At 42.2% G+C, this 72,089-nt stretch overlaps 3 protein-coding genes across 3 annotated transcripts; 2 read left to right on the forward strand and 1 right to left on the reverse strand.

The window, feature by feature from the left end:
* The first annotated feature begins 9,732 nt into the window (after positions 1-9,732).
* Positions 9,733-11,622, forward strand: LOC109935921 (anoctamin-10-like). The gene has a single exon (XM_048617809.1). The coding sequence runs from the start codon at positions 9,733-9,735 to the stop codon at positions 11,620-11,622; it is 1,890 nt and encodes a 629-aa protein (XP_048473766.1).
* A 12,671-nt stretch (positions 11,623-24,293) lies between these two features.
* Positions 24,294-46,744, forward strand: LOC109913937 (glutaryl-CoA dehydrogenase, mitochondrial). The gene is made up of 11 exons (XM_048617963.1): positions 24,294-24,631; positions 30,253-30,291; positions 30,574-30,717; positions 32,372-32,434; positions 32,650-32,820; positions 32,926-33,055; positions 37,055-37,271; positions 39,176-39,279; positions 41,113-41,238; positions 41,363-41,523; positions 43,839-46,744. Exons 1-11 carry the CDS (start codon positions 24,532-24,534, stop codon positions 43,910-43,912), a joined length of 1,329 nt encoding a protein of 442 aa, XP_048473920.1. The 5' UTR covers positions 24,294-24,531; the 3' UTR covers positions 43,913-46,744.
* A 2,887-nt stretch (positions 46,745-49,631) lies between these two features.
* Positions 49,632-59,697, reverse strand: LOC109913942. Its single transcript, XM_048617811.1, has 5 exons — positions 59,674-59,697; positions 58,618-58,776; positions 57,004-57,119; positions 53,532-53,751; positions 49,632-50,464 (listed from the first exon to the last, which is right to left on the reverse strand). Exons 1-5 carry the CDS (start codon positions 59,695-59,697, stop codon positions 50,270-50,272), a joined length of 714 nt encoding a protein of 237 aa, XP_048473768.1. The 3' UTR covers positions 49,632-50,269.
* Between the last annotated feature and the right edge of the window lie 12,392 nt (positions 59,698-72,089).

A 72,089-nucleotide genomic window follows, 5' to 3' on the forward strand; every position in this document is an offset into this window, starting at 1 on the left:
GATGACACCAAAATTGGTGGTATAGTCGACAGTGAAGAAGGCTATCTAAGATTACAAAGGGTTCTTGATCAATTGGGCCAATGGGCTGAGGAGTGGCAGGTGGAGTTTAGTTTAGATAAATGCAACATATTGCATTTTGGTAAAACAAACAATGACAGGACTTATACAGTTAATTGTAGGCTCCGGGGTAGTATTGTCAAACAGGGAGACCAAGACATTCTGGTACGTACATCTTTAAATGTTGCATCACAGTTAGACAGGATGGTTAAGAAGGCGTATAGCATGCTGGCCTTCATTGCTCAGACCTTTGAGTATAGGAATTGGGAACGTCATAGTGACGTTGTACAGGACATTGGTGAGGCCTCTTCTGGATTACTATGTGCAGTTCTGGTCACCCTGTATAGTAAGGATATTATTAAATTTGAGAGGATTCCAAAAAGAGGGGTGATCTTATAGAAGTTTATAAAATCATGAGGGCACAGAAAAGGTGAATAGCAAAGATCTTTTTCCTTAGGATGGGGAGTTCAAAACTAAGGGGCATATTTTTAAGGTGAGAGGGGTAAGATTTAAAAGTGATGTGAGAAGTGACTTTGACACACATAGGCTGGTTTGTGTGTGGAATGACCTGCCAGAGGAAATGGTAGATGCAGATAAAGTAACAACATTTAAAAGATATTTGGACAGGTTCGTGAACGGAGAGGTTTTGAGGAGTATGGGCCAGATGCAGGCAGATGGGACTAGTTTAGTTTGGGAAACTTGGTCAGCATGGATGAGTTGCACTGAAAGGTCTGTTTCTGTGCTGAATGACTCTATGAATATAATTCTGTATATTTAATTTTAGGCTGGCAAAATTCTTGAAGAAACCCATTTGGATGCCCTGCAGAAATTAAAGCATTAGCATGTTAAAATTAAGGAGGCACATCAGGCATTATAAAGGTTGAGAAAAACAGTAGAATTTACCTTTCTAATTTTAGGTCACAGATGGCATGTGTGGAAAAGAGTCGTGTTTCGGAATAATGTTGCAGTGCCTCAATATTTTTTAAACTGTTACCTTGTGTTGAAATCCAGTCAGGTGTCACCTGTCCCAGCTCTAAGAATCACTGAAAATGTGAATGTCAACCACTTCAATCCAATTCTGAGACTCCCGAGAACAAAGCAGCCCTGAAATCAGATAATTGTGACAATGCAGTAGGAGGCTGTTTGGTTCATTGCGCCTAAACCAGCTCTCTGATCATTTTAACTTAGTGCCAAGCTCCTGCCTTTCTCTATAACCCTGCACATTGATCCCATCTAAATGATCATCTGGTTCCAATTCCAATGCACCAAATCACCTTACACCCATTATATTTCCAGGCAGTCCATTCTGAAACAAAAGCACTTTCTGCATGAAAAACTTTCTCTCACCTCACATTTTCTTCTGTTGCAAAGTACCTTAAAATGATACTGTCTCATTCTCGACCTTTTTGGGAGTGAGAACAATATCACCACATTTACTCTGTCTCAAACTCCCATGATTTTAAAATCTGCAATCAAATCTCCCCTGAGACTTCTCTTCTCCAATAAAATGTTACAACTTCTCCAAACTATCTGCATGACTGAAGCTTCTCATCTCTGGAACCATTCCCATAAATTTCCTCTGGACTCTCTCCAATGCATTCACATTTAAGCAGGAACAGGGGACTGAGTAGGATGATCAGCCATGACCATATTGAGTAGAGGAACAGGCTCAGAGGCCGAATGGCCTATGTCTATTCTGATTTGCTATGTTTCTAAGAGTTATCGACTTGTTCCTAAAGTGTGGTGCCCAGAACTGTACACAATATTCCAGTGGAGGTCTAACTAGCATCCTATATAAGCTCAGTATATACTCTCTCCTCCTGTACCCCTATGCCTTGATTAAAAGGAAAACTCATCACAGTCCCACTCCCTCATTAGAGAGAGATGATTGGTGGTGAGTTTCATATGGGGGTCACCAGACCTGAGGGGAGAGGTGGGTTTGGAAGGCAGGACCTTCATGGGGACCTGAGCTGTTTTTGAACTCATGCTGTCTGCATCAGTCTTCAGTGCAAACCAGCCGTCCAGAGCTTCTGATGAAGAGTCACCAGATGCAAAACATTAAGTCTGCTTTTTCCCCGCTCATGCTGCCAGACCTGCTGAGTTTCACCAGGAATTTCTGTTTATGGCCCAGTAAATTGAGCTGATTGACCCCTATTAAAAGCTATTGTTAGTGACTGCAATTTGCAATCTCACTTCCTTCCCCTCTTGCGCATCTCAACCAGTCCCAATGCTTTAAGTACAGACACTTTATCCAAAACCACCTCCCTAAGCACTTCTAGGACAGAGTTTGTTCCTTTGTTACCACGGTCTTGGCATCATCTGCCTCATTCATTTCACAAGGGCGAGGGAAGCGGAAGAAATAACAGACCTTATATTTATGTAGCACCTTTTCTCAATGTCATAATGTTCCAAATAATTTCACAGCCTGCAATGTGTAGTCACTTTGTAGTATGGTGTTGGTTAAGGAATAAATATTGACTGACACTGATTAGAACTCACTTGCTTTTCTTTGAATAGTGCCACAGGATCTTGATATAGACTTGAGAGAGCAAGACATCTTGGTTTAATGTTTCATTCTGAAGACGATGCAGTGCTCCCTCAGAAACATTACTGACAGCACGGTGGCTCAGTGGTTAGCATTGCTGCCTCACAGCGCCAGGGACCCGGGTTCAATTCCACCCTTGGGTGACTGTATGTGTGGAGTTTGCACATTCTCCTCATGTCTCCGTGGGTTTCCTCCCACAATCCACAGATGTGCAGGCTAGGTGGATTGGCCATGCTAAATTGCCTGTAGTGTTCAGGGATGTGTAGATTAGGTGGGTTAAAGGGGGATGGGTCTGGATGGGATGCTCTGAGGTTTGGTGTGGACTTGTTGGGCCGAAGGGCCTGTTTCCACACCGTAGGGATTCTATGATGATAAAGTTTCTAAATTAATGTTACATTGAAGATATTCCAAGCATAACTCAAGATTTTCCTAGCTTTTTTAAGAGGAGGCAGTTACACAGTGGTAATGTGAGTTATAATCCAGATACCCAGGCTAATGTTCTGGGGGTATGGATTCAAATCTACCGTAGTAGATGGTGAAATATGAACTCAATAAAAATTAGGAATTACAAAGGCTACCTTAATGGTAACTGTGCCAAATGCCACTAAAAGGAACTTCCATCTGGTTTCGTCATGTCCTGTCGAGAAGGGAATTTGTCATCCTTACCTGGTCTGGCCTACATGTGACTCCAGACCAACGTCAATGTGGTTAACTTTCAACTGCCCTCTGAAATGGCCTTGTCAAGTCACTCAATTCCAGGGCTGTTAGGAATCATAGAATCCCTACTGTGTGGAAGCAGGCCATTCAGCCCATCAAGTCCACACTGACCCTCCAAACAGCATCCCAATCAGACCCAACCCCCTAACCTACACAGGTAACCCTGCATTTCCCATGGCTAATCCACGTAGTCTGAACATCCCTGGACACTATGGGTGATTTAGCATGGCCAGTCCACCCTAACCTGCACATTTTTGGACTGTGAGAGGAAACCAGAGCACCAAAGAAACCCACGCAGACCCGGGGAGAATGAACAAACTCCACACAGACAGACCTGAAGGTGGAATCAAACCCAGGTCCCTGTCACTGTCAGGCAGCAGTGCTACCCAGTAAGCCGCTGTGCCACCAAATGATAGATAAATGCTGGGCCAGCCAATGATGCACAGATTCTGTGAATAAAAGAAAAGCCACAGTATTGTTTATTTTTCTAACACATTATCAAATCTTCTCCTGACAGGATGGACCACTGGCAAAAGAGAGATGAGGAAATTATCCATCAGACACTTCAGTTAACATCTAAAACTTATTGATTGTGGAAACTACATCTTTCAGGTTCCAGGTTTAGAAGTGTTTGGATTGAAAAGTGCTCTGTGCTCATTAAATCCAAACACATTTCAGACTGTACTCGGGCTAATTACTTTGATAGGGAACAAGGACATCCCGCATCACTATCAAGGGTTCAAAGTACAAGTTATTCCGACCAGAAGGAGAAACTTCTCCTTATCTCATTTCTAAACAATTGGCTTCTTAACCTGACACTGTCTCCCCATGTTATCAAATTTAAAATTTTGTTTCATATTATTTGTCCTTAACTGAAGTTTCCTTATGTCCGATCTCCTGGGTAACAGCCAGCCTAAGGGTGAACTCATTAGTGACTTGGTTTGGGTCATTAAGTCCATTCCTTGACATATTGGAACTGACTGAATTCTACTACTTGAAAGGTCCTCCAGACTGTGACAGAGAAGCACTTCAGGAGTGTGCTAAACTTGTTAAGGAACTTACACCGACATTTTACGAACTTGATGGCCATCTGATGATTTAGTGGATGAATGGCCCAGTATGCATCAGACCAGGAAGGTTCCAAGTTTATAGACCATCTGTGCTGATTCACCCAGGGCTGTAGCATTGATAACAGTGCCCTTAAGTGTCCCTGGGCAAGGACTGTCTGAGTTTACCGTGAAGGTCCTGCCTTGATCTCAGCCCTCACCTGAGATGTGGTGACCTTCAGGTTAAATAACTACCTGACATCTCTCTCTAATAAGAGAGCAGCCCTATGGTCCCCTGGGACTATAGTGACTTGACTTAAATAATAGGCACCGCATGAAATGGCAGATTAAAACTTGCAGTCCTTTAAGGATTGGATACTGTTATGAGACACACAGTTCAAGAGCTGAGTGGTCTTCCTTATCCATGTAAATGTCATGATGAGGGATAGGTTCACTCAGTTAGCCTAGTTGCCAGTTTGTGATTCAGAGTGATGCCAATAGCGCGGGTTCAAGGTTACCATGAAAGAGTCTCTTTCTCAGCTTCTCCTCTCACCTCAGTCATGGTGATCCTCATGGTAAACCACCACCAATCACCTCTCGCTAATGAGAGAGAAGCCTATGATCTAGTAGGACTATGGTGACCTTACCTATATCCAATGATCCTGAAATAAAGAAAAATGATTATAATTTTTGTAACTAAACCAGGTTTTGAATCAAATTTATCTCAACTATTTTAACGAAGTTAATTCTGAGTAACAGCGGCCCCTTCCTCACTTAAAATAACAGTGAGCAAAATTCTGTAAGTGTGCATCACAATGAGATAATCAACAGCAGATTCAATCCTCTAATCACATTTTTAAAAACTGCATAATAAGGATGCATTTCTCATCAATCACATAATTTCTGCCTATCACATTTCAAGGGATACTCTCACATCTGTGTCTTAGGCTTCTAAAAGAATGAAGAAGTAAATGGAAATCATTAGTCATCCATATACAATACCAGAGCTACATCCTCTGAACTGACCAGTACCCTGGGGTGGTGTGTTCCAATATGCTAAGAGACCAAAAATGTGGCAACATGCACTTTTACCTGCATTTGTAGTCTAGAGCTATGGAGAATTGTGGTAGAAGCTCCAATATCCTTGCCATCTCAAGACTGAGATGAGGATGAATTTCTTCTCTCATAGGGTTGAAAGTCTTTGGAACTCCTTGCCACAGAGAGCTGTGGGGGCAGAGTCTATGTGTATATTAAGGCTGACATAGGTAGATTCTTGATCAGCCGGGGAATCATGGGCTATAGGGAAAGGGCAGGAAAGTGAACATGGGAAATGTCAGATCAGCCATGATGCTATTGAATGCTTGAGGGGCCAAATGGCCTGCTCCGGCTCCTATTTCTTATGGTCTTAAAGCTGACCAAAAATCGCTCCCATTCTCAATATCTGCCGTTGGTATGCTGGGCAAATTTACAAGTTTGGCTGTGTTATGAACACACCTTCCTTGGCCATCAAATTGTGGAGTGGACTTGAACCTGAACATTCCATCCTAGAAACGGGGATACTCATATGACCTCAATAAACAATATTCACTTCAATGCAGTTAAGATTGATGATATTCACCCTCATTTTACTATCTGCCCTAATTATGCAAAACTTTCTCCTTATTAAAAGTTAGTATTTTATGACTTACTTCCAACAACTTCATGGAAAATCAGTTTAGAAATTCTAGACATATGAGACAATGATAATCACTAGCACAGGCATTTCTAAATCCCTCCATGAATTTCAATTATAGAAAGTGTAAATCATATCTGGGTTCCACAACATGTTCATTTTTCAATTTCGTAAAAGTCACACACTAGCAGCAAAGAAAGATTTTCAACCAAGCCTTGATATAAATCTTTAATGGCTTTTATTTCTCGCTGGGACTCCCAGATCTCCCTGCAGCTGTAACCTCTCTTGAATACCTTGTGAACTTCTACTAATCTTCCAACAAAGTTGTGCGGGAGATCTCTCCCCGTTGTGGGAAGTCCAGGATGTGGCTGATCACCATCACTAGTGTTCAGAGATTCTTTGGATTTGGCTTGGCATCATCACCTTGCATTTATTCCTTGTACAGAGTCACCTGAAGGAGTTGCAGCAGCAGTTGAAGGGAGCACTGACATTCACAATGTGGCTTTCAGAGAGACAGAGCTGGAGTCCTGACCTACCCATCAGCATTCATAGAGGCTTTTGCAGAAAGTGCCAGGAATGGGCACCAAATATGCTTGAAGGCAAGCAGGTAAAAACAGACCGAGTAAAAGGTTTCTTCCAGGATATAAGAAGAAGGGCACAAATTGGCTCTCTTTTACAACAGAGACTATATTTCAAATTATACAGTTCTGATTACCTCACTAAAGGAAGAATGTGATTGCACAGAGGAGATTCATCAGGATGTTGTCTGGCTTTGAGCAGTTTAGCAAAGACCAGAGGGTGGATAGGCTCATGTTGTATTCTTTACAGCAGAGAAGGCTGAGAGGGGACCTCAATAAAGTATATGATTCTGAGGAGCATGGACACACGAGATAGAATTCAACAGTCCCCCTTAGACCCAAACAAGGGAACATAATTTTAGGGTGAAAGGCATGAGGTTTTGAGGGGATTTGAGGAAATTTATTTTCATCCAGAGGGCAGTGCACTGTCTTGGAAGGTCTTTACTTGGATGAGCACTTCAAATGGCATAACATTCAAGGCCATAGGCCAAGTGCTAGAAAGTGGGACTAGACTAGATTTAGAGTAGTTTTTGTCAGTGCAGGCTTGATAGGCCAGAGGACCTCATCTATACCATGTGATTCAATGAAATGTATTTAATTGCCAGAAAAATGCTCTGGTGTATCTAAAGTGGTGAATGGTGCTATGGGAATGAAAATTCTTTACTTTCAATTTGAGTGCCTTCTTGTGTCCCTCCTCTTTGGTGCAGGGGTCAGAATGGCCTGCCCATTTCACAGTCTGCTAGTTCTCATGGGGATACGTGGGGATTATTGATTTTCACTCCTGAATTCTTGAGACACATCTCCCCACTGCAGGAAGACCTGTCCTGGGACAGCTCATTGGATCAAAAGGGAAAAGTGAGGTGAGTCTCACTCTGAGTAAGTGAGGCTTGGTAAGTTTGGTTTGTATCTTAATGTCAGCCTGTGCAGTTCCAAATTGACCTTTTTGTTTCCTTTTAAAGGTGCTTCTGTCCACCGCTGGCTTATCGTCTCAATACCTCCCCCATCGTTAAATAGTTTATGCTGTACTATTTTGAGATTCGAGAGGAAAGCTGCAGATCTTTTCGCCAGCACAATCCAGTTGCCGTTTACCAAAACACTTTCCTTTCCAGGGACGCTGCTGCGTTTCACTGTCAGGGAGTCGGTGAGCCACTAGGAAAAGACACTAACCTGTCTCTCAATAAGGCTGAGAAAATTGGAGAATTAAGAAAATGTCGACCGTAGTTTGGCTAATAGCACACATTTTGCCTTGCGTCACGAGGTCCTGGGTTCAAGCCCCATTCCAGAGCTTCATCACAGAATCAAATCTGATAATCCTCAGCAGGACTGATATGCTGCCCTGTTGGAGGTGCTATCCTGGGTTGAAATGTTAAACTGAGGTCTCAGGTGGGAGGTCTTCAAGCACAGGGAATAGCGTTCCTGCCTCAGAGTCTAGAAGGTCTGATTTTGGGTGTTGCTTTTGTTGAACACAGAAGGATATTTATAACATAACCAGATGTACTGATGTCCAACTTGCAAATCCTTCCAACAGTGTCAGGCGGTAAGAGTGAGAGAATCTCATGGTCACCCACTCTTGGTGTGGAGTGGTACCCCTAAAGCTATAGCCTGTAGCTTCAGACAGTGACCTGTTCTCGGAGAAACAAGCCATGGAAACAGATACAAGCATGTGCTTTATTTACCTCAAGTAAGGCATCTCCCTGTTAAAGATCCCAAGTTTCACTTGCGTTCTTTAGGGATGGAAATCTGCCAGCCTTAGCTGGTCTGGCTTACAGGTGACTGCAGAGCCACAGCAATGTAGTTGGCTCTTAACTGCCCCCTGAAATGGCTGAGAAAGCCATTCAGTTCAAGGGCAATTAAGGGCGGGCAACATACGATGGCCTTTCTGGGAACATCCATGTCCCATGAAAATGTAAACACAGGGAAAACATCCACTCCATTCTGTTTGCAGCACTAGACTTCACTTTTCAAACAAATTGAAGGTAAATTTTCCCAAAACTGAAAGATAAACGTAAAGGGGCTTTTTGTGGTACTTCCGGGATCACTGCAATTCCACCCTTTTTTATTTACAACTTTACTCATAGGATTTACATACAGGTGCAGTTATTGTTATATATAGATATAAGTTCTGCATTTTTCAGGCATACCCATGATGTGTGCAGCACAGAAACAGGCTATTTGGCTCAACTGTTCTGTATCTGTGTTCCTGTCCCACACAAGCCTCCTCCCTCCCTTTCCTCACCCTATCTGCAATATAATTTATTATTTTCCCTATATTCTCTCTTCTGTTGTTTTCCCTATTTTCTCCTTACTTGCATCTACGCTGTTCACTTAAACTAGTGCCTGCAGCAGGGAGTTCCACATTCCAACCAGTCCCCAGATAAAGAGCCTTTCTTCTTGACGCCAGGAGGGAGCAGAAAAGATTCACGAGAGTTCTTCAGGGATGGGGACCTTCAGTCAAGAAGACATATTGGAGAAGTTAGGCCTGTTTTCCTGGGAGAGCTGAAGGCTGGGAAGAGTTTTTACAGTGCTATTCAAAAAGGGGTCCATGCAGAGTAGGTAGGAAAATAACTGTTCCCAGGCGCAGGAGGATTGAGAATAAGGTGGCACCAATTTCAGGTCGGTAGCAAAAGAAGCAATGGCGATGCGTGGAAAATTAATTAGTGACCATCTTAGACTGATGGTGACCATTTAAACTGTTTCGTGGAATCTTCTTTTCTGTGTCACTCCATCTGCCCAATCTCTGTCCCATCCCCATTCTGTCACGGATAAAGCAAATAGCTCAGTGAAGAAACAGTGAGAGTTGTAAGGATACTGCTGTATTTACATCAAAGTTGCCTCAGCTGGAAAGCAACTTTTTTGTCACCTCGTGACATAGCTTGCGACATCACAAAGCTATGTTCACACAGTTTGAGTAACTTCAAACTTAAACAAGATGCAATTCAACTGAACTGTAATGTACACTAAAGCTAGGTATAAAAACCTTCCCACTCCACTAAACCTATAGAATAATGTAGCTTGCTTTTCTGCACAGAGGTGATTTTTCATTTTGGGAATAAACAGAGACGTCCAAGTACTTAGTGATAGCAATTGGGTCAGAAACAGTGATAATCGAGTCAATTGATGGAGGATGCTTCAAAGACCAGTGATGCTTTTCCACTGGCCCTGGTTGTTCTGGATCTTGCCCCATGGGTAAAGCAGGAGACTGTACAATGGCTGATGTCTCGCATTGAGGGGCTAAAATCATCAGGTGGGGCAGAGCTGAAGGTCAAGATGGTCGATCAGTCAGATAGCAAAGGCGTGGTCTTGCTGATTGGAGCCACCTTGGATAGGCTGCTGCGTGGAGCGGAGGAGGTAGCGCTGATGAAAGTCTATGGGGACGGGAACTTCAAGCCCTTCAAGTACAGCGACAGGCAGAATTTCCGGGAAGCGGAAGCCCAACTGCTCACTACGGCTGAAATGCTGTACATCCTCAAATTCATCCTGGACAATCTGCGGTCTAAAGATGAAGAGTTCGTACCTGGTCAGCCCAACATCAAACTCCTCCCTGGCAAACCTATTTTCCCGGAGCTGTGGGGTGCCAAACTTCTCACCAAAATGTACCCAATGCACAATCGAGAAGAGCTGGAGAACCTGAAAGAGCAATGGAAGAAACACTCTTACATCATCAGCCAACCCGTTCAAGCTTTGAGAAACTACTTTGGTGAATCAGTTGCCTTGTACTTTGGCTTCCTTGGCTACTTCACATGGGGTCTTGCGTTTCGAACTCTTTTGGAACTCTTCTTCTACGTCACCAACCTGAAAGACTCTGGCGGGTGTGTTATTTGCGCCCTGTACAATATCATTTGGTCTACCGTGTTCCTGGAGGGATGGAAACGTCGCAGCGCAGAGCTGACATTTAAATGGGGGACTCTCCGGCAGATGGAGGGCTTCGAGCAGGTCAGGGCCGGCTTTGAGGAGAAACTAGGCTTGCAACAGGCCACTGTCATAAAGGACACTTCAATACTCAAGCAGCAACGCAACATGAAGATATTGATCAAGTCGATGCCATTCTTAATTGGCTGCTTGACCATCACTTCCTTTCTCATAATGACATACCTAGACATGGACCAAAAGGCTCAAGAACACGACCTGCAGGAGCAAACAGTCCAGAGCCTGCTGTTAACGTACGTCCCTATACTTGTATACAGTGCCATTGTGGAGGCACTAAACAAGGTGTACCTTATTTTAGCCAAAGCCTTGACTGAAAGGGAGAACCATCGCTTAGCTTCCACCCATGAAAGCTATTTGTTGGCCAAGGTCCTTATCTTCTACCTAATCAACAATTTTGCAATTCACTATTACTTTGCCTTCTACCTGAGAGATATGAAACGATTGGCGGACACCCTCTCTGCTCAGCTCCTGGTTCACCAGTTCATGGGGCAGTTTTTCGACACCATCGTCCCCTACTGGTTGACACAGCTCAAGTTAATGAAGCTGGACAAAATACTTTCGCCTGCAGCCAATATTGGGCTCCAGCTGATTGAAAAGGAAGCCAACCTCAGGGATTCATCAGACAGCCTGCTGGAGGAATACCTGGAGCTCTTCATAAAGTTTGGCTACGTGACCCTCTTTTCCAGTGCCTACCCACTCGCTGGCTCCTTCAGCTTCCTGAACAACGTCTTGGGAATCAAGTTGGAAAGCATGAAATTTAGCGAGGTTTTACAGAGGCAATTCCCAGTCCCGTCGGCCAACATAGGAGCCTGGCAGATGGCATTTGAGTATCTCACCACACTGGCGATCATAACCAACTGTGGACTCATTAGCTTGTCACCAGAATTCAGGCAACTATTTTCTGACCTCCCTGATCTTCACTATTTCTTACTGGCGGTGGCAATCGAGCACGGTTTTTTGGGTATGCAGAAGTTTGTTCGCCTGGCCATCCCCGAGGTACCTAGTGATATTGCCATCAAGCTGGACAGAATTGAGCAAGAATGCAGGAGGGCTATCTTCCATGATGAATCCTGTCGATGAGGCTTTGCGAGAAGCAAAAACGGAGGTAGTTCACCAACTCTCATGCAGCCACCTCAAGCCAGATTTCCTGACTAACCCCTTTGACCGATGAGTGACTTTCACAGCTTTAGAATGTACAATTCCTTTACCTGAATGTCCAGCTGCTGTTCAACAGATTACTAAGCAATTCAACTTATCTAGTAAAGTGAGCAAAAAGTGTTGTTTGTCTTTTGTCTATATTTTCTCTCTCCCTCCTGCAAGTGCCAAGTTAACTCTCTCAAAGATTTAGTGGTGCTGGATTTTCCTCCTGTTTTACACTCCAGCTCGGTTGAGGGTTGGTAAGCATGGAACTACTCAGCTCCACCGCCGAGTCTAATCCTGTCACTAGTGCAACTGGTCTTTTCCACCAAGATTTAACCAGTAGCAATCAAGGGAACTCTAATGGAGTTAATCCTTCCCCCTAGGCACCCTGAAATGCTAATCCTGGTTGCAGTTTTTCCATGTTAATAGAGGCCAAGCTGGTCAGTGAGATACAAATCAAGACACAGGCTTTCTGTTTGTGGAGAGCAGTTACTGATTTCCACAGTGCCACACATGCTCAAAGACAATTAACATCAATTGTGTCTCTAAACCGTAGTGACAACACTGTTAAAATTTGTTAATGTGATCAACCAGACGTTAACACTCCACAACTGACATGCAACCCAGACTAACAATCAAACCATGGAGCTTCTAGGATTTTCAATGATGACCCTGCCCCACCCTTTTAAACTTCCAAGTGCATGGATGTCCTGTGAGGAAAGTCTGGAGTTCAAAATGATATGCCAACCCTAACTACCAGGAAAAAAACATGTGACAATGTTGCACAGGTGCAGCATGTATTCCATTCCATAGCAGATTCAAGGGTGATCTGAAGTGTTTCAGAAAATGATGAATGTGAAAAGGAAGAGAGAGAGATTCCCCTTTGATTGGGGAATCCAGAACAACAGGGCATAACTTTAAAATTAGGTCAAGGTTATCCAAGGATGCTATTGGGTAGCCCTTCTCCATGTAAACAGGGCAGCACAGTGGTTAGGACTGCTACCTCATAGCACAAGGATCTCAGGTTCAATTCCACCCTCAGGTGACTGTCTGTGTGGAAGGAGATCACATGCTGATTTCATACTCCATTTACAGTTCTGTTTCTATCATATGTACAGAAGTTAGTAAATATACAGGACCTCACAAACATGGTTTATAATTGAGGATCGGAGTCGTCCTGGTAGGAAGAGTCTAAACCCTGAAGGTTCCAGCTTAAACTGACTCCATTGGGACTGAGTGTAGTTCTGAAGAAACCACAGACATGCACTTTTGGAAGGAATTCAACTGAAGAATAGCCAAAATCAGGACTGCTTGGTCTCACACCCTCCCAGAATCTAAAGGCAACCAAGGTTCCGATGAAGAGTCATCTAGACTTGAAACATTAGTTTGCTCTCCCTCCACAGATGCTGCCTGACCCGTTGGGATCTCCGGCAGTTTTTGTTTTCTGTACAGATTCCAGCAACTGCAGTAATTTGCTCCTATAAGGCTACTTTTAGTTGCCTGGTTGAAACCAATAAAACAACTGTCTACCACCTACTTCAACAACTGTTGAAGCGACAGTCCACTCTTCCAGAAAAGGCACAAGGGAGATGATATGGACCTGTAGGTAATTAGAAAGTCTTCCTTCAAGAAACAGAGGAAGGAGATTGGATTGGCATTTGTCATGTTGTTAACACTGTGTTAGTGCTCCTAAAATAACGCAGTCAAAACAAATATTTACAAATGAGTTGGAAAATTGGATTGGACAATGTATTATCAAAGATGCCAGTCATGTTGAAAGCTAGAAATTTAAACCGTGTTCTTTTAAGACTTGAAGCAAACAAATGGCATTTCTATTTGCTTCGGTCACATGCATACCTGTTGTTATTCAAGTTTAAATCTGCACAAAGTTCTCTATTAACACCTTGTATTTGTCTTGTAAGAATTGAGCAAGAATTTCTGGGCAGCACGGTGGCTCAGTGGCTCAGTGGTTAGCACTGCTGCCTCACAGATCCAGGCACCTGGGTTTGATTCCACCCTCAAGCAACTGCCTGTGTGGAGTTTGCACATTCTCCCTATGTCTGTGTGGGTTTCCTCCCCAAGATGTGCAAGTTATGTGGATTGGCCATGCTAAAGTGCCCATAGTGCCCAGAGATGTTTAGGTTAGGTGGGTTAGACATGGGAAACATAGGGGAATGGGTCTGGGTGGGTTGCTCTTCAGAGGGGAGGTGTGGACTTGTTGGGCCAAATGGCCTGTTTCCACACAGTAGGAGTTGTATTGTTTACAATGGGTAGTAGCCATTCAGCCTGCCATTCCATCACAGCTGGTTAGCTGGTCCATAACCCCTCTTCACTGCAGCTCTGGAATTTACTTTTTCCCCTCAGATGGGAATCCAATTCCCACTTTGAAAGCCACAAATGAATTGCCCCTGCCACAATCTCAGGCAGTACATTCCAGATCCTGGCCACCTGTTGCACAAAACTGTACTTCCTTGTGTCACCTCTACTTCTTATGTCAGTCGTCTTAAATTAATGTCATAGAATCTCTACAGTGCAGGTAGAGGCCATTGGGCACATTAGGTCTGTAATGACCCTCAGAAGAGCATCCCATCCTATCCCCATAATCTCACATTTACCATAGTTAACCCTTGAGCTGCTCCTGATCTGATCACCCAACCTGAGCATAGTGGCCTCACCCCTGATCCAAGTACACAATGGAGCTGTACACTACAGGACAATTTCCCATGGCCACTCCACCTAGCCTGCACATCTTCGGACTGTGGGAGGAAACCGGAGCACCTGGAAGAAACCCACACTGACACAGGGAAATTGTGCAAACTCTACACAGACAGTCATGCAAAGCTGAAAGCGAACCAGGGTCTGTGATGTTATGGGGCAGCAGTGCTAATCACTAAACCATCGTGCTGCCCCCCTGTGTCCTCCAGTTCCCAGCCTTTCTGGCAAAGGGATCAGTTTCTCCTAGCTACTCCAAACAGGAGTCCTGTGGATCAATGCGTAGCGTCCCTGCCTCTGAACCAGAAGCTCTGGGTTTGAGTCCCATTCTAGAACATGATGGCCAAGGAAGGTGCATTTGTGACAGGGTGAAACAGGTTATGTATCAACCTTAAGTCTTTCCAACCCATGCCAATGGGCAGCGGTGAGAGCAGGTGAGATTCCTGGTCAACTGTGTGATGGAAAGAACAGGGCAGTCTCTACCATTGCTGGGGCAGGGACAGAAATCACGGGCCTTTGAGCTACTCCTGATCTCTTCACCCCGCCTGAACATAGTGGCCTCACCCCTGATCCAAGTACTCGATGGGACCCCCGAGAGCATTGGCCCCTGACATACCGCTCCCATTTTGCGACCCTGCCATGACAATCCATAACTACAGCGTGAATTTAAAGTGCAGGTTTGTCTCTGAGTGAACTCTTTCATCACAAACAGTGTCCCTGCTTTTACTTGCAAAGTACACAACTTCATGTATTTCCCACATAATCTGGGTAAACAGCATCGCTAGACATTTTTTAGAATTCATGTTCAGGACTTAGCAATGCCAGCATTTTACACAGTCGTTGAATCTTACAGTTCAGAAGACTATTCAGCCCTCTACAGCTCTGCTAGCTCTTTGGTAGAGCTATCCAATTGGTCCAATTACTCTGCTCTTTCTCCATAGACCTTTTAATGGGGATTTTATCAGCGTCCATTTCAGTCCATAGTAGCCAATGTATTGAAATGGTGGTACTTGATGTTAATGATCAGTCCATTTCGGAAACTGCCAGACACATTTTATAGGATATAATTCTCTATTACTGTACTGTACTTGTACAGATCAATAATAAACCTTTTTCTTTGCTTAGGTTAGCAGTGGTAAAGGGTCTGATTGCTCAGTGCTTGGACACTATCCCAGCATGCTGGCATATGTTACACAGCATAGCAGCTCAATTTCAGCATCTCAACAGACTCAACGAAACCATTCAAGCCAGCCTCGCTCCCCTCCAGAAGCTACCTTCCTTTTTTGTGCAAGGCAGGTCCAAAAGTATTGACTAGTATATAATCTCGGGCACAGTTTTTCTTTGTGTTTGACAAGTGAGTTAATTCCATTCGATTGGTTTGCCCAGTTTGCCTTGTCTCCTGAAGATAACTGTGTTTGTGATACTGGAGCATTCTGTGCCAAAGCCAAGTAGACATTCTACATAGGTGAGTATCAACAAGCTTCCTCCAACAGGGCAGCATCCAGTTCCTGTTAACCAAACCCACCAGATTGAGTCCAAGTCCCTGTCAAAGGTTCCCTGGCAAGTGTGGGATGTGAAAGATGTGCTCTGGATATTTTGCTAACCAGCCTGGTGGTTATTCACACACTTCCAGCAAAATTAACTGGACACTTCCTGCCAATGGGAATCCTGGATCAACCTTTCAACTCCCCAAACCAGAGGCAGAAGGCCAATTGGAGCATTCTGAGATTAGTACATACTGGGTGAGCCAGGACATATCAAGGTTGAATCTCACATCCACAGTGTCTCGGTTTCTTGTTCTTTAGGGCTCAGCAGCACACTAATCAATCAGTGCGAATTGCTACTGGGTAATTAATCTTCAGATTGCAGCCCAATTTTGTGCTTAGTTCCAAAAGATACTCTTCGATATACCAGACTGTGTCCTACTCCTAGAAAGGCAGGATAGGCTGGGACTTATTCTAGAGGAGCGTAGGAGGTTGGGGAGTGACCTTACAGAGGTTTATATAATCTTCACGGTTATAGATAGGGTTAATGGTAGGTATCTTTTCCCTAGGGTGGGGGATTTCAAGACCAGGGGGCACATTCTTAAGGTGAGAGGAGAGAGATTTAAAAAAGACATGAGGCGCAAATGTTTTACACAACGGGTAGTTCGCGTGCGGAATGAACTTTCTAAGTAGTGGATGTGAGCAGAGTTACAACATTTTAAAAACACTTAAATAAGCACATGAATAGGAAAGGTATGGGGAAATATGGGCCAGGAGCTAGCAGATGGGATTAGTTTAGTTTGGGATTGTGTTCAGCATGGACTGGTTGTACCAAAGGATCTGTTTCCGCACTGAGTCACTCTATGACTCTAGAAAGTCTAGACATGATCATTTTAAAGTCTTTGTGGGCATGTGACTATTTGTTCCTTATGTAAAACTGAGTGTCCTCCCACTTAAAAATGGTGACTATAGAAGGTCAGAGGAAAGTTAAGTACCTTCGAATCAAGTTTGCATTGGAACAATAATTTTTTTTTGATAAAGCAAAGTAATAAATTGCAATAAAGTATCCCAAAATAAACTCTGGCTGAAAAGTGATGTTTTGTCAGCAGTAAAGTTTTAGGAGAATTCATCATCAAATAGTTCCTTGGTGTATTTTGCAGGACAAGTGCAAACGTATTAAGTGCCATGGTGAACATTCAGCGTTGCCTCCATCCCTATTTAGAAAGTTAATATCGTGCATTTATGTAAATAAAAATTCCGCATTCAACATCACAGATTTATTCTGCATTGAGAAAGAGAACATTATGATCATGATTGACCATTCACGTTGTCCCAGCAACAATTACTGGATGATTTCACGCGTAATTTACGCAATCGATAATCATTGTGATAGAGTGGGCTGGATTAAATTCTTTGATATAATTTACTGGTTCACAATTTAGGAATAATCATGCAGCTGTATAATTTTTTAAGACCATCGTATAAACAGAAAGAAGAATATCGATGAAATTTTGGAAAGAGACTGCAATGGATATGTACGGAAAACTATATGCATGTCTGTTTATGTGGATGTGGATGTATATCAGTAGATTGCATTTCCCACCTTGCATTTCCCACTGTGAGAAAGCTGTTTGCTCACTTATGTAGCTTCTTCTTTGCAGCCGTGAGTACACTTACAAAAAAACATACCAAAGAAAGGTACGATATCAATGCAAACCTTCCCATTGAAGTCAATGATAAGTAGATGGGTTTGCTCTTGCGCATCTCCTGCTCATCAGGATAGCAGAACTGAGAGAGTGGGTATACGAAGCAGGTCAGCTCGCAGCCGTCCTTGTCGGGGTTACGATTATGAGTTGTTTACTATCACATATATCAAGAAAGGTACAGCGAAAAATGTTCTGTCGCCACAATCTGGCACTATTTTGAGTTACAAAAAGAAATTACATGAGGAGAGTTCACCTTCCATACGAGGAGCCTTCAGACACAGTTAGTTCATCCAGTGCTTTGTCACCCCGCTCTCTCCCAACCCCATCATGACGCTGTAGACATCTATCTAGATTTCCTAGTAACTGTCCCAGTCCTTGTCTTCTCTGTTCCTCTAAGAAGACAGACAAAGCCTTGGTGAACCATCAGACCCAAGAAGATGGCACCTCCTGACAGTGTGGTGCTACAGTGGAGTGTTCGCCAGGATCATGTGTTCAGAATAGGGCACGACCCGCAGCCTGCTGATTCAATGCAGAGTTTTACCACTCAGGCACATCTGACTCTGGGACAGCTGGAGTGTAGTCAGACATGGGGTGTATGTCAACCTGTCACATTTACTCTTTTAAAATTTATTTGCATTACTCACGGTACAAATTTATTCACAAATTTTGAAGCAAACATTTGATGGCGATGGAAATGCCAATAATCAGTATGAGTCTGTCTTGTGAATTTAGTTTTAAAGTTCCACTGAGAGATGAATTGTCTGATTAACAGGATTTTTACATCACATTCGGGAACTCCTTTCAATTGAAGCAAGGAATGGCGTTAAACCAACTGGTTCAACAAAGATGTGTGCTGACATGCTCAATTCCTTACAACCCGATCTTTCAGGTAAGTATGAGACAACAAGGTGCAGAGCTGGATGAACACAGCAGGCCAAGCAGCATCAGAGGAGCAGGAAGGCTGATGTTTTGGGCCTGGACCCTTCTTCAGAAAATTTGCTGATGAAGGGTCTAGGCCTGAAACATCAGCCTTACTGCTCCTATGATGCTGCTTGGCCTGCTGTGTTCATCCAGCTCTGCACCTTGTTGTCTCAGATTTTCCAGCATCTGCAAGTTCCTACCATTTTCAGGTAAGTATGTTCCTCATTCTGTTATTGAATGCTCTGCCTTACTTCCAAGATCGCAGCGTCTGCACGGTAGATAGTGTTCAGCCCCGACCCCATCCGCATTCATCTCTTCTTCTTTCTCGTCATTTTCGTTCTCATTTTTGCTTTTCTTCACCTTCTGACATTATGAGGAAGACGGAATAGTGCTTGGTGAGTCGTCAGCTGTGGTGGAGGGGGCGCCCAGAGCTGGGATCCCTGGCTGCAGTGGGCCTGAAGCACAGGGACTGCTCAAGGCCCGTGACACCTCTCACAAGCCCTACAGCTGTGTCTGAAGGCTCCTCGTATGGAAGGTGAACTCTCCTCATGTAATTTCTTTTTGTAACTCAAAATGGTGCCAGATTGTGGCGACAGAACATTTTTCGCTGTACCTTTCTTGATATATGTGATAGTAAACAACTCATAATCGTAACCCCGACAAGGACGGCTGTGAGCTGACCTGCTTCGTATACCCACTCTCTCAGTTCTGCTATCCTGATGAGCAGGAGATGCGCAAGAGCAAACCCATCTACTTATCATTGATTTCAATGGGAAGGTTTGCATTGATATTGTACCTTTCTTTGGTATGTTTCTTTGTAAGTGTACTCACGGCTGCAAAGAAGAAAACACAGCAACCTAGCAGCGCAGAGGAAGGTCCCACAAGCAGGAAATCTACTTAGATAATGATGGTGGTTAAGGGATAAATGTTGAGAGATCCCACCTCTTCATGTAGTTTCATGGGGTCTTTTGTGTTCAGCTGAGAGTGCAGGCCATCTTGGTATACCACCTAATGCAAAAGATGACACCTCTAACAGAGTAGTGCTCAGTCGAGTGTTAGCCAGGATCATGTGCTCCCATACCCAGTGGAGGACTATGAACCCTCAGTCTGCTGATTCAGTAGTGAGCCTTACCACGAAGACACAGCTAACTCTGAGACTGTTTGTGTGTGTGAGATAGTCCCTACAAAGCCTGGGGAAAACCCTAATTAATCTTCTAATGGAGCTTGGTTAAAGACAGAAAAAAACTGTAGATGCTGGAATCCAAGGTAGACACACAGGAGGCTGGAAGAACACAGCAGGCCAGGCAGCATCTGGAGGAAAATAGCAGTCAATATTTTGGGTGTTACCCTTCTTCAGGACAGAATGTGGGGGTAGGGGGAAGCTGCAGATATAAAGTGGGGGAAGGGGTGGAGGCAGAAAGGTGGTGATAGGTGGACACTGGTGGTAGGGACGACCTGGTTCGTCGATGGGAGGGATGGATCCGGTTGGTGGCTGGAACGGAGGGTCAGAAGGTGGATTGGAGGGAGGAAGTGGGGCTAGAAGTGGGGTGGGGTGTGGGTGGGAAGGTTATTTGAAATTGGAGAATCCAATGTTGAGTCTTCCAGGCTGGAGAGTGCCCAGGCGGAAGATAAGGTCTTGTTCTTCAAATCTAAGGTCTTGTTCTGAGTCGCTGTGACACTGTAAGAGGCTGAGGGCAGACATGTCGGAGGGGGAGTTGAAATGGGCGGTGACCGGGAGGCTAGGCTGGGCGTTACAGGCCAGGAGGAGATGCTCGGTGAAACGGTCACCTAGTCTACGTTTGGTCTCACCGATGTAGAGAAGACCACATCGGGAGCACCGGATGCAATAGACTAGGTTGGAGGAGATGCAGGAGAAGCTCTGTCTCACTTGGAAGGGCTGTTTAGGGCCTTGGACGAGGGTGAGGCAGCTGGTGTGTGGGCAGGTGTTGCATCTTTTACAGGTACAGGGGAAGGTACCGGACAGATTGGAATGGTTGGTGGGCCATGTGGTGCGAACTAAGGAGTGGCGAAGGGAATGGGCCTTGGCAGGGAGGGGTGGGGAGTGGAGACAAGACGGGAGAAGGTGTATCCACAGACTCTCATAACTACCTAGACTACACCTCCTCCCACCCTGTATCCTGCAAAAACTCCATCCTGTTTTCCCAATTCCTCCGTCTCCATCACATCTGCTCTGACAAGATGTTCCACTCCCAAGGATCCTGGAGAGCAGATGGGGGCTTTTAAGATTTCTTCTGACAGGTGGCACCTTGGATAGTGCAGCACTCCCTCAGTCCCAAGTGTGGGACCTGAAACTGGAACCTGTGTACTAACTGAACTACAGCTCGCACAGAAACCTATAGTGAGAGGAGTGTTGTACCAGCTAACAATACAATGTAATATTCTAAAGTTTAAAGGGTGCCTTAGGTGTAATTTAAGCTAACCTTTCTTTTGGCCACAGTATCTTACTGTTACAAATAGGCATTTTGGAAGATGATTAAGCTTTAGGACACATTCCTAGGATTAAAGGAGGCTGAGTAGATTGTCTGCCACTGCTGAAAGAGTTTTTCTGAACCTGAAAGAAAATAATCAGCAGAAAATGACTGGCACATTTTGTCTTTTTAAACATTTTGCTTTTGAAGTGTGATGCACATAATTAGATGGTTCTGGAAGGTGCTAACCTGTTCATTAAGGATCAGTTTCTCCTCGGTACTGAACCCAAGTGACATGTAAATGGTTCATATGGATAGAAACACAATATTGTTTATGCAACACACTTACACACACACACACACACAATGTCTATTCCACTGATTGATTGATTTATGGTCACGTGTCCCAAAATACAGTGAAAAGCTTTGTTTATGAGCAGTACAGGCAGACAGAGCAAGCAAAGAATGTACAAATCAAAAAGACTTAGAGGCATATAGGTTACAATGTGGTTACATTATTTGAGGTGAAAGTCCATTCATCAGTCTGATAATGGCTGCAAAGAAGCTGTTCCTGAAGCTGCTGGTGTGTGTGTTCAGGCTTCTGCCTGATGGAAGAGGTTGGAGGAGATCATTACCGGGGTGCGATGGGTCTTTGATGATGTTGGCCGCCTTTCTGCGGCAGTGAGCCATGTAAATAGAGTCCATGGATGGAAGGTTGGCTCCTGTGATGGTCTGGGCTGTGCACACCACCTTCTGTAGTTTCTTACGGTCCTGGGCACAGCAGTTGCCGTACCAGGCCGTTATGCACCTGGACAGTACACTTTCAATGGTACATCTGTAGAAGTTGGTGAGGGACCTAATGGACATGCCGAATTTCCTGAGCTGCCTGAGGAAGAAGAGGCGTTGTTGTGTCTTCTTGACTGTTGCATTTATGTGGGAAGTCCAGGACAGGTTGTAGGTTATTGTGCACGGCAGGGGCCACAGAGGAGTTTACAGCAATTTTCCCTCATCCAATGTCTGAGTTTGGTGCAGGGTTTGTAAAACTGTAAGACATTGTTCCAGTCTGTTACACTCACTTGAGTAATAAAGGCTTTCAAAAGCCCATTGCACACTTGAAAAAAAACACAGGAGGCAGAAAGAGCTGTGAGTTTTTGTCTCTCCTGAGTGCATGGAATTGCAGTACTATTATTATCTAAAATGGTATGAAGAGATGCCTGAGACCCAATGGAACAAATAATGGATATATTAATAAAGGTTAATTTGTATAGAATCACTATAAATATGGGGAGCCAGTAATCAGTGGGGATGATTTTTAAGGATTGTGGAGGACTGCTTATCTTGTAGTGTATACCACTGTCAATCTCTGAACAAGATGAACAAAAAACATCTATAACACTCACAACATATTGGTAGAAACTAAGTCACAGCAAATATCAAATTCCAGACTGTCATTTTCTCAGCTCGGAGATAGGCCCAGATTCATTCTCAGCCAAGCGCAGCAAGAAGCATCCATGAACCAATTTTTAGCATCAAAACTTGATGTGTGAGACTGATGATACACTCACCCTCCACCTTCACCTACAGACCATTGGTCTCAGGGAATATTAAACAGGCTCATAGCCAGCCCCAGTCTCCATCTATAAAACTAAACTGAATTGCTGCAGCATTTCCTGAATATCGCCATCTAACAAATTCATGTAACTGCATTTTTGAAACAAAATTGTGCTTTTGTGCCAATAGAACAGAGAACAGTACAGGCCCTGAATGCTGCCACTTTAAAAAGGTTATTTTATCCTTGGTTTTTTGAAGAGAGGTTGTAAGGGCAGAGGTTTCCAGCCTGAGTCAAAAATTTAAGAGGCCTTTAGGCTTTTTTTAAAAAGGAGTTGTAACAATAGAAGGTGTGTGGCCAGTTCTCCCAGATCAGGTTTTTTAGTTTTTTTTTAAGCTGTAGCAGTCGAAGCTGTTTGGGTTCCAGAAGGATTGGAAGCTTCAGTAAATAATTCCTAACTGTGACGTTCTCAGAGATCTCTCTTCTTGTTGTCCCCTCCTAGACTGGGAAACCACAAGGTAAGAATCTGTGTTTGAATTTACCTTTTTGCCAAGGGGTGTGCTTATGGGATGTTACTATATTGGAACAGTTAATTAGTAATAGGTGCTGTATCCATTATTTGGTTAGGTTTTCCACTAGTAAGTTATTCTAAATTCCTCTTTCTTCTCTTTGTATTTTAACTATAGTGTTTAAATAAATCATGTTTTGCTTAATGTCCAGTAGTTTGATCACTTGCATCACATCTGGAACAAGCATTTCACATCTACCTTCAAAATAAGGGAAAAGTTAGGGTCTAGGCTACCTTCTTAAAATATTGAGGGGGGAATCTAGTCTGATCCATAACACTTTGCAAATTTTTAATGAAACAACTTGTACAATGTTCAGACCCTTGGTAATTCGTCTTCAAATCACTTTGAGCATACAGGCATATGGGCACGGGAATTAGGAGCAGGAGTAGGCCAGTCATCCCCTCATGCCTGCTTGTTGGTCTAGAGGTATAATGCATTTTAATTCACTTTGCAGTGAATTAGTAGGTGAGAGATCATGGGTTCAAATCCGCTGCAAGATCAGGGTTCAAGTCCCTTCTGCTCCAGAGGAGTGCCCTAACACCCCTCAACAGGTTACTGAAAATATCTGTTCTAAACATCTGAAGAGGTGAGTAGTGGCAGCACGTGACTTAAGACCAGATAAACGCAGAAGTAGACAATTCATATGTGAATAAAAGCAAAATGCAGAGGATGCTGGAAATCTGAAACAAACGGAGAATGCTGGAGAAACTCAGCAGATCTAGCAGCATCGATGGAGAGGAGTTAACGTTTCGAGTCCGGCGTTTCAGGACTCTTCCGTGAAAATAAAACAAAGAACCGCGATTGCTGGAGATCTGGAACACACAGGAATAGAAGTTGTTGGCGAAACTCGGCAGGTCTAGCAGCATCTGTGAAGCGAGAAAACAGAGTTAACATTTCGAGTTCAGTGAGACCGTTTTTCAGAGATGCTGCGGGACCTGACGAATTTCTCCAGCAATTTCTGTCTCGTGGCTTGGTGTCAAATTTTGTTTGATAATCCGCCTCCCTGCGAGGAACCTTGGGACTTTCAAACAGCAGAACCACGTCAGAGACAAACATGTCACCTTTCGAAGACCGGCTGCCGTGTCGTAAACGAAAAGGAAAACTCCTAACACGTTACCCACTTCCCAATCAGCAAGCAAATAATTTCTGGGGATTGATCTCACGCCTTTGTATCTGACCCTATCAGACCCTCAGCCTGAGCTCGTCCTCCTTTCTGTCAGGCAGCTGTTTGGAACATTCGCACAGCGATTGGTTACAGGGGTTGCCTGTCAACCTATTGTGACGTCCGCGCTGGTGGAGCGCGGTGTAGCGAGTTTTCTGTCAGTTTCAGATTGTTACACAATTTCCAGGTGATTCTGGTCACGGTTTTAAAAAGTATACTCTTTACAACTGTGTTTTTCCCCCCCAGTAATTTCTCAGGGGGCTGTAGCCTGTAGAGGTGCTATAGGGTGGGGAATAGTCTGGACGACAGCGCTGAGTATGGCCCTGAGGCAAGCAGCTCGGAGCTTCTTGAGAACCGCCAGGCGCACGGCCACCGTCAGCATCTTGAGGACACAGGGGACGGCGAAAGCCTTCAAAGGTAGTCGGGCCTTTACTATCACCCTTTACCTATATATAGTGCTCGTGCTGCCTCGCTAAAGAGGTGAGGTCGGTTATTCTTAGACATTGTCGTGTAACTTTGTGGTTGGGGACGGTGGAAGGTACTAAGACCTCGACGACCGTGGGATCATATTTCTCTGTTTAAATATCCATATCGTTGAGGGTTGGTGGCGTTCGTCATGACTCTAGGAATCCAGAGGCCCGGGCTCAATACACGTCCCCCTTCCCCCCCCCCCCCAAAGAAAAAAGCTGATGGCATTTAACTTTTATATAGTAACTGGAATTTAAAAGCTAAAGGTGACAATGGACTGTCATTTTAAAAAAAAACCCTCATTCACTTAAATCTGCCATCCTTGCTCAGTTTAGTCTGAGTGACTGCATACCCAGAGCTAATGTGGTTGACTCCTAACTGCCTTCCGAAATGGCCGAGCAAGCCAGTCAGTAACAAAGATTTACCTTGCCAGTGACGCCAAGATTAAATAAAACTCTCAGATGTTGCACCATTCAAGTTCTGAGGAAGAGTCACCGGACCCGAAACGTTAACTCTGTTTCCTCCTTCGCAGATGCTGCCAGACCTGCTGAGCTTTTCCAGCAACTTTGTTTTTGTCCCTGATTTACAGCATCCGCAGCTCTTTCAGTTTTTATTTGCACCATTCAAAGTCATGCACATTTCGAGAAGAGGTGTTGGAAGAGAAGAGGGGGGGCTGGTATTTCTGTTCTTACTTGTTCAAACCTTCAATCCCTCTTTTGTATCTTTAGGTAAAAGTTTAAAAAAAAAATGAGGGAGTGAGAGCCATCCATCTGCACTGATTTAAAATCAGACTGTAGATGTTCTTTTCAATCGAGGGTTGCTTTTAAATGGCAAAGTAGCCAGGCTACTGAAAACACTTCGACAGGACAAATGTCCTCCATCCCTGCAATGATAACTCCATGATGTTTAGCTTGAGACTGTAGGAGCCCAAGTGTCCTTCTGGTCTTGGCTGCCTTTGAAAATATTCAATGGCCCCCACCTCCACCACTCTGGGGAAGAGATTCCCATACTCTCCATCCTCTGAGAGAGAAATAAAATTATCTCCATCTCTGCCTTTAAATGGGAGAGCGCTTTTTTATAAACTGTGCCCCCGCATTCTGTTTTCTCTGACAAGAAGAAACCTCCATTGCGGTGACAACGTCAAGTCACTTAATTTGGAATTCAGAAACAAGAAATATACCTTTTAAAATTGTAAATGTGTGTATTGCTTAAAAAAAAATACTTTATCGCAGCTTTTCAACATGCACGAGACCCTTGAGTTTCCTCTGCCAGTCAATAAGATTATGGCTGATTGTTGTCCTCAGTGCCAGATTTCCATCTGATCTCTTCATTCCTTTTAAGTCCAAAAATGTAACAGTCCCAATCCTGAACTTAACAACTGAGATCTGGGTAGAGAATTTCAAAGCTTTTACTTCTGAAGAAAATTCTTAACTTCGTCGTAAATGGTGGATCCCTTTTTCCTGAGACTAAGTCCCCTTGTTCTGGACTCTCCAGAGAGGAATCAGTATCTTAGCTACAATCCTGTCAAGCCCTCTTTCTGTTGTGTCTTACTAAATGTGCACTAGGGGTGGCTCAGTGGTTAGCACTGTTACCTCACAGCGCCAGTGACCCAGGTTCAATTCCACCCTTGGGCAACTATTTGTGTGGAGTTTGCACATTCTCCCCGTGTCTGTGTGGGTTTCCTCCCACAGTCCAAAGATATGCAGGTTAGGTGGATTGGTTGTGCTAAATAACCTATAGTGTCCAGGCATATGCTGGCTAGGTGGGTTAGCCATGGGAAATGCAGGATTACAGGGATAGGGTAGGGGGGGTGGTGGTTCTGGGTGGGATGCTCTTTGAAGGGTCTGTGTGGATTTGATGGACTGAGTGGCTTGGTTCCACACAGTATGGATAGGATTCGATGATTCTAAGTTGATGAATCAAGTTTTAAAAAATGAATCCGAATCTTTTGTGTCGTGTGATGGAGCACAAACTAAAAGAAAGCGGTCACATGGAACCGGTAGCAGGGTCTGCCACCTGAGGACAATTTTGGAAACCCTATTGTTGTTGACATAAAAACAAGAACTACTATGTAGATTATCTCAGATGTGATCAGAGGCGAAGGACCTGAGGTAAGAAGTTAGGCAAAGAAACTAAAATTGTTGGCAAAACTCAACAGCGGTGAGAACACAAAGTTGACATTGAGTCCAGTGACCCTTCAGATGTTAGGACTTTTTAAAAAATATTTAATGAAAATTCAAAACTAACAAAGTAACCTGATAGAGGTCTTCAAGTTTAAAGATGTCGTTAAACTAGAAAGGGTTGAGGCAAGATTTACAAGGATGTTGCCGGGGTTGGAGGGTTTGAGCTCTAGGGAGAAGCTGAATAGTCCCAGCCTATTTTCCCTGGAATGTCAGAAGCTGAGGGGTGACCTTTAGAAATTGATAAAATCATGAGGGTCATGGAGAGGGTGAATGGGCAAGGCCTTTTCCCCAGGGTAGGGGAGTCCATAATGAGAGGGCAGAGGTTTAAGGTGAGAGGGGAAAGATTTGAAAGGGACCTAAGGGGCAACTTTTTCTTGCAGAGGATGGTGTGTGTATGGAATGAGCTGCCAGAGGAAGTGGTGGAGGCTGGTACAATTAAAAGGCATCTGGATAGGTATATGAATAGGAAAGGGTCCGAGGGATATGGGCCACATGCTGGTAAATGGGACTAGATTAATTTCGGATATCTGGTCAGCATGGACGAGTTGGACCAAAGGGTCTGTTTCCATGCTGTACATCTCTGTGACTAAGTCTATTGAAGGGCTACTTTGATTGAATGGCATAGCAGACTAGATGGGCAGAATGGCCTACTTCTGGTCTTGCATCTTGTTGTCTTATGACTCTGTAATTGAAAAGAAATTGTTGTCTCACCTAACAGTGAAAGCAAGTAATAGGAAGAAAGGAAATTAGGAAAGAGGAAGTTGAAAACAGTTTCTTCAAAGTGGTTAAAATGAGGAATTTGCAGCCACAAATCGTTATTGAAACAGCATTCCACATGCTGTTCCAAGGACATTAAGTAGTTAGTAACAGGAGAATATGCAGCTTTTTTTTGAGCAAACGTGATTAGATTAGGTGGTTCACGTGAAAACAGATACAAGCACAAATATGATGGACTGAGTTAGTTATCCCTGCACTGTAACACTCTTGTTCTACAACAGTGATATTTTTCTAAATTTCACATTAGCCTGTGTCGTGGCCACTTTGACTTAGCCAATTTTGTGCCATTATTAGATTAAGGTTGCCCAGACTTATTTTGCATGGGGCTAACAGATCAAAAAGACTTCTATTCCAGTGATCTTGTTTGGGTTTGAATCCAGGCCAACGATGAAAGGCCAATATCTAATCTATGAGCACCAGCCAGTTTTACCGGTAAGGAAGAATTTCTAATTCTCAGACTGTTCTAAGTGCCAATTAAATAGACAATGTGTGTAAATCAGCCAGTTAAAAGTGACTCTGTGCAGGGATACTGCAGTATCATTTCCTGAAATGGAAGTGATACAACAAAAAAAAATCACCAATTCTATTTTGACTTTTTCTTGCTGTTCAGTCACCTGGTCAGTTTACAGTAAATTCCATTTTGTGAATGAGTAATCCAACTGTTTAAAATGTTTATTGAAACTTACTTTGGCCTGTAGATTTGTACTCATAGGGCATGGAGATTTGACAGTTCCACCACCTTGACAGGAATAGCTCAACAGCACAGAAAAAAGCCCTTCGGCCCATCATGTCCACACTGGTCAAAAGCGACCACCTATTCTATTCACATTTTTCAGTGTTTGGTCCATAGAATTGGCATCACGAAAACACATCTAAATGCTTCTTCAATGTTATGAGGGTTTCTGCCTCAACTACCCTGACAGGCAGTGAGTTCAAGATTTCCACCACCCTTTGGGTGAAAAACTGTTTCTTCCTGTCCCTTACCTTAAATCTATGCCCTCTGTTCATTGATCCCTCCATCGTAAGGTGGACAGGCAGAAACTTTTTACCCTATCTATGGCCCTCATAATTTTATACACCTACCAATTGATGTATTATTGTCCCATGTACCGAGATGTAGTGAAAAAGTATTGTTTTGCATGCTATCCAGGCAACTCGTAACTTATAAAAGTACATCAGGGTAATAAAACAGAATGCAGAATATAGTGTTACAGTTGTAGAGAAGGTGCAGAGAAAGATCAACTGTAATATGAGAGGTGATCTTTACTATGTGTGATCTATTTGTGATCTTTACAATCATATTTGATTTGGATATTGCTTATTCACTCAGTGCCATCACCAGTAAACCCCCAGAGCCATAGAAGTTTGCTGCATTCATCAGATTTGATAACTCTTTTGAAATCTCGTAAACTGTTCTTCATGTCTCTGAATGATATGGGGATCAGGTTACCTATACTGCATTATTAATTCAAGTCTTTACTTCCAGCCAGACCCAATGACTCTAATTGTCAGATCAAAGAGAGTCCAATTCATGAGATGCTCACAAAATTCAATTTTATTCACTTTCACTCTCCCCTTCCCAAATTTTCCATGAGAAATGTACTTGGTGGTTTCCTGTGTCCACAGGATTTTACAAACTCCATTGGACATATTAAGGATATTTGGTTTTGAATATTAGATGTTGAGGCTGGTTCTGTTCTGATTTTGAGATTCATCTTTTGGTCTTTAAAACTGCACTAAGTACTCTGCCTCTCAAAAGCTGCAACCATTGACAGTGTAAACCGCAATTTAAGCTGTAGTCACGTAACAAGAAGCACATTGTACTTCTGGTACTGAGGTCTGTGGAATTGTCAGTTGTGAACTGTAACTACTCAGGAAAAGATTGCAATATCTTTTGACTTTTTTGCCTGATGGTTTCAACAGCAGGAGGATTTGAAGTTTTTTCTTCCTTATAAGATTCAGTTCTGTTTTATCCAGTAACTATATTGGGGGAGACCCAATCAATATAAACTGAGCATGATTTCTTTGTCGCAAAGTTGATGGACCTTTTCTCATTGGCTTCCTTAATACTGAAAGATACAATGAGTGAGATTACACCTGAAATTGTATTTAGCTGAGGGAACAGATTGGGATTTTCCATACGTGGAAATGGCATGAGTACCTGCAATTAGATTCTTCTGGATTCTCAGATTTTAGTCGGTGAAAATTCTGAAATTCCCTCCCTGAGAGCACTGTGTCCATCTACACCCAGTGGTTCAAGAAGGCAGCCCACCAACACCTTCTAGAAGGGAGTTAGGGAGAGGTAATAAATGTTGGCCGAGCCGCTGATGCCCACACCCAATGAACAAATAAATGCCATTTCTGGCATACTGCCACATTTAATCTCTGGGTACGTTCTGCAAAATGTTTAACTTCCCAAAGGGAGTCAAAGGATACAGGGTATAGATCGCCCTTCGTTTATACCTCCATTGCTTAAACATGGAGTTTATTTTTACCAGGAAGCTTTGTCAATTATATAGCTGGTACAAAGGTTAAGAACTCGTACCGGTACAGGAACCCACAACTGTTCAGAACTTGTGACTGAAATTACCGTTTTCTCCCACTTTGCAGAGAAAGATGAAAAGCTGGAAGAGCAGAAAATTGCCAAATGTAAGTTGAGATTTGCATTTCATTGCACTGATGTTCCTTTGTGCACTTTACATTTTAATATTTTTTCTGCATTCTATTCACAGGAGTGGTGTGTGCTCCCAATTAACTCTTTGAGCAGTAGCTTAATGGGTTAAGGACAACTGAGAAAACACCGATGATAAAGTTAACCAGGGTTGTAAAAATAGCATTCGGATGAGTAACTAATCCCTGTGTTAATGTCAATCCCAGACACAAGGTTTGTTCGGGCATTTCTTTTTTATAAAATTGTCTTTTTTTTTTCAGTGCCTAAGATCCAGTTTGACTGGCGTGATCCTCTGAATCTGGAAAGTCAGCTGACTGAGGAAGAAATTCTCATTCGAGACACTTTCCGTCAGTATTGCCAATCAAAGCTGATGCCAAGGATTCTTCTGGCAAACCGAAATGAAGGTGTGGAGCTTAACCTGAGGGCACGGATTTATTTGAACTCAATTCTTACTTTGGTGTCATGGGCCCCCAAAGCATTCCCTCTCGTCTGTTCCAGTTGTAGAAGCTTGAAGTTTAACAATCCCACTCCCAGATCCTCAGCAGCTCAGTTCTATCATTCTTCTCTGCTCGAAGACCAGTCCAACCCATAACCTTCACCACAGGCACAGGAAGGCACGTTCATAAAGACAATAGGAGCAGGAGTAGGCCAATTGGCCCTTTGAGCCTGCTCCACCATTCAACATGATTGTGGCTGATCTTCTAACTTGGTAGGCTGTTCCTGCTTTCTCCAACCACCCCCCCCCCCCCCCCCCCCCATACTGTTTGGTCCCTTTAGCCCTAAGAAGTATAGCTATCTCCTTCTTGAAAACACTTAGAGTTTTGGCCTTGAAGGCAGGTACCAAATCCACCTTAGCCAGACCAGTGATTGAACCCTATGCTGTTGGCACCAATCTGTCCAACTGAGTAAATATCTCCCAGCAAGGAGTCTGAGGAATCATGTGGTGCATGTTTTAGCCTGGAGTTATGGATTGTGATGGTAGACGTTCCAATTTCCTTCCACCTCATGACTGACCAGGACTGTCTTCCGCTCTTACTGCCTGCTGATGACATATGTTGGAAGGAATTATGGATTGGTACTCAACCTGTTTGGCAGCGTATGACTGTACCTTCCTTAGCTAACAAGCCCTGGAGTGGGACTCAAGCTCTCAGCTTCTGATTCATACAGGGATGATACACACTGTGACATGAGACCAACGTTGTACAATTCACTATTTGCACTTTAAACAATGCTTTCTTTTTACTGAAGTAAATCATAACCAAAGCTTTCTGCAGGAACTTAATCAGACAAAAATTGCTTAAAGAAGAAGATACCAATGCTATTGCCCAAATTAGAGGTTTGTTTTCAGAAGGATGAGATGGAGAGATGATATTTGAGGGAATTCCAGCGCATAGGGCCCAGTTCAGGCAGATGAAGCGATGGCCTCTGTTGGTGGAGCACAGTAAATTGGGGGTGCATGGCACAGAATTTGGAGGAACTCAGACTCTGTGTTTGTAGGGAGGTTGCAGAGATGGAGTCGTGAGACCATTACTGGATTTAGATGCGAAGGTAGAAACTGCAAAGCCAAAACTTTGATTCCCAATCCAGCAAGCACAAGAGGTGCTGGGTGAAGGGAATTTAACTGGACGGGATATTTAATACTCTGACTTGCTGTGAAGATTTGTAGCTTGAGTTGTGGATGAGGTTGTTGGCTTGCTTGCTGAGCTTTCTGGTTATCGTACGATAACCAACCAGCTCAGTGAGCAAGCCAACAACCTCATTCTGACTTGCTGTTTGAAATTTCTGGGCTTGGAATTTTTGAAAGGTGGGACAATTCCCTTTCAATTACTGAAGCCCATGTTAAGGAAGCTGAGGCTAATTGTAAGACCCACTGAAATCAGCCAACTCAGCACAGACTCGGATTGAATCAGGTAATGTCCTTGCTCATTTAGGTTGAGCACCAGGCTATCGGATGAAAGATACTTTGTCGTTAGTCTCGTGTTGTATTTTAGCTTGTATCCAAATGAGATTGTCTTGTCTTCTGATCTAGTTTTGACACCGTTCTTTCATTCTATCCAGTGTTTCATCGTGAAATCCTATCGGAAATGGGAGAGCTGGGCGTATTGGGATCGACCATTAAAGGTAACGGATCCTTCAGTTCTGAAAATGTAGTTTAAATCATTGTAAAGATTATAGAGCTGTTTATTTCTTTGTTTATTTGAAAGCAGTTTGACCTGCTAGGATTTTAGATCCTTCAGTAAAAGATTAATAATAATAATAATAATAATAATAATAATAATAATAATAAAAAATAATATTGGCGATTCTAAATAATATTGGAGATTCTATGTTTCCAGGTTATGGGTGTGCTGGTACCTCATACGTATCCTATGGACTGATTGCACGGGAAGTGGAGCGGGTGGATAGCAGCTATCGGTCAGTAATGAGTGTCCAGTCCTCGCTGGTAATGCATCCAATCGCAGCCTATGGCACAGAAGCACAGAAGCTAAAATACCTCCCGAAACTAGGTGTGTGACCAAGTCTGTCTCCTCTGTTCAGTAGCTTTGCTGTAACTTGCTGCAAGATGATTGAAGAGCTGTCTTGCGTTTCCCCCACCCCTTGTATTCTTGCAGCCAAAGGAGAATTGTTGGGCTGCTTCGGTCTAACAGAGCCAAACCATGGAAGTGACCCTTCAAGCATGGAGACCAAGGCGAGATACAACAAAAGCAGTGACACTTACACACTAAATGGATCAAAGACCTGGTACGTGCACAAGGGAGACACTTAGGTAAAGTCACCATCGTCGCAGAGGACTATAGGGCTGCTGTCTCATTAGAGAGAGAAATGATGGGTGGTGAGTTTGACCTGAGGGTCACTATATCTCGGGCAAGGTTGACACAACAGGACTTTCAATGGTAACCTCAGTCAGTCACTGGTGCATTTCATTCCAGTTGTCCAGCCGACTGAGCTAGCCGATCCCCAATCCTTAGTGTAACTATTCAGCCAGTATGTTATAGTAAACTTTTAAGACTGCTTAGGCCCCAAGTGCACTACTCCATTCAATTCTAAATGCCATACTTGAGCAAGGATGGCCAGGCCTTGGAGAGGGAGAAAAGAGATTGACCGATTAGAAGAGGACCAGGGATTGCAGGTCAACAGACAGAATGGAGCGACTCTCTGTTTGCTCTCACTGGAGCAGAGAAAGCAGAGATGAAATTTTGACAGGTCTTCAAAACGTGAAGGTGGTCGACAGAATAGATGGGGGTCAGTCAGGGAGGGTTGGTAACACAGACATAACTGGCAAAAATGGCAGAGGTGGCACCAAGCTGTCTTGTGCCCAAGGGAGAATTGGGAGCAAATTCAGGAATAACTTTCTGAAGGGAATTGTACAAATACTTGAAATAGAAAAGGAATTTCAGGGGAATGGGATTATTTGAGAAGATCTACGAAAGAGCTAACATAGGCACAGTGGACTGAATAGCCTTCACCTGTGCTGCATGATTCTGTCATGCATTGGATCGGATAAAGTTTAAACTCTTATTGTGTAATAGATCCAGTCAGGCCAATTTTAACTTTATCCTTCAGCCTAAATGGAACAGTAGATGCTGAAACCAATTTGACCAAAGCTCAAACTTGTAATTTTGAAAGACCAAGTTAGTAGATACATTTCAATTGTGATCTGCTCCTGTACTGTAGCGTACGTGATCCAGTGTGCTCTTGTAGATCAAATCCTTTCTCTGCATGTGATGAAATCGGTGTATTTTCTTCTATACTATGGGTTACAGGAGCAATAGGTTTCCTTTGCGTTCTGACCCATCCTTTGTTATTCACAAACATCTGCTAAATCCCAGGCTTTAACATTGCGTTTATCTGGCCTTGGGTGTTGGCTTTGTTAGAAAATGGAAAGGTAACTAAACTCCAGTAGAAACTGTCTGCAGCACGCACACGTTGGGGCAGTGTCACAAGGATTTAGTAGGCTGATTTAGCAATGTATTTGAACTGCAGGGTGAACCCTCCTTCCATGACCACCATTATAGACAGGTGGTTGAAAAGGCGTTTGGCACATTTGCCTTCATTGCTCAGTCATAGAGCTGTACAGCACGGAAGCAGACCCTTCAGTCCAACTTGTCTATGCTGACCACATCCCTCTAAATCCTTCCTATTCATATACCCATCCAGACAGCTTTTAAATGTTTTAATTATACCAGCCTCCACCAATTCCTCTGGCAGCTCGTTCCATACATGCACCACCCTCTGCGTGAAAACATTGCTCCTTGGGTCCCTTTTTAAATCTTTCCCCTCTCACCTTAAACCTATGCCGTCTAGTTCAGGACTTCCACCCACCCACCTCAGGGAAAAGCCCCTGTCTATTTACCCCATCCATACCCCTCATGATTCTCTTTTGAGTATAGGAGTTGGAAAGTCATATTGAGGCTGTACAGGACAGTGGTGAGGCCTCTTCTGGAACACTGTGTCCAGTTCTGATTGCCCAGTTATAGGAAGGATATTAAGCTGGAGAGGGTTCAGAAGAGATTTACCAGGATATTGCCAGGTATTGAAGGTTTGAGTTAGGCTGGGACTTTTTTTCACTGAAGTGTAGGGGGTTGAGAGGTTCATAAAGTCAAGGAACGTAGATAGAGTTAATGGTGTCTTTTCCCTAGGATGGGGGATTTCAAGATTAACGGGCACATTTTTAAGGTGAGAGGAGAGAGATTTAAGAAAGACTTAAGATTTTTTTACACAGAGGGTGTTTTAATGTGGAATGAACTTTGAGGAAGTGGTAGATGTGGGTACAATTACAACATTTAAAAGACTTTTGGATAAGTACATGAATAGGAAAGGTTTGGAGGGATATGGGCCAGGAGCAGGCAGCTGGGACTAGTTTAGTTTGGGATTATGGTCGGTATGGACTGGTTGAACTGAAGTCTGTTTGCGTGCTTAATGATTTTAAAGTCCTGGAGAGAGACTTGAACCTGGAGTTTGTGGCTCAGAGATGGGGTATATGACCTCCTGAACCACAAGGTGACCTCAATGTTAGGTGATGACACACTATGAAGTGGCTGAGATTCTTTTGATCACAGCAAGTCACAGTTTCAGTTTTCCCAAAGTTCATGATCACTTGGGGCCGATACTGGATGGTGGCACTTTTAAAATCGGTTAGGAAAGGGAAAAAAGGAACTGTCTTTAATTATGGTTGTTCTATATTCCTGTCTGCCCATGTTTAGCCTTGCAAAATTCTACTGAAAATTGGTAACGTGGAAGCAGTGTATAACTGATCTGGCAAACAGTGTAATCCTCCTTTCGTTTCAAGTCTTTTAAAAAATGTTGGGAATACTCAGCAGGTCTGGCAGCCTCTGTGGACAGAGGAACAGAGTTCGCATTTTGAGTGGACTAGGATTTTTTTTTTTGATCTGAAAAGTTCCTATTTCACTCAGTTGAATCTGTTTCTCTCTCCACAGATGCCACCAGATTTGCGTTTCCTAGCAATTTTTAAAAATGATTTCCAGTATTTGTGGTATTTATTTTAATTTAAGATTTTTTTTTTACCAAATTGGAAGCTCTGGGAGGCATGAGATCACTTGTAATTTGGGGATGGCTGTTGCTTTCTTGGTCACTACCTCTGTCAATGGCTCAGTTTGTTGATTGATATGTTCTGTGCAGTATTGAGGGAGTGCAGTGCAGTCAGAGGTGCCACTCTTCCAAATGAACCTTAATTGATGATTTTTTAAAAAAAATTTATTCTTTCAATCATTCACAGGATGTGGGCGGCACTGACTAGGCTACTATTTAATGCCAATCCATAATTGTAGTTAAGAATCAACCACATTGCAGTAGGTCTGGAGTCACATGTAGGCCAGACCAGGTAAGGATGGGAGTTTCCTTCCCTAAAGGGCATTAGTGAACCAGATGGGTTTTTCCTGACAATTGACATCAGCCAATTCTATATTTTTACTGAATTCAAATTCCACCATCTCCCATGGTGGGATTCAAACCCAGGTCTGATGAAGAGTCATCAAGACTCGCAACATTAGCTTGTTCTTTCTCCATGGGTGCTGTCTGACCCGCTGTGAGTTACAGCATTTGTTGTTTTCCCCACAACATTACCTGGGTCTCAGGATTAACAGTCCAGTGATAATACCACTAGCTCATCACCTCCCCAAAGCCATCATCTGCCTTCTTGGCTCATCAATGAAGATTCCACAGCACTGTTTTGGAAACAGCACGTGAATTCTCCTGGCCAATACTTGTCCTCAACCAACATCACTTAAAATACCAATTACCTGGTCGTTTTATTACATTGTTGTTGACGATAGCTTGCTGAGTTCAAGTTGACTGTAGCATTTCCTATGTTGTGATTGTGATTGTTCCTACAGTTGACAAGTACTTAGTTGAAAAGTAAGTGCTTTGGGATGTCCCAAAGTGGTGACAGACACTATACAAGTGAAACTTCTCAATGTATTGCTCATTGAGAGTCTAAGCCATTAAGACATTCATACCCAGCAACACCAATGATTAGGGACCAGAAATGTAGGCTTTTCTGACACTGCGCCTTGCTCTTGATCACTGAGGCAAATTATAGCTCTAAAGTCTGCCCTGGCTGAGATAGTAGTGGCATTGACTGGCAATTGAAGCCTCAGAATTGTGACATGTGACTAATTTGCCCTCTGAGGCATTTGAGGGAGAGGCAGAGAGATCTCATCTTGAAATATTGCTGTATGAATTCCATCTGTTTGAATAATGTGAATCTGGTTTCCCAACTAGGATTACTAACTCGCCAATGGCTGATATCTGTGTGGTCTGGGCCAAGTGTGATGATGGGAAGGTGCGAGGATTTATTCTTGAGAAGGGGATGAGGGGCTTGACAACACCAAAGATTGAAGGGAAGTTCTCACTGCGAGCGTCTTTGACTGGGATGATTCTGATGGAGGATGTGGAGGTGCCAGCGGAAAATCTGCTGCCTGGTGCAGTGGGCCTCTCGGTAAGTTCGTACCATTGGCACAGCCATCTCTTTTTAAGAAAAAACAAAAACTGGGTCCTGTACCTGCATAAACTTCTAGTAGACTTTACAAAGAATTGGTGGGATGGAGCAAAAAGTGGCTTGAGAGAGAGGGGCGTGATCAAATGATGCTGGTATATGTTCTTCTGCTGTTTCCTCTTAAAACTGGGCATATTCATGTACTCAGCATCCTGATTTGATTTGATTTATTGTAGTCACATGTACCTAAGTACAGGGAAAAGCTTTGTTTTGCAACCAGTACAGGCAGATCATAGCAAACAAGGACATACAGATCATAGGATGTTTAGACAGAGCGAGGCATGCAAGGTTACGGCTGCACAGGAGGTGCACAAAAGCAAGGTCAACATTGGAATTGAAATTAGAGATTTCCGTTCACCAGTCTGATAACAGCAGGGAAGAAACTGTTCTTGAACCTGTTGTATGTATGTTCAACCTTCTGTATCTTCTGCCTGACAGAAGAGGTTGGAAGAGAGTGTTTTCTGGGGTGGGAAGGGTTTTTGATGTTGGCAGCCTTTCTGCAGCAATGAAGTGTAAATGGAGTCCATGGATGGAAGGTTGGCTTCTGTGATGGTCTGGGCTGTGCACACCACCTTCTGTAGTTTCTTATGGTCCTTGGCAGAGCAGGTTTTCAGCAGACTTTTCACAGTCTAAGGACGTGGGCTAGGCCGTTTCGGACAGAGGCGAGGAGAAATGTCTTCACCTGGAGGTGAAGCCTGTGAAATTCTCTTCCACAAAAAGTGGCTGTGGCCAAAACACTGAATATTTTCAGGAAGGAGTTAGATGTGGTTCTTAGGGTTAAAGGGATCAAAGGGTATGAGGGGAAAATGCAGGATACTGAGTCTGCTGATCAGCCATGATCTCATTAAATGGTGGTGCAGATTTAAAGGACTGAATGGCCTATTTCTGCTCCTGATTTCTGTTTATTTTTAAAAAAAGGTTTTATTCCTCTCAGAATTAGCAAAACAGTAAAAGGTCATTAGCGGTACATTGTGTCATAATCAGCCAATATTGTAAAGAGCTTCAATTACCTGCATAGTTCCCATACAGCTAAGACCTAACCACTTTCTTGAAAGCTGCCATTGTTGCGTCTCTGACCCATTAAAAGTCAAATTTTTGTTTTTGCTAAAATGGACCCAATTCAAATGGGAATCCCTCATGGGATCTAAAGTCTGGACATTGGCATTAGTCAGTCAGAAAATGCCACTGTTGCTAATATGATGAGTATGGTGCCAGTCTCTCAAAACCTAACAGCAAAAGTCCCTGTAGACACGTAGGAAACGAAACAAGTGGGTTTTTGCTCGTAACTATGGGCTCTGAAATGGGAACAAATTCAAGTCCAACATCAACAAGCCTTCCAGGATCTCACTGGAGGTGCATCCTTTTGAGTAATCCCAGGTCCTTGTATGCTCCCACAAAAAGGATGTTAAAAATAAATACATAGTGCAATTTCAAAAAAATACAGGGAATTTTCCACCCGTGTCCTGACCAATATTTACCCTTATTTGCCACCAAAATAAAATGGTTGATGATCAAATTGCCATGATTAGGAAATGCACGGGCAATTTATATCTTATCAGTGACCATGCTTCAAAAGGTCCTTTGCTCTGAAGCTCTGGGATTTCCTGAGATTGTGCAAGGCTTTACAGGAAAGCACATTCTTTTTATCTTTTCAAGTGTAGGTAAATATCTAGAACATCATCTCAGAATAGGGACGTGAGTTATGGGTCATGTAAGTTCTCCCTGTATTAAATCACTAAAATTTCCAAATGTTGCGTACTCCATTTTTGTTGCATATCCCAAGATATGGTGTGATTGTCAAACGTGATTTGTAGATGCATAATCTTTTGCTCTTTCTGCTAACCCAGGGTCCTTTTGGGTGTTTGAACAATGCTCGGTATGGAATTGCTTGGGGAGCCCTGGGAGCTGCAGAGTTTTGTTTGGAAACAGCCAGGCAGTATGCATTGGACAGGTAATGACAGGAATGTGATGACTACAAAAGGTTGCAGTAGCTTGCTTTAAAGTGGGTTTTATTAAATTGCACCACCCATTTGGTGCAGATGCTTAGGGAGAGGTCACTGGGGGAAGCTCCGAGAAGTTTGTTCAGGGGTGGCTATGCCCAGAGTCTGACAGTCATATGGCAAAGAAACAGACCCTTTGGTCCAACCATTCCATACAGACCATAATCCCAAACTAAACTAGTCCCACCTGCCTGCACTTGGCCCATATCCCACCAAACATTGCTTATTGTACTTCTCTAAATGTCTTTTAAGTGTTGTAACTGTACCTGCATTCACCACTTCCTCTGGAAGTTCATGCCACACACAAACCACTGTGTTTTTTAAAAAACAAAAAAAGCCCCTGATGTCTTTTTAAAATCTTTCTCCTCTCACCCTAAAAATACGTTCCTCTAGTCTTGAAATCCATCCCCCACTGGGAAAAGACACCTGCTATTCACCTTATCTATACCCCTCATGATTTTATAAACCTCTATAAGGTCACCCCTCAACCTCCTATGCTCCAGTGAAAGAAGTCCCAGCCTCTCCTTATAAATCAAACCCTCTATTAATATCCATTGATAGCAGGACAAACCTTTGATTTGGCTTCTCCCCAAATGCATTAGTTTCCACAGGCATCATTAACCAAATGGCAATTATACGTGAGCCTTGATGGAATGGGCTGGTCCCAGTAGCCATCACTGCTTATTTCCAGTTCTGCCCTAAACCAGTATCAATAGCGCAGTAGTGACTGGGAATGCCAATTTTCTCCTAAAGGCATTCTGGGCCCTGTAACCCCTGACCTCTACCACCAGGAAGGACAAAGACAGCAGAAACCACCTGCAAGTTCTCCTCCAAGCCACTCACTACACTGACTTGGAATTATATCGATCGTTCCTTCACTGTCACTGGATCAAAAACCTGGGAGCTCCCTAACAGCACCGTGGGTGTCCCTACACCCAAAGGACTGCTGCAGTTCAAAGATGCAGCTCACCACCACCTTTCCCAGGGCAATAAGGTCTAATGACACCCACATCCCATGAATGAATAATACATTTTTTTTTAAAAAAACTACCTGGTCTAGAATTGCCTAACTGCACAGATCAGCTTGGACTTTTCCTAGTCTAAATGACTCGCCTATTTGCCTTTTTTTTTTAAAAAAAGTAAAACCAAAGGCAGGCACTCATCTGTCTGGTGTCTACTTCCGTGGTTGTGCCAAGATTACGCTGTATAATTAGCCACAGATGGAGCCTGGAATACTTTCTTAAATTAACTGTTTAACTTTCCAGTCGCCACGCTGTACAATGAGTTGATATTCCTTGTTCTTGGAGACCTCTGCCTGTCCTTGCAGACATTGCATATCATACAGCCACCTTGCCAGGGAACAGCAACTGTGCCATCTCCCTACCTCCTTACCTGGATGTGTGTTTTACTTTGGTCAGGTCTGCAGCGAGGGCTTCTGCTTAATAAAGAGCATTTCACTCATCCTGTTTGGGAAACACCACATCTACCCAGGTCCAAAGAAAGTGGGTGCAAAGCCAAAGTTGACCAATCCTGTGGAATACATTCCTAAATCTCAATTGATGCAAGAATTCCAGAGATTAACAGGAAAGTAGAAATGTTTTGAACCTAGAAAGTAATTGGGAAAATAAACCTCTTGAGTGGGAGAAAATATGATTAATCTGCCCAGAGTAGATTATTCTCTCTTCTCTTCTCTTCACCATTCAAGAGAACAGGAAGCTGTGGAGGATTTCCCTCTTCGGTTATTCTCTATCTTCACCAAACTTTGACCTCCAATCTTGTTGCAGGATTCAATTTGGGGTTCCCATCGCTAGAAACCAACTCATCCAGAAGAAAATGGCAGACATGTTGACAGAGATCACACTGGGTCTTCATGCCTGCATCCAACTGGGTCGATTAAAGGAGGAAGACAAGTGCGTATTAATTACAACTCCCTAACTCTGTAACTGAGTTAACCAAGAGCAGAATCTAATCCGCCAAGATGTTGGAGGTGATGTTTATTCATTCTTTCATTTTAAATGTGTATCTTCATTGTAGGGCTGCTCCTGAAATGATCTCCATGTTGAAGCGAAATTCCTGCGGGAAAGCTCTGGATATTGCCAGGCAAGCACGTGACATACTGGGTGGAAATGGGATTTGTGATGAATACCATGTCATTCGCCATGTCATGAATCTGGAATCTGTAAACACTTACGAAGGTAAAGAATCTTATGATCCAGACAAAGTCCTTTTGGGGAACTTACCAAGTTTTCTCCCCCACCACCTCTTTTGGTTCAGATGGTGAAAGGATTTGGTGGGTTTGGACCAAAAGAAACTGATTCCTTTGGCGGGAAACTGATATTAATTTGGAAATATCTGGCAAAGAGAAGTAGGAGAGTCCTCCTGTCTTCCATATCGCCTCGTTCACAATATATCATGCAGCTTAAGTGCTGGCCATTTTTCCCTTTTTGTTAGACTGGTCTCTCCCAAGTAGAAAGTAATTCTTTTTAATCAACCTGTTTGGAGATCATGTAGCACACCTCTGGGCCAGATAAGACTTGAACCCAACCTTTTGGCCCGGAGGTAAGGACAATACTATAATGCCACAAGAACTTCTAAGATTTTTAATCTATGCTCCCTAGTCTTTTTCTGCTTAGTGTCAGGTCCTGTTAATCACAATTGGGGCCTGCACATATTCACACTCAATTAACAGAGTTTGCAGCATTTGCAAACAAAGGGGTCTAGCTTTTTTTAAAAAAAAAAAAAAATTAGACCATTCGGGGGGGGACGTTTCTCAGGAAAAGGGTAATGAAAAGCTCTGCCCAAAATGCTGTGATGCTTGAAGTCATCAGAAAATGTCAAAACTATGATCAATAAATGTTTTAGTTAATTAAGAGTTACAGGACCAACGTAGGGTAAATGGAGTTGGGACACTGGGCAAGATATGACATGAACAGTGGAACAGGCTCAAGGGGCTGAATAGCCTTCTCCTCTTACCTCTTTCTATGCTGTTCCCACCCAGTTTGCTGGAGCTTTCAGGCACAGTGCTGCTCTCCTCATGAAATACTTGACTTGGCATGCTGTGACATCTTGAGGAATTTGTGCATGTGCTATAATTGTCAATAGAAAATCACCAAGGGTAGTGAAAATTTAACACTGAGTGGCAACAATAATTCTTAATCTATTCACTGTTAAATACCTTGGTTGAACTGGAGTAGAATTATTTCTTTTGTCCCTACTCAGCCAACTTGGCTTTTCTTTGAGGTCTCAAGAAAGAGGAAAATGAAGATTCCCTTCTGTAGCACAAGAGTTTTTATTCTGTTCCTGCCTCATTGCAGTGCATGGGCCTGAGCAATCTTGAGACAGATCTATCCATTTAGCCTTGCTAAGTGGGTGAATTTTCTAGCACAATGAGCTCAATTTAGTAAATGATCCAATGCAGTGTAGCATACAGGCTCACAGAAATGATGGACTACAATGTTGTCAGAACTTACAATATCTGGATCAGACACCAACACTTTTCAACTCCATTTTTGCCCTTAATAAGTGGATATCTTGTGGTGCTGTCTGGACACAGGGTGAATTTGTGCTGGTGACCTCGGTCATGTTGTCTGTATGGAATGCCTTTCATGTATCTGATGCTATAAGTCTGCAGATGCACATGTGACTGCATGCCGTGTGTGTCGTGTTACAGATATTTGTCATGTTTTTGTTTCTAATAGCAAATTGCTGTGCAGCTCCACAGCCTCACTCAGCTCCTATATTCACCATAATGGTTTAAGACTTCCTGATGTCATATGAGCATTACAAAGGAAGAAAGCCATTCAGCCACTCAATCCATTTAGAAATGTTTCTGTAAAGGGCAACTCTTTATTAACACTTCTAAATTTATACTTGAACCTGCATCTCCTACTTTCTCCATTGAAGCTAATAGTTCTGGATTCACCATTTCCTGATTCTGGGCTGTCTTATTCCTCTTGGGCCCTTCTACCAGAAAAGAAGCTCCTAAAAAAAGTGAAAAAGAAACGGACAAGCCTTTCATGACCACCGGAAATCCCGGAGTATTTTACAGTGAATGAGGTTTTGTCTGCACTGTAGCCATTTCTGTAAAGTTGGGGAAACGGCGCTCTTGCCTTTACTTCGGATCGCCGACGATAGGGATTAATTTTGTGGCTTTGTTCTGTCTATGACATTACCAAGACTCCCTTAACAACCACAATAGAAGTAATTTTGGAATTAGTGACTGTGAATGGTGAAAAAAATTATGATCAGTGAAGTTTGTATGGGAGTGGTGCCCCAGGGTAATGTTATACACATTACTGGCCACATGTGTCACACATCCACTTACTTCTGTGAACTCTCTAGCACTGCTCACTCCAGCAGACTCTGATTTAATATGCCTGCTGATGGTAAGTTCAATGGTCATTGAGGACAATATCTTTATAATAAAGGCAGGGAGTGGTTGTGAATATTTCTGATAGGTCTGCACTTTCATTAAGCCTAATATTTGCTGCTTTATTATTTTTTCCCTCAGGTACTCACGATATCCATGCCCTAATCCTTGGCAAAGCCATCACAGGTCTGCAATCTTTCACCGTACAGAAATAGTCTGTTATTTGGCTACATGATTTCGGTTACTCTGTTTTCAACCAAATTCTACATCAGCCCATGGTATGTCTGCTGTTTTGAATAACTTGGCCTCTTCAAGTACAGAGGTAGCTCAGCTTTCAAAAATCCTTCTTATCCTAATTGTAGAATCCTACCACAGAAGGTAAACATTTGGCTGCCTGATTTTCGATAGAGCTATTTGATTAATCCTGCACTGTGCTCTTTCCCCAAAACTCTAATTTTCTCCCTTTTGAGTGTTGTCCAAGTACCTTTTGGACATTATTACGGATTTTGTTTTCACCACCATTGAGTGCATTCCAGATCATAACATTGAAGAAGAAAAATAACCTCTGATTTCCCCAGTTCTTTTCCCAATTAGTTTACATTTTTAAAAAATGTATTTTGTAAAATCTAACGGGAGCACAAATATGAGGATTTGGGATCAAGGAATAACATTCAAAAGGTAACTATTAAGTTCATAGTTTGTATTTGTTCTTTGCTACAGCAATTCATAACTAATTTCACTACCCATTCTCTCCCTATAACTTTATATCCTCCCCATTTAACTTTAAGCACTTGGAGCAAGAGAGGATATAATTTGAAACAATTTTGTTCTTTAGTTCTGCTTTCGAATTGATAATTCAGCACTTTAGGGTTGCCTGAAAAAAAAATGTAAATGGACAATCTTCAATGAATCTTATATTTTCTATTGGAGTTTTTTAAAAGGTTTTTTTCTTTTTGTCTTATTCTTTACTTCAGTATGGAGTTAGACCTCTTTATTGAAACCATTCACATGTTTTAAGTTCACTTGTGCAGAAAATCCAATGCCTCTATCTGAATTTGAGTGATCTGAGAAAGGATTAACACTACGTTACACAAGCGCTGAAACATTAATTCATTCATCTGTGCCTTGGATTTTTTTTTAAAAAACAGCTACATGAACAGTATGCCCTCAACCACACACTTTAAATTATGTTGACAATTTGCTGCTTACCCTGGCCTAACGCCCTCTAACAATGCACATATTTATAAGATGACAGGGTAAGTTTTTTTTAATGCTTTTATTATTTGTAATGATGTTACTTTCCAAGTAGAATTGGGAAGACAAGGACTCCCACCCTTTCCCTCTGCATTTTGTCCCCATCTAATGAACCTAGATTGCCATTAGTTACTATTCCTTGTATATGGAGTCCATCATCTTATTCATCGCTAATGGTCTTGGAGTGTGTGGGGAAGAAAGAAAATCACAAACCCAAAAATTGTGAAACCCAGTTTAAAAATTACAAAATTCTCTCCTATAAATTAGGAGCACTTCCTATAAAAGATATAGTCTGGTCTTCAGGGCTCAAAGACAGGTATTTTGAACTAGACTGGCTCAAAATACAAGAGTAGGTATGTGACTAGAAGTTCTCTAACGTTGGGTTGAATTGGTTAAATTCCACAGAGCCTCCGGAGAGTTATTTGAATCTTAACTCTGTGGCTTTGAGTGGAGTGTGTCTCTACTGTCTCTCTCACTCTTGCAGAACACATTTCAAGCAGGAACTGTGAGGATTTCAGTGGCTTCCCTTGGAGACTCTCAAACATAATGTGTTTTGGGTTGTGGCAGTCTCTTGGTTGATCAAAAGGAAGGAAAGTATTTTTCTGACATGTGAAACACTTTTTTTTCCAAAAAAGACTGCCTGAATTATTGCTAGCTGACAAGATCTGTACCTTTTTGAGGATTGACACTTTGAGATCAGTGTACAAAACCAAATAATCCCTTCTCAGTGTGACACTCTGACCAACTTGTGCAAAGTTTCCTCTACATTCAACTGCCAGATACGGTGGAAACCTGAAATTCTCAGGTGTATAGAAGCTCGAAGGTTTTTTTTTGGTTCCTTTTTATGGAACTGAGATGCTTCTCCTTTTTGGCAATTCCTATCCCATCTCCCGCTAAGAACGAAAGTTGACTGTGTTGATGTTCAGCCTTACCCCACATGTATGACATGCGAATGGTAAATGGTGCTGTATCACCATCTCCTTTTGAGAACTTGTCAATGTTGGCACTTCAAAAAAAATGCTTGTAAAGTTAGTGTTACGTTTATAAGCAGTAAAATAAGAACCTAATAAATATGCAGTTTGCAGGTGTTTCTAAAGCAAATGTCCCTTCTGTAAACCTTGTAATGCATGAACAGTTCAGAATGTATTCAATAAGCCATTGTCTACTGCTGAGACCTGGGTTACTTCAATTGGAGTTCAGTTTTTTTTTGTTTCTCCCCGCTCCAATTCTTAATTTGTGAGATCTGCAGAAGTGAAAAGTCATGGTTCTCTTTGTAGACATGGTTGTGTTCACTTTGTTGTTAGGACTCGAACATAATTCTTTCATCCCTAATGTCCCAGTCATTTTTGCTCCTAAAATAACCAACTTCAGTACTTTTCCTTGAGTTCACAAGCAATGGGTGTAATTTGAAGTTGGGTATCTTGCCCGTGAATAAGCAGCAGAGATCGGACATTCACGCGGACATGTGGCTAGGGATGGTGCTGTTCCTATTGGTCAGGGGAATGGGAGGATGAGTGAGTGAAAGGTCCCAAGAGTACAAACCTGGAGATTCTTTTCTGATTCTGACTGCTGATGTGTGAACTCCATGAAGATCAGCCTCCCATCTACAACAACATGGACACTGTACAGTGCCACAAAAGACCACTATTCAAACGTCCTGCTGAATATTAAGCAGTATGTGAAGGAAGATATTCTAATCACTGCAGGTTAATTGTGTTTATTTTCTAAATACTACACACTATCGCCTTGTATCTCACTGCTACTGCAAATAAATGGATTTGTTTTAGCCAGTACATCTCGGTCTGAGTGTGTGATGCTTTTCCCCCCTTAGAGACAAATGTACTGGGCATGCAGTAAGTTCTCCACAACTCACAGGCACCAGTTTAGCGTAACGGCACAGTTTTCACTCCGATTCTGTCTGATGTGAGAAAAACCTGAACTGCAACGGCCTCTTTTATCATTCTATTTTGTAAAACCAATAAAAAACACGATCACTTTGTTCACTGAAAGACCCACAGTGATGAAGCTTCTGATTTAAATAACAAATCTGACTATTTTGCAGGGGGAGAAAAGGGAAAATATTTACCAGCAATAAAAGCATGCACCTCATAAAGAGGATGGTCATTTATCTGATAAGGTCATTTGCAGCCTTGTTATTTTCAGTGTATGATTTCAGTAACATACACCCACAAGCTCCTTGGATTACTCATGTGCTTGTAGATTTGTTTTGTATTTGCTAAATTGGTTAGGTTAATTTGTACTGGGATTATTTGTTTAGTGATGAACTTGTCTCTAGGAATAATAATATCAAAATTCTGATTATAGAAGATAGGAAGCAAATCACTCATGACTCAAATGTCTTCATACGCTTGTTTTTTTTTAAAAAACGTAGCACTGGTGTTCCTTGGCTTTAGGACATCCCAAAGTGTTTTACAACTCATGAAGTAATATAGAAAATAGGAACAGGAGTAGGCCATTTGGCCCTTCAAGTCTGCTCTGCCATTCAATATATTTGTGGCTGATCATCCTACTTTGCTCCTGGTTTTGTCCCTACCTTTTGATGCCTTTAGCCTAAGAACTATATCTAACTCCTTGAAAACATCTAATGTTTTGGCTTCAACTGCTTTCTGTGGCAGAGAATTCCACTCTAGAGTACAGACAATTTCTCCTCCTCCTCCGTTCTAAATGACCCACCCCATATCTTTAGGCCGTGACCCCCGGTTCAGGACTGTCCAGTCAATGGTAATATCCTATGTTTATCCTCTTTAGTCTGGTCAGAGTTTTATAGGTTTCTGAGATATCTTTCCCCTTCATTCTTCGAAAATCCAGTGAACGGATCCAGTCTTCTCTTTCTATTTGAAACAGAGACTGAATGCTGTAACTAATGAGGAAATTTTGACTTAACACAGATTCCACCCTTACTATGCTCTTCTGCTTTACTGCAGGTAGCTTGATGAGAATGAAATAGGTTGGGGGATTGGTTTGTCCACTTTTGGGGTATTGCGTGCAATTCTGGTCTCACAGAAGGATGCTGTGAAACAAGAAAGAGTTCAGAAAAGATTTAGGAGGAAGGTGCCAGGATTGGAGGGTTTGAGCTATTGGGAGAGGCTGAATAGGCTGAGGCTATTTTCCCTGGAGCAACAGATGCTGAGAGGTGACTTTATAGAAGTTTTATAAAATCATGAGGGCGATGGATAGGGTAAACAGGCAAAGTCTTTTCCCTAGGGTGCGGGAGTCCAAAACTTAGAAGGCATAGGTTTAAGGTGAAAGGGGAAACATAAAAGGGACTAAGGGGCAACTTTTCATGCAGAGGGTGGTGCGCGTATGGGATGAGCTGCCAGAGGAAGGGTTTAGAGGGATATGGGCCAAATGGGACTAGATTTATACAGGATATCTGGTCAGCATAGATGAGTTGGATTGAAGAGTCTATTTCTGTGCTGCATATCTCTATTAGGATTGCAGAGAGCAGGGCAGCACGGTGGCTTAGTGGTTAGCACTGCTGCCTCATAGCACCAGGGACCCGGGTTCGATTCCACCCTTGGGTGACTGTCTGTGTGGAGTTTGCACGTCCTCCCATTGTCTGCATGGGTTTCCTCCGGGTGCTCCAGTTTCCTCCCACAATCCAAAGATGTGCAGGCTAGGTGGACTAGCCATACTTAAAGTGCCCACAGTGTGTAGATTAGGTTGGTTATAGGGTATGGGTTTGGGTGGGATGCTGTGAGGGTTGGATAGACTTGTTGGGCTGGAGGGCCTGTTTCCACACTGTAGGGATTCTGTGAAAAGAGCATAGATACTGACAGACTAACTGTGTTGGTGCAAGTAAATTCTGTGTAACATTCTGTCCAATATCAGTTTGCCTCTGTAGTACCCAAACATGCCACTGGATGACATTAGGAGATTTAAAGACTGCACACTCATCATAGCAATGCAACAGTAAATCTGTACCCAGTTAGAAACTGTTTCTCTCTGAGAGCATAACAATACTAAATGGCAATTAAAGAGGAAAGGCCAATAGAAAGAAAAGTCTGCCGGGATTACTTTTTGTTAATGTTTTCCTATTTCTTTTTAGACATCTCCAAGATGTCTTGCATTTTTTTTTACATGGAGGTCCACCCACCAAAGTGAGGACTAACCATTATAATAAAATGAAGAATTGCAGATGCTGGAAATCTGAAACACGCAAAAACAAAAATTACTGGAGAAACTCAGCAGGTTGGCCAGCATCTCGATGAGAAAGCAGAGTTAACGTTTCAAGTCCTGTGATGATTCTTCAAAGCACTTCTGAAGATGGGTTGCTTGGCTCAAAATGTTAACTCCGGCAGCATCTGTGGAGTGAAAACAGACTTGCTGAGTTTCTCCCGTAATTTCTGTTTTTGAGTTTGAGGGGGTCACCATTTCTGAATAACTCTGGTAATGTTACAAATAGCAGCTGTTCCCCTGGGAAATAGCTGATCGAGAGCTACTGGCTGAGCATTCATTAACATCAGGAATGTTTTTTTTGTGATCCAAATTACATTAATCATTACAACACTGATTTCTCAGCAATAAAAGGTTCGTAGCAGGACCACTTGGGCATGTGAATGTCCATGAACCAGTCCTTTGCAATAGTTTTGAACAATATAATATTGTAAAACACAGATGTTTATTTCTAATACAACCACCTTTAATTTAAACCAAGCTACACACCAGAATTTACAATTATTAGCATATGTTTTAAAATGAGTAACCTCCCTTATAAATTCCAAGTTACCACAGTGCCTGCAGCCTGAGGTGAGTGTGGCCGTATGTGTGTTTGGGGTAGCTGTCACCCATTTATGTCCAACCCGTTGACAACATGGTCAAGATTGCAACCAAGCTGTGTGAGAATCGTGGCTTTGAATGCATGTCAATATACCACTGCACACAGTGTTACATCAACAGTGCAACCACTTCCATTTTTTTTAAATGTAACAATCTGTAAAGTAGTTTTCAAACAACTTATTTTACAATTGTTAAGGTAAGAAAATCTGCCAAGCAGAAACTACAGTACAATTTCACAGATTCAGGCAATGGGAGACCTGAGTTTAACTCAAGCAAGTGGATGAGTTTTGAATGGGTTAAAAATTGGGTGGGCCCTGGAATTTTGCAGAGGTTGTGTTCTAAAGCATAACTTTACTGGATTGTAAAAAAAACCCATTACTTAATAGAAAGCCAACTGGCCACCAAGAAATCTATAGGTAATTGCATTTTCTACCTACGACACTGAACTCTTTAAAGAGAAGGGAAAGAAAAGATATGAATAGTTATTCTGCAGAGCCCATTATGTAGTAAGATAACACTTATACTTCTGGTTGAGTACACATGTCCTTGTAGACTGTTGCCATGGCAGTGCAGGTCTGTTTAAGTTCAGACTCTAAACATCTGACCCTATCGAGGATGTTCAACAGCTCCTGCAGCGTGTCCTCAATCAATTTGTTCTCACTACTGTAGATTTCAAACAATCCTTCTTCTATCTTCTTCGAGAATTCTGAAACCTTAAGAAATTACAAGGCGTTATATCCTTTCCCTGATTTTCTCCCAGTCAACCCTTAAAGTCAAAGCTTTGGTTTTGCTGCAGCCCACGTGTACCCCTAACTCATGTAGAAACATAGAAAATAGGTGCAGAAGTAGGCCATTCAATACGATCATCGCTGATCATGCATCCCATTCCCACCCTCTCTCCATATCCCTTGATCCCTTTAGCTGCAAGGGTCACATCCAGCTCCATCTTGAATATATCTAATGAATTGGCCCTGACAGCTTCCTGTGGGAGATAATTCCACAGTTTCACGACTCTCTGAGTGAAGAAATTCTTCCTCATCTCAGTCCTGAATGGCCTACCCCTTATTCTTAGACTGTGACCCCTAGTTCTGGACTTCCCCAACATGGGAACATTCTTCCCGTATCTAGCCTGTCCAGTCCCATCAGGATTTTAGATGTTTCTATGAGATCCCCCCCATCATTCTTCTAAATTCCAGCAAATACAAGCCCAGTTGATCCAGTCATTCCTCATGTGTCAGTCCTGCCATCCCAGGAATTAGTCTGGCAAACCTTCGCTGAACTCCCTCAATAGCAAGAATGTCCTTCCTCACACTTGGAGACCAAAACCACACACAATACTCAAGGTGTGGTCTCACCAATGCCCTGTATAACTACAGCAAGGCATCTTTACTCTGATACTCAAATTCTCTGGGTATGAAGGTCAGCATGCCATTAGCTTTCCTCACTGCCTGCTGCACCTGCGTGCCAACCTTCAGCGATTGTTCCACCATAACACCTAGGTCTCGTTGCACCTCACTTTTTTGTGGCTAAAGTGGATAACCTCACATTTATCCACATTATGTTGCATTTGCCTATTATTTGCCCACTCAGCCAGTCTGTCCAAGTCACCCTGCAACCTCTTAGCATCCTTCCCAAAGCACATACTGCCACCCAGCTTAGTGACATCTGCACTTTTGGAGATATTCCATTCGCTTCCTTCGTCCAAATCGTTAATGTATATTGTTAACAGCTGAGGTCCCAGCACTGCAACCTGTGGTACCCCACTTATCACTGCCTGCCATTTATTGCAGCTCTCTGCTTCCTATCTGCCAACCAGTTCTCTATCCATGTCAATACATTACCTCCGATACCACGGGCTTTAATTTTCCTTCCTAATCTCTTAAGTGGAACCTTGTCAAGAACCTTTTGAAAGTCCAGATAAACAACACCTACTGATTCACTCTTGTCCATTCTACTGGTCACATCCTAAAAAAATTCCAGAAGATTTGTCAAGCATGATTTCCCTTAAGTGAACCCACACTGACTAGGACCAATTCTGTCATCGTTTTCCAAATGCTCAGTTATTACATCCTTAATGATTGACTCCAGCATTTTCCTCACCACCGATGTCAGGCTAACCAGCCCATAGTTCTCCATTTTCTCTGTCCTACCTTGTTTAAAGCGTGGGGTTACATTAGCTATCCTCCATTCCACTGGAACTCTTCCTGAGTCTACAGAATGCTGGAAAATGATCACCAATGCATCCACTATTTCTAGGACCAATTCCTTCAGCAAGCTGGGATGCAAAGCATCAGGCCCTGGAGACTTATCGAGTTTTAATCAATTTCCCCAATACAATTTCCTGACTAATAAGGATTTCCTTCAGTTCCTCATTCATGCTTAACCCTCTGTCCCCTAGCATTTTCTGAAGGTTATTTGTGTCCTCCATAGTAAAGACAGATCCAAAATATTTGTTCAACTGGTCTGTCATCTCTTTGTTGTCCATTATGAATTCACTTATTCTAACTGCAAGGGACCTAAATTTGTCTTCACCAGTCCTTTTCTCTTCACATGTCTATAGAAGCTTTTGCAGTCAGTTTTTATGCTTCTGCAAGCTTACTTTCATATTCTATTTTTCCTTTCCAAATTAAACCCTTTGTCCTCCCCTGTTGAATTTTAAATTTCTCCCCGTCCTTGGGTTTGCTGATTTTTCGGGCCAATTTATATGCCTCCTCCTTGGCTTTAACACTATTCTTGATTTCCCTTGTTAGCCATGGGTGAGCCACCTTCCCTGTTTTACTCTTACGCCAAACAGGGATGCACAATTGTTGAAGTTCATCCATGTGTTCTTTAAATATCTGCCATTGCCTATCCACCGTCAACCCCTCAAGTATCCATGGCCAGCTTATCCTAGCCAATTCATGCCAATGTGGCAACCTCCACGTGCAAGTCTGGACAGTGAGTGAGTGGATGTCATTAAAGCTAATGCCAGTCCAGTTTTCAGCAACAACTGCTTGTGAGCCCTCCAGAAGGGAAACATGAGATAGTGAGTGGAGACCTGATAGAGGTCTACAAAATTAGGAGAGGCATAGATAGGGTGGATAGTCAGAGGTTTTTTTTCCCAGGGCTGAAGTTTCAACTACAATGGAGCACAGGTTCAAGGGGAGAGGGCAATAGTTTAAGGGAGACGTGCGAGGAAAGTTTATTACACAGTGTGTGGTAGCAGCCTGGAATGCACTGCCAGAGGAGGTGTGGAAGCAGGCACATTGGCAATATTTAAGAAGCATCTGGATGGTTACATGAATAGGGAGGGAATAGAGGGATACGGACCAAATAAGGGCAGAAGGTTTGTTTTTAAGTTTAGTCAGAGCACGATGATCAGCACAAGCTTGCAGGGCCGAAGGGCCTGTTCCTGTGCCGTACTTCTCTTTTGTTCTTTTGATCTGGAGACAGATTTGGTTGATTGTTCCCCTGCCTCAGCTAGGGAAACCGAGGCCAACTGCAGCAACTAAAATTAGCAAACTCAGCACTGGCCTGGTATTCAACATCTCCTAACCACAGTCCTGTATCTAGGTAAATGATCACGCATGGGATTCCCTTCATTCACACTACAACCTTTGCTGCACATGATACACACAAGTAACAGCTGATGAGTCATCCAGGCTGTTCTTCACAGGAACTACAGAATTTCATGAAGAGCAAAGGGCTGTGAAATTGCCTCATTTCAAACATATAGCACTCTTCACATAAAACGATGCCTTGCATAAATTACAGCTTTTGGCTTCAGAAAAGTATAAATACCTTCAAAATAAGAGTGTCTTTAAAGCTGCTCATCAACTTGTGGTCCTTTATCCTACTTTTGTTTATTTCATTAACCAGCTGTTTTGTTCGCTCACACAGTGCGTCGATGCTGGAATCTGATGTCACAAAACAGTTTGGGGGCTTATTACTGAAATCAATCGTAGAGTCCTCAAAATCTGAGTTTGCTGTTACTTCATCAACTAAACTACAGGATTCTGCTCTGTTACAGGAGAAAAAGGTACAATAATAATAAAATCATAGGCTGGTGAGTATGACACCTATAGATAAAGTGTTATTAAAATAAACATAGGTACAGCCTTGCTACATTATGGCTACACCATCTATACTATTTAGAGAAAGGACAATGAGCTGTCAGAATTGTATAAGGGTACATCTGACCAGTCATTTTTAGATCTTCTTCTCCAAGGGTGCAATTACAAGATGTTTTCAATTAAACCTACAAGCTCTCCATAACAATCAGAGAGAACAGTTTAGAAATTACAAAGGTAGTACACTAAACTGTATGTACCAAATAAAGAAGAACTTGCTTCGGACTTCAAGGGACTGAATCAATACTGCATTCAGTTCTGGTCTCCCTCCTACTGAAAAGATGTGAAACTTGAAAGAGTTCAGAAAAGATTTACAAGGACGTTGCCGGGGTTGGAGGGCCTCAGCTGTTGGGAGAGGCTGAATAGGCTGGGGCTATTTTTCCTGGTGCATTGGAGGCTGGGGGTTGACATTATAGAAGGTTATAAAATCATGACGGACATGGGTACGGTGAATAGTCAACATCTTTTCCCCAGGGTAAGGGAGTCCAAAGCTAGAGGGCATAGGTTTAAGATGAGAGGGGAAAGATTTAAAAGGGACCTAAGAAGTAGCTTTTTCATGCAGGGGGTACTGCGTGCATGGAATGAGCTGCCAGAGGAAGTGGTGGAGGCGGTTACAATTACAACATTTAAAAGACATCTGGATGGGGATATGAATAGGAATGGTTTAGAAGGATATGGGCCAAATGCTAGCAAATAGAACTAGATTAATTTAGGATATCTGCTCCGCATGGACAAGTTGGACCTAAGGGTCTATTTCCATGCTGTACACTTCTATGATTCTATTAGGAAAACTTAAAGTCCAACCTGTTTATCTGTCTTGATATGGTAACCAAGAATATTCAGTCAATGTGTTGCTGCAAGAGAACCCAAACATCAGTGGTTAAGAACCATGGATAGAGAGAAAGGTTATGGGAGCTCAACCCAATGCGACTGTTCCATTAATGAGCATCTTCCATTCATGTCAATTCTCCTAGTAAATCTAGTGTAAGACAGAGTGCTTCATAAATTATTGTGTTGCCAAGCTCAAGCAAATACACTGCATGCACAATCTGGTATGTGGAACTGCAAAACATCATCATTGCTAACAATCTGAAGTAGACTCTCAGAGTCATTTTGTTTCCCAAGCTAGGATGTGTTTCCTGCTAAGTGGACCTTTCTTAGATGATTGAAATTTGATTGTTCCCAGCTAAATGCAAGTCTAAATCACACATGGCATCAAGATTGCAGGTTATTACAATGTGTGATTTAGCACAAGCCACTTCTGACAACAAGTCAGCAGCTTTAAGTTTACAGAGTAAAAGGAGAGGAAGAAGTGTCCCCTGCTGGAATTGTGGTTTGGGTTGTAGAAATACAGCTCACATAGAATTTGCATTCTTGCCATTCAGCCAATGAGTGCATGTTAGCTTTTATACTCCATATTAGCCTGTTCTAACTCTTTTTCTATCTGCATTTCTTATTTCTCTTTTCCTTCATGTACTTATCTAATTTCTTCTCAAATGCAAGTTTATCACCTCCATTCATCAGGACGTCTTGTTGTCAGCCATTGCGGACATGATGAGCTGAATGGCTTCCTTCCATGCTAGATATTTCTAATTCTCTTTTAATGGTGGGCTGTGAAATTTTGAACAAACTGGAGGCTTGAAGCAAGGAGGGTAGTTTGAATAGTATTAGAAAATCCTATTGAGGTGTGACACAGACATGGATTAGGGTTTCAACAGAAAAAGAGGGAAGACATAGACAGAGTGGAGCAAGGGTTGAACAGGTGGGAGAAAGCCAAATTTACGATTGAATAGGGCACCCATCTGCTGGGAAAGAGACCTTTTCTCATTAACAAAAATAATTGCTCATGACAAGTTTGAATTTATGCAGTTGCAAGATCGTGACATGTACTTTTACTGAAAGGATTTCACAAGCATTTTTTTAAAACATACTCTGAGTCAATTCACTAACAGTTTATGAACATTCTCTGGAAAACCGTGTGTTCTGTATTATCGGCCAATAGAAAAATAAGTAGTTTCTCCTCCAAAAGTACAATTTCAAATATAATTAATTTGTGTAATTAACATTGAGGAACAGCTATAGATGTTAAGTCTACATTCTTATTTAACTCATGGCTTTTTAGCATTCTATCAGACTTATGTTTAGATTATTTTGAATCAATATGAGTGAACCTCCTGTGGTTTTGTGCAAAGAAAGTCAAGCAAAATAAATCGCTAAGTGTGTTGTGAGACTGTAAATAGAAATGTAGAAATGGCAGGAAAGTGTGCTGAAATGTTAACTCAGTTCCTCTGTTCTAAAGAACTGCTGCCAACATTTTCTGTTTCTGAGCTCAAATCAGAAATGACAAGCCAGTCCCAATGTGCAATAGAGAATGGTAAAGCCAAATAAGGAATATGTGTGACATACTCAAAAATGTTAGAGCTTATAGATTAAAGCATTAGCTGTACTCAATGACTGAACTTTGCCAAAGTAACACCAGTGTGCCATACGACAGCAGGACTTGTGTCTGACATGTATCACTTCCACACATCTTTCTCATTACTGCCTTTTGACGAAGCCTGGTCAGCCCTTAAAAGTACTCCTCCTCTAATATTTCATACCAATGCATAACTGTTTTTTATGTGAAATATCAGAGGAAAAATATATCTCTGTCTGATAAGTATCGGATATTTTATTCCTTCAATCTTTACTGAACTTTAACTCCCATTCCTAATCTTAAAAACTCCACAAAAACCGGAACTAAGAAATAACTTACCCTGCGAATTCAATGCCTCTGTGCTGTCATCTAAAGTATACATTTTGTAAAGTTGTAATTTTTTAAACTTGGAACTCAATAAGCAATTTGTCAATCTCAGATTAATTGCTTGAACTTTGTGGGTATTTAAATGTTAAAATGCTCCCCTCTTACTCATGGCTATACTGAACAGCGTGCATTCTTGGTACCTGGAAATATCTTTGTATAAAGAGCAGAAAGTCCATCAGATTCTCCTAGTTGTAACTCAAACAGAAAATACAGGCCATGCGGCCCACAAAGCACCCAGGCGATTTAAAAAAGCAAAGATTCCAGCACTATTGGCATTGTCAACACTGTAGATCACTTTTCCTTCTGTTATCATATTTAAGACAGAATAGCAACACCTCACCTTAAATCCACCTCTGTGTAGAGATTCCTCCTGCTGCCACTAGTTAGTGGTGTGCTTTCATTAACGTTCCCCATCTTTTGCTCAGCGCTGTCATAATCCTTGTCAGCCATCCTGATCTACAACAACAAGCAGAGTTTTAAGAGCTTTCATTATATTTAAATCTGCCATCTGCATTGATTGTACATGTTTTTCATCCAATTTTCTGTTCTCTTCCAAGCTGCAAATCCTTGACGGTCCATAACCACCGTGTGATGCATTGCCCAAATCCTATTCCCAAATTTCAGTCATGACGAAATGACAATCATCTGAAATGAACTCAATTCCTCTGTCACAAACAAGCATTTCCAGCATTTTCAGTTTCTGTTGCAATTTTTCAGCATTTGCAGTATTTTACTTTTGTCTTGCTCTCAGCTGAAGTCCATAAGTCAAAGTCCAGCAGATAAAGCTTTCATGAGGGTCTGTTTCTGTGCTGTATGACTCTAAGACTCCATAACAGCTCAAATCAGAATTAGTGAGCCAGTCCAATGTCAGGATATAAAATCATAGATCAGAGCTATGGGATAGAATAAATGAATGGGCTAAATATTTCAAAGAGCCACATGACAGAAATGGGTTGTACGGCCTCCTTTTTGTACTATATAATTCTATGGAACAAGAAGAAGAAACAGTTAATTTTCAATTGTTTGATTTGTAGCTTGGTTGGCAGCAGTGCAAGCGTTGAACTAAACTATGCCTTGCCGCTGCAATAAATTCATACACTCTGTGTTCCTAGTTCAGGTGTGAAATTAAACACCTCTGCATACAGAGAGAAATTTGGAAATTTTCTTCCATAAGGAGCAGTTGGTACTAGATGTGAGATTGCTAAGCCCCTGTTTAACAAAACATGTTAAGGAATAGGGGACAACAAAGGCCCACATATGGAACTGTATCATAGATCAGCCATTTTATTGCTGGATGGCAGAGCTGGAAGGGCTATATTGCCAGGCCTTGTTCCCACAGCTTTCAAGAATACTACTGTTTGACCGGCCAGCCTGGCTCTCACATTGAAACCTGCAGTGGTGGAAATATCAAGAATGTGCTGGATTTTCTTGTAGACTGTAGAGGTGATATGGGCTGGGCAAGCAAACCACCTTCACTCTTCCACCTAGACGTGCTGAAACACGACACTGAGTTTATCCTTGAAACTGTCTCCAGAGGAGGCAAAGTGAGGGATGTGAATATTCCTGCCTGGAACAGTCTAGTGATATGCACTGGCTAGTATGGGCCATGCAAGGCAGGGCCCAAGCTCCAATTCTGCATTCACCCACTTTGCACCATGTGTCTTAATATTTAAGAAAAACTAGAGTTGGACACAATTTTAACTATTTACTGTTAAATGCATTGAACTCCAGTTAATTGTCATTGCACGATAGTAAACTATGTGTATCACAGCCTTACCTTTTATTTAAAATGATATAACGTGTGTACACATAAATATGATCGGATTTACTGAGGCGACTTGCCTCCTCCCTCTGGCGTCCCAGGCCCGTTCCTAAGGGCCGCAAACCCCTGGCGACACGCCCCGCCCCTCAGGTTACCTCACCTCACCCCACCCTTCTGTGACGTCAGACATACCACGCCGTCGCGGCTCCATTCATAAAACTGGAGTTGTTCCCGCGCTCTCTCGATGTCCTCCACGTGGTCCAAGCCCAGTGTGTACAATGCCAAGTGGTCCGTGAATCTAACTGGAAATGGGGAGGGCTGATCAATAAATATCTTTTTCACAAGATCCACCTCGCATACAAAATATGGACGGCATTATTTTGCACTCATGAAATTATTTTTAGATATTTTGTTACCAGCCTGTTCAGAAATGTTATGATTCACCTCTGGAACAGGTGAGACTTGAACCAGAGCCTCCTAGCTCAGAGGTAACCGTGCTTTTACATAGTCCCTTTCGAAATCACAGGAACTCCCAAAGTGCTTAGCAGCCACTGAATAACACTTTGTTCGTAAATGAAATGTCAACACCTCGAGATGAAGGTGGGTTGGTTGCTTGCACAGCCTGTTGGTTAGAGCACTGGCTAGCAAAGTAACTGGAGTAGCAATAAAAAATCCTGCACACCTGGATACTTTCACTACTGCAGGTCTCACTAAGAGACTCTGGTCAATCCACAATAATGATGCCATCCAGTGATATCATGGCAGATCTGTGATCTAACTCCACAAATTGTAAACAAAACAATAAATTGTGGATGCTGGAGATCTGAAACAAACAAAACAGAAATTGAGGAGAAGCTCTGCATGTCTGGCAGCATCTGTGGAGAGAGGAACAGAGTTAACATCTTGAGTCCAGTGACCTTGCTTCAGAACTGTGTACGTTGTTCATTACTGTTCCAATGCGGGAAATTCAGTAGTCAATTTGCACGGATCAAGCTGCCTTTAATGGCAATGCGATCATGAACAGATAAGCAGTTTTTGTGATGTTGGTCGACGGCTAAATATTGATCAGAATAATTGTCCACCTTCTATTCTAAATTTTGCAGGACTCTTACATGTACTGAGAAAACAGATAGGTCTTCAGTTTAATATCCCACTCACCAACGTTAAAAACATTAATAATGGGTATTTTTCATATTACACTTTCGGGAAGAAATGTAATTACTTGTCTGTGTATCCAACTATGATTACATGAGCCCTCTCCTGAAGTACCATGTGCAGTTTTGGTCACTTTATCTCAGGTAAGAGATTATTGCCATAGAGAGAGTGCAATGAAGGTTTACCAGTCTTGTTCCCAGGATGGAAGGACTATCCTATGAAAAGAGATTGGCACACTGGGCTGATATTCTCTAGAGATTTGAAAAATGAGAGGTGATTGCGTTGAGACTTACGAAACACTTAAAAGTGATAGACAGTATAAGAAGTTTCCCCTTTCTGAAGAGTCTAGAACCAGAGGGTACAATTTAATAATAAGAGGGATGCCACTTAAATCCAAGATGAGGAGTTCTTTTCATTTCAGAGGATTTACAAAATTTCAAATTCTCAAACCCGAGGGCTGTGGAAGCTCAGTCTTTATGTACATTTAAGGTAGCAATTGATAGATTTCTAATTCGCAATGGCATAGAGAGGTTGTTGACTTGCTCAGCGAGCTGGCTTATTTTCATTCAGACGTTTCATCACCATGCTAGGTAACATCATCAGTGAGGCCTCCGATGAAGCATAGTGGACTGGTCAGTATAAATTCTAAGCAGAGTAGAACAACATCGCTTCATCAGAGGCCTCACTGATGATGTTACCTAGCATGGTGACGAAACGTCTGAACAAAAATAGACCAGCACGGTGAGAAAGTCGACACCCTCACCCACAATCCGAGCTACAAATCTTTGCTGAAACCTTAAAATGGCGTAGAGAATTAAAGGGATGGGGTGGGTATTCGGCATAGATGTGTTTGATTAGCCATGACTGTATTGAATAGTGGGGCAGTCTCAATGGGCTGAATTGCCTACTCCTGTGCCTACTCTCTAAAATAGCCAAGCAGATGTGAAAAAATTAGCCCAGTACTCCTACCATCACCTGGAATGCAGCAGTTCGAAAAGGCAGCTCACCACCTTCTCAAGGGGAATAAATGCTAACCTTATCCCCTGACTGAATGACTAAATCAAAATTGCACTGTGTTTTGACTAATAAGTCCATTCGTGACCATTTGTACTGGGAAACATGTCAACAATTGAGGTAGCCAAAATGAACACTAATGGAAATAGACTCAACTGTTGAAAAAATGGCATTACTGTTGATTGACCTGTCTCTACAATGCATCCGCATGAGGCAAGATGTCACTCTGTCAATAGATATTAAATTTTATTTGAGTATTTAAACTTCATATTCTAAAGAGCTACGATTGAGCTTCACTTCAGAGTAACAGTTTCCCTCCCTTCATTACAATCTGATCACTTTTTCATGCTTATACAGCAAGATGTGTCACAGAAATACAAGGTGAATGATTCTCTTTTTCTTTTGCATCTCTGCCAATCAATAGTCTGTGAAGATCTTGTGTCACACTGCTAGATGGAAGTTTCCAGAACAATTCTGCTTGAGTGGATGTGCTGGGTTCTGCAAGTCACTGCAACTGCAGCATTTAGCCACCAGGGGGAATGGGATATTCGACAATGTGAGCAACATTGGCAGTGAGCTGAGATATGTATTCAGCTTAGCTACCTTACATTACTTTATAGAATTTAAATTTGTTAAATATCGTCCTTTTAATATGCAAAGTGTTGATTCCCTCCATCCTGAAGACGATGAAAAAATAGATGCATTTACCATAGAATCACACTATACAGAAAAGACCCTTCGGTCTATCAAGCTTACACTGACAAAAATGACTCTAAATCTACACCAGTCCCACTTTCCAGCCAGCACTAGGCCCACAGCCTTGAATGTTATGACATTTCATTTACGTAAATGATTTGGATGTGAACATAGAAGGTCTGGTTAGTAAGTTTGCAGATGACACCAAAATTGGAGGTGTAGTGGACAACAAAGAATGTTTCCTCAGAGTACAATGGGATCTTGATCAGATGGGCCTATGAACTGAGCAGTGGCAGATGGAGTTTAGTTTAGATAAATGTGAGGTGCTGTATTTTGGAAGGGAAAATCAGGGCAGGACTTGGTAAGGTCCTGACGAGTATTGTTGAACAAAGAGATCTTGGAGTGCAGGTTCATACTTCCTTGAAAGTGGAGTCACGGATAGATAGGACAGTGAAGAATGCATTTGGTATGCTGGCCTTTATTGATCAGTGCATTGAGTACAGGAGTTGGAAGGTCAAGTTGCAACTGTTGAGGACATGGGTTAGGCCACTAATGGAATACTGCATTCAATTCTGGTCTCCCTGCTATAGGATGGATGTTGTGAAACTTGAAAGTGTTCAGAAAAGATTGACAGGGATGTTGTCAGGGTTGGAGGGTTTGAGCTATAGGGAGAGACTGAATAGTCTAGGGCTATTTTCCCTGGAGTGTCAGAGGCTGAGGGGTGACCTTATAGAGTTTATAAAATCATGAGAGGCATGTGAAGGTACATAGTCAAGGTTTCTTCCCCAGGACAGGAGAGTCCAAAACTAGAGGGCATAGGTTTAAGGTGAGAGGGAAAAGATTTAAAAGGGATCTAAGGGGCAACTTTTTCACACAGAGGGTGGTGTGTGTATGGAATGAGCTGCCAGAGGAAATGGTGGAGGCTGGTAAAATTACAACATTTAAAAGGCATCTGGATGGATATATGAGTAGGAAGGGTTTAGAGGGATATGGGCCAAATGCTGGCAAATGGGACTAGATTTATTTAGGATATCTGGTTGGCATGGACGAGTTGGACCAAAGGGTCTGTTTCCATGCTGTATATCTCTATGACTCTATGCTTATCCATTTGATGCAGTATGGCATCTCTAACATCCTTTGCACTTTCTACAGCATTTCCCGGCCAACAACATACATTTTCAAAGTGTAGTCCTTGTTATTTGAATCATGGCAACCAATTTGAGCAAAGCCAACTCCTACAAACAGATAATGGTTAGAGAAAGGAATAGAATTTGACCAGGACACTGGGGATATGAACAAAATGACTTGAGGCAAGTTATTATTTTACACATTAAGCATTCATGGAATTTTACAGTATAGAAGAAGCCCATTCAGCCCATGGTCCAATCTCTGTGGAAGCACCTATGCAACTTTAAAAGATTGTGAAAATTAATTAATTTGAAAGACTGAGGAGGTATGGACTTTAGTTCTTTAAAGATTACCAAAAGGATACTTTGGATACTTTTATTAAATACAAAATTTTGGAGGTACCTGACAACCTGACTCTTTGGATGTTTACTGGAAATCACTTGTCCGAGTTTATGGCTGTCAGGAGTTGTGGCTACATGTTATTGTTTGGAGTTCAGTGAGCATGTGGCCTACTGAGAGATGCCACCCAACCTAACCTCTTTTACCTGTTTTGAAAAATTTCTGAGAATGCAGTGTGAGAGCTGAGAGAACTGATAAGGCTACTGAGAGTTAGTCTTTGTGAACTCTGCAGGTGGGTTAAGACTCGACAGCTAAAAGGAGTTGAAGCTAATAGCCTTAGTTGTGAGAGGGGAATTTCTTCAAAATAGTGCCCTAGAATAATTTACTCTGAAAGAACAGGCAGGACCTCGGTTTAATGTTTCTTGCAGGACAACACCTCCAACAGTGTAGCACTCTTTCAGTACTGCACTGGGGTGCCTTGTCAGATTTCTTCATACTAAATTCTGTGGAATGGGACTATGGTGGGAATGCTGAAGAGGGAGACAACGCACATCCATGATTGTCCCAGAGTGCCCATTCTCTGTCTACGAGCAGCCTATTACAGGTTTCAGCTGGTTGTTAGACCAGAAACCTCAATTCCCTCTTCTCATGTCATCTACATCTCTTGTGCAGCACTGAGTTGGGTAACAGTGGCCAGTTCACTCTCTCTAGTCCAAGAAGTGAAAGGTCAAACATACCCCTCAACAATTACTGCCCCAGTGACTGTACACAAACTCACACCCCTTTTTTAATTTCAAAAATATACTTTATTCATAAAAAATATCTTTATAGATGCACAGTCATAAACGCAATTCAGTTCTGTACAGTAGCATATCAAGGAAACATACAAACATTGGAGTTTGACTCTATCCAAACAAACCAAAAGGCATCTCTTATATGAACCAGATCTGATCCATCATATTCAGGAACAAAAACACAAGGCACATTACTACAGAGAGCTAGGGAGCAGCAACAGCTCTGATGCCTTCCGATTGTCTTAATCGTTTGCAGAGTTCACAAACACTAACTCACAATCAAGTTACAGGACACATGGTGCACTGGCTCTCAAGGCAATAACATCTGGGAGAATTAACACAATATAAACCTATCGAAGGAGCAGAAGTAGGCCAATCAGCCCATCGAGTCTGCTCCACCAATCAATAAGATCATGGCTGATCTGACAATCCTCAACTCCACTTTCCTGCCTTTTCCCCATTACCCTTTATTCCCTTACTGATTAAATAATCTGTCTATCTCAACCTTGAATTAAGTTAATGACCCAGCCTTGACAGCCCTCTGCAGTAAAGAATTCCACGGATTCACTACCCTCAGAGAGAAGAAATTCCTCTCCTTCATATTATTTAACAGTTTATAAACAACATCTCCACCTTTTTTTTAATGTGGCACTCACTGGCTTATAAGCAGGTCATACAATGCAGTTTTATTTTGCCTGCCTGTCCCACCCAAGCCCCACCCCCAGCTTTAAAGGTGCTGACTTACAACGATGGTTGGTTCACATGACCATCGGTCATCTTCCCCAGCCTGTTCACAAAGCCATGAATGAGAGACTATTTACTTTAGAGAATGGCAGTGCCTTGGGAGAACCACTGTGGATGCTGGAAATCCGAAACAAAAGCAGAAAATGGTGTAAATGCTCACAGCAAGTCAAGTAACCCATTGTGACTTGTAACCTCTTTGTGAGTTAGTGTCTGAACTCTCCAATGGATTAAGACCAACTGAAAGGTGTCAGTGTTATTGCCTCTTAGCTTCATTGCAGAAGCATTAGTGTGCAGAAAGAGACCATTTGGCCCATTGCACCTGCACCTTATTAAATAAGCATCATTACCTCATGCCAATCTCCTGCTTTTTCCCCCTTACCCTCACATCTTATTTTTATCCAAAAAACCATCCAATGCCCCCCTTGAACGCCTCAGTTGAACCTGCCTCCACGCGTCCAGGCAGTGCCTTCCAGACCCTAACTACTCGCTATGTGACTACTCCTTACTCCACCCTTACTACTTCTGCATATTACTTTAACCTCTTTGTCCCACAACCCCACCCCAAACCACTTATTGCTGTGCATCATGTTGTTGGAGTCCTGGACTTGATGGACAAAAATGGACATGAGTTTACACAAAGACCTTGGGAGGGTGGGCAAGAGCAAGAGGCTGATTCGTTTTTGTCAAGAGCTTCAGAAAAAGAGACTTACAGCTGTTTAGCGAGTAAGGGAGAGAGGAAGAACAAGGAGTCTGGTACAAGATAAATGGGAAGACATTAAAATTACTGAAAAAGAAATGATGGTGTCCTGGAATGAGTGGATTTCCTTAAGAGGAAAGGCTAGACAGGCTAAGCCTGTATCCTCTGGGCAATAGAACAGTCAGAAGTGATTTGATTGAAACATAAAAGATCCTGAGGGGATTTGACCAGGTGAATGTGGAAAGGATGTTTCCTCTTGTGGGAGAATCTAGAATTAAGGATCATAGTTTAAAAATAAGAGAATGCCCATTTAAGTCAGAGATTTCTTTTCTCTCAGAGTGCTGTGAGTGTTTGGAATTCTCTTCCTCAAAAGACAGTGGATGCAGAATCTTTAAAATTTTTTAAGGTATAGGTCAGTAGATTCTACATTTCCAAAGGAACAAAGGATTTTCAGGAATACAGGAATGTAGAAGTTGAGGTTAAATTCAGATTAGCCATGATCATATTGAATAGACCAGCGGGCTTGAAGGCCTGAGTGGCCTACTCTTGGTTCCTTGTTTGTATCTTTGTAAAGGAGAGTGGTAATCAAATAATTGAAAAAATAACAGATGCGTCCAGGGATGGTGTAAGTAGCAAGTGCAGAATCATCACTAAGGATGAAGATGAAGAGAAAATTTTTCACTCAGAGAATAGTGAAATTCTTTACTACAAAGGCTACAGAGGTTGGCTCATTGAGAATATACAAGACTGAAATAGATAGATTTTTAATCAGTAAGAGAATCAAGGGTTATGGGGAAAGGGCAGGAAGTTGGGGATTTTCAGATAACATTGCATTGAATGGCAGAGTAGTTTTGATAGGCTGATTGGCCATCTTCTGCTCCTTTGTCTTGTGGTCTGATGGATCTCAGTCTGAAATTGATTTTTGGCCTCAGCACCTTTTTGGAGAGGTTTATTTTTGCAAAGAAAGACAATATTCATTTGGCCTGCACAGTGGTAGTGTCCCTGGGCCTGCACCGGGACGCCTGGGTTCAAGCCACACCTAGGCCAGAAGTGTGTATTAACACCTCTGTACAGGTTAATTAGAAAAACAGGTTAAATAAAAAAATTATGGGGCCTTCTTGTGCCATAGTGGTAGTCTCCCTATCCCTGGACTGGGAGGCCAAGGTTCAAGCCACACCTACTCCAGAGGTGTACCATAACACCTCCGAACAGGTTGATTAGAAAAAAAATCGGATAATTTTTTAAAAAATCTTAAAGTGCTTTCCAAATTGGACATTATGGAAAATGCTAATAAAATATATGTTTCTTCCAGTGAGCATGTTGCACTCTGAGGTGTCTCAGTCTAATTGTAAAATTTATGATGTTTCATATATATATTCTCAGTCTGAGGGATTCAGACCCTCAGTACACTTTGTCTGAATCTTCCTCCTCTTCAGTGGGTCATACAGTTCTGCATTTCCACTGTCCTTTGTCTGAAGAAACATTTCCTGTCATATCTGGAAACAACAAAGTGCTGGAGAGCACAGCGGGTCAGGCAGCATTCATGGACAGAAAGCAAACTAACATTTCGGATCCAGATGACTCTTTATCAGAGCTGAAGTGAAGTGTGGAGGAGGCAACATTTAATGCAATAGTCAATGAGGGGTTTGGAGTGCTGCGTGAGAAGGGATGTTGATAGTTCAGATTAAGAGATCGGAATGGGAGAATGGCAGAAATTTCTAAAGAAGGGTCCCGACCTGAAACATCAACTTTCCTGCTTCTCTGATGCTGCCTGGCCTGCTGTGTTCCTCCAGCTCCACACTTTGTTATCTCTGACTGCAGCATCTGCAGTTCTTGCTATCTCGTGGCAGAACAATGGTGTGTCTAACTGCCAGACTGGAAAGAACTCCAAAACCCCCCAACTATTGCATAAATTCTATCCCCTCCTCACTTCACTTTGGCTGTGATGAAAAGTCATCTAGACTCGAAACGTTAGCTTGCTCTCTCTCCACGGATGCTGCCTGACCCGCTGTGATCTCCAGCTCTTCTGGTTTTCAGTTCAGATTGCAACATCTGCGGTAATTTGCTCCTACTTCCTGATATATCACCCACCCACCTGTGTGTCTCGCTGTAACTTTTGATTTGTACTTCCCCTGCCCTGGACTCACCCGCCAGTGAAAATAGTCTGCCCTATCATTGGCCTTCTCTCATTTTAAACAGCTTGTTTTTGTGTTGATCTCACAGATCTGAGAGTGTAAGAATGAAAGAATAGACAGTGTTTGCAAATAGAAATGGAAAAAGAGAATTCATTGCAGGCAAAGTGTGTGTATATATCAGGTAACTTCTTGGCTCCTGTCCTTGAAAATGAATAGACGCAGGCTTTCGATGCGAAGCTGGTTTTCAAACCAAGTGATTAACTCCAGAAAAGAATCAATTTTCACATCTATGGAGCTCCAATGCTAAATCTTTCACCACCACAGAAAATAATTTGACCTTTTTTCAGAAATCCAACTCCCAAACACAGTAGAATGTCCACCTCATTTATCATTAAGAAGCTAGAATTAGAGATAACAGTCCAAAGTCGAACATATTGTCAAGGTTAACAAGAAGAGTAGATGTGAAACAAAGGAAATTAAAAGTTGATCTTTATATAGCACCTAATGATTGCACCTTTTTAAGCAGCTATATTCTTAATTTCTGAATTCCTGAGGTTGGAGGGTCTACAGAATCTGGACTTGTTCAGCTGGAGCAAAGGGTGATTTAGTGGAAAGGTTTGAAATTATTAAGGCTTTTAGGGGAATAGTTGTTTCCATTTTCAGAATGGTCAGTAACGAGTGACTGCAGATGTAGCAAAAGAACCAAAGAAGAAATGAATTCAGACCCTCCAGAAGCTTCTCGGAAGTGGAGGTGGGCAATGCCTACTGATATATTCAGGTTATTGCTAATTAGAATTATTAACTGCTCAGGTTGCAAATTGTTACTCTGCTAAGAGAGCGAGCAGAAATGGTTGCAGTGTTCTACTAGTTATTAACTGATTTGCCTTCTGAGTTCTCTCAGCTCTCACACTAGATTCAGATTTTTCAAAATAAAGTAGGATGGGTCAGGTGACGTGTCTCATCAGGCTACACACCAACTGAACTCCAAACAATATCATGTCGCCACAACTCTTGACAACCATAAACTCAGACATGTGACTTCCAGTAAAGTTCAAGCAGGTTAATTGAGACATGTAGACTTCCAGTAAAGTTCAAGCAGGTTAATTGAGACATGTAGATTTCTTTTTTAAGAAACGTGTTCCAAATGCCCTCCTAGTGACCTTATTAAAAAAAAGTCCATACCTTCGCAGTCTTTCAAATAAACCAATTTTCACAATGTGTTATGAGTTCTCAGAGATACATTAATCATGGAAATGATTCATTAGAGTTGTGAGTTGTTTGCATCTGGTATGTTTTGCTGGTGGAGGCAGATTCAATAGTATTGCGTACATTATGAAAAGTTTCAGTGCTGTGTGGAAAGGGTTGTGAAATGGGACTCAGTACAGATATAGGATAATAGGTCCCTCCCATACTGAAAGATTCTATAATTCTTTAACATGCAACATCATAACTTCCTCAAAGACATTCTGTTCAGATCCCTGGAACTACAAAAAAAACTATATAAAATGAATTGTATGTTATATAAATACCTTTGATAAGACCAATAGGAGTTGGATTTCCAGCACTTTCTATTTCAGTGCTGGTCCCACTATCTGTAATATTATCAAATGGGAATGTCCTCACCTAACTGGAGTTTCCTTAATGGAGTAAACTACAGTAAAAGAGAAGTACCAAAGACCTGAAGAAAAATTCTAATAAAAGCTGCATCTTTATTGAGTTTCGTGATCTGCTGGTCTCACAGTTGTAGCACAATGTACCTACAGTGTGTGCTATCCACAGCAGCAATTCGCCATGGTTTCTTCAACAGTGTTGTTCAAACCCTCAATCTTCACCATCTAAAAGGCCAATGCCAGCAGGTTCATGGGGAATGTGATTGTCTCCACGTTCCCGTCCAACTAATTCACTATCTTGACTTGGCTGTTCCTTTACGGACACTGGATCAAAATCCTGGACCTCCCTACAGAACAGTGCTGCGGGAGCATCTTCACCAGGCGAAGCACAGGCTTTCAAGAAAGTGGGTCACCATGACTTTTTCAAGTATAAGTAGGGAGGGCCGTAAATGCTCAGCTTGCTTAGGATTTTCTTGTTTATTCACTTGTGGGATGTTGCCGCTGCTGGCTGGGCCAGCATTTATTGCCTGTCCCTCATTGCCCTTGAGAAGGTAGTGGTGAGCTGCCTTCTTGAACTGCTGCAGTCCATGACTACATGCCCATAACTCCAAGAGTGAAGATGTTTAAAAGAAGAACAGGTCGCAGACAGTGGCACCAAAGTAACATGAGGTTTGCCAAGATCAATAGCCCAGGAACAGCTGGTAAGGAATGAAAACTGGGCAAAAAGAATAGAGAAGTCCCGTAAAGGTTTAAAACGTCTGTCAAGGCGCATGGGATGGACAATCTCTTTCACCTTTGTTCGCCCCTCTCCTGTGGACTCCAAACAAAAAAAATGTTTAGATGGAGAAGCTTTACTGTGAACTAGATGGAGAAGCTTTACTGTGAACTAGATGGAGCATGATCGAATAGTCATCTATGGAAATTAACCTAGAGCTAAAATATTGTGTTACAGGCTTATAAATAATTTACATTGCTACTGCAACAGGAATTGACAACTTATTCTCGATAAATCACTGACCTGCCAGTGACAGAGTAGCAGACCAGAAAAGACACTGAGAAGTGGCACTTATAAGATTTGACATTTACTGTGCAAAGTCTATTTTTCTTCTCTTCAAGCAACTTAGTGGAAATATATAGGTTCCACTGTCATTGGTTGCCTGCTGTACGTCAATCAAGGGGTCATCCTTCACAGTGAACTTCAACAATAAGTGGCAGCAGACTGTTACCATAGACATATATATATAAAACAATATTTCCCCTCCAACAGTAATGCATTCCAAGGCACATCACAGGAGTGTAACTCAGACAAAAATTGACATTGAGCTCACAAGGGAGGTGTTAGGACAAGTCACTAGGAGGTCAGTGGGTTTAAGTAGGATCTCAAAGGGAGGATTGTTCACCTACTGTGCCCATTCCTTGTAAAGCAATCTTTTGATTTTACAATTTCTGTACTTTTTTCCAAACTTCTCCATGGCCCCACATCTCCCTGTCTCTGTAATCTCCCCCACACCTACAACTCTCTGCGATATACATGCTCTTCAAATTCTGGCATCTCCAATTTTAGCTGCTCCATCATTGGCATTTATGTCTTCACTGGCTGCGCTGTAAGCTCTAGAATTTCTTCCATTTATTTAATTGCTTCTTTACCTCTTTTCTTCTTCAAGGCACTTCTTTAAAGCCCACATCTTTGACCTAGCTTTCAGGCATCTGCCTTAATATTGTTTTACATGGCTCAGTGTCCAATTTTGACTCATAATGCTTATGCCGAGGATGCATTTTTTTTTGTTAAAGGCAGGAAATAAATACAAATGGCTGTTGACAGACAGGTCTCCAAGATATGGAGACATTTAGGAATTTTAAATCTCGGTCCAGATGGCTGATGGTACGCCAGTACAGCAATTAAGTTAGACGTGCACAGGCAGTGCAGTTAATTCTAACAATGCAGTATTATCGAGAGGTTGCAGGACTAGAAAATAGAAGATAAACCAGGGGGACAGCCCATACTTCCTTCTAAGTAAGCAATTCTAATTGCATTTATCCATCCTTTTCCCATACCTCTCTACCCCTGTTGCTTTCAGCCAGTTATCCATTACAGTGAATGTTGACAATACTGTCTGTCTCAAGCGTCAAAGAAAGTCTCGACAGAAAGATCTGCATTTATATGTGAGTGCCTTTCACACACACAGGGTATCTATAATTTTAAATATTGTTGATCTTGCTTTCCAGCTGTAACCTTGCATGCCTCAATCCGTCTAAGCACCTGATGATCGGTATGTCCTTGTTTGCTATGGTCTGCCTGTACTGTTCGCAAAACAAAACTTTTCACTGTACTGTGTCAATAATAAATCAAATCAAATCAAACATATCTTGGAGCATTCTCAGACTCACTATCGTAATGTAGGAAATGTGACAGCCAATTTGTGCACAGCAAGTAACAATTTGATAGTGGCCAGATAATCCATGATAACTCTTTCATGAAAGAGTGCCTGCAGGATCTTGCATGTCCACTTGAGAAGGTAAAGCCTCAGTTTAATAATTTGAATGGCAGCACCTCCAATAGCACTTTTTCAGTACAGTGTTAGGCTGGAGTTCTTCTGTTTCTCACGTTGCAGGAAAGAGGTCTAGTATTTGCCACTGGGGCTGACTGGGAAATTAATCTGACAACTCAGTATGTAAAATATTTCCTCCTGTCCTCTGTTTTAAATCTAATTTATTTAATTTAATGTTTATGGCTTCCTCTCTTTACAACCTAGTTGCAACAACTAGAAACAGTCTGTTCCATCTTTTCTATCATGTCATTTCTATCATCGGGCCAACTTTTTTACACAGAGAGTGTGGTTTGTGTGTGGAATGAACTTCCAGAGGAAGTAGTAGATGCAAGTACAGTCACAACGTTGAAAAGACATTTGGATAAGTACATGAATAAGAAAGGTTTGGAGGGATATGGGCCAAGTGCAGGTAAGTGGGACTAGTTTAGTTTGGATTATGGTTGGCATGGACTGATAGGACGAAGGGTCTATTTACATACTGTATGACTCTGACATACCACCCTGCAACTTGTGTTCCTCTAGTGGAAAAAGCCTCAATTTTTCAAAACATATTTAATGGTTATCTTTCCTTCTCCTAGACAGCATCCCCATTTGTCTACTTTATGCCCTTTCTAAAGTCTTTATTTTCCTACAGCATGGAGCCCAAGTCAGCACTCAGTGTAGTTACTGAGGTTTCGCATAGGGTTCTTATTAACTCTTGGTTTTCATATTTTGTCTGTCAACATTGGAAACACAGAGTGAATGAAGGTGATGCAACATGTTCATAAATAAAATTAAGGTGCACCTGTATATCTGCAAGACAT

This window comes from Rhincodon typus, chromosome 38, assembly GCF_021869965.1.
Source record: "Rhincodon typus isolate 14 chromosome 38, sRhiTyp1.1, whole genome shotgun sequence".
In the NCBI taxonomy this organism is placed as follows: Eukaryota; Metazoa; Chordata; class Chondrichthyes; order Orectolobiformes; family Rhincodontidae; genus Rhincodon; species Rhincodon typus.

Excerpts from the sequence above, each read along its gene's own strand:
- LOC109913937 (XM_048617963.1), top strand. The coding sequence starts at position 24,532 with ATGGCCCTGAGGCAAGCAGCTCGGAGCTTCTTGAGAACCGCCAGGCGC. Across the intron at positions 32,821-32,925 it reads AAAATACCTCCCGAAACTAG|CCAAAGGAGAATTGTTGGGC; the intron begins GTGTGTGACCAA and ends GTATTCTTGCAG. Across the intron at positions 37,272-39,175 it reads CTGGTGCAGTGGGCCTCTCG|GGTCCTTTTGGGTGTTTGAA; the intron begins GTAAGTTCGTAC and ends CTGCTAACCCAG.
- LOC109935921 (XM_048617809.1), top strand. The coding sequence starts at position 9,733 with ATGGAGGATGCTTCAAAGACCAGTGATGCTTTTCCACTGGCCCTGGTT.
- LOC109913942 (XM_048617811.1), bottom strand. The coding sequence starts at position 59,697 with ATGGTACTTCAGGAGAGGGCTCAT. Across the intron at positions 58,777-59,673 it reads TACTTCAGGAGAGGGCTCAT|GTGGATCTTGTGAAAAAGAT; the intron begins GTAATCATAGTT and ends TTTGTATGCGAG. Across the intron at positions 53,752-57,003 it reads TACACAGAGGTGGATTTAAG|AGCAGAATCCTGTAGTTTAG; the intron begins GTGAGGTGTTGC and ends CTCCTGTAACAG.